The sequence below is a fragment of the Hemiscyllium ocellatum genome, chromosome 44 (assembly GCF_020745735.1).
Source record: "Hemiscyllium ocellatum isolate sHemOce1 chromosome 44, sHemOce1.pat.X.cur, whole genome shotgun sequence".
In the NCBI taxonomy this organism is placed as follows: domain Eukaryota; kingdom Metazoa; phylum Chordata; class Chondrichthyes; order Orectolobiformes; family Hemiscylliidae; genus Hemiscyllium; species Hemiscyllium ocellatum.
In genome coordinates this window covers 12,469-73,810 of record NC_083444.1, presented here as the reverse complement: position 1 = coordinate 73,810, position 61,342 = coordinate 12,469, and the positions used below count along the sequence as shown (strand labels likewise).

The following is a 61,342-nucleotide window of genomic DNA, read 5'->3' as shown; positions in this document are numbered from 1 at the left end:
AAGTTGGTGAGTCTATTACTGTTTCAGGCTGGGCGTTCCACATCCATACTACTGAGTAAAGAAACTACCTCTGACACCTGTCCTAGATTGATCAATTTAAAGCTATGTCCTCTTGTGCTAGCCTTCACCGTCCGAGGAAAAAGGCTCTCCCTGTCCATCCTATCTAACACACTGATTATCTTATATATCTAAATTAAGTCTCCTCTCAACCTATTCTCTCACCAAAACAACCTGAAGTCCCTTAGCCTTTCCTCATAAGAACTTCCCTCCATACAGGCAACATCCTGATAACTCTCCTCTGCACACTTTCCAATGCTGCCACATATAATGCAGTGACCAGAATTGTACGCAATACTCCAAATGTGGCCGCATCAGAATGACCTCATAGCTCTGAAATTCAATCCTTCTTCCAATAAAAGCTAACACACCATATGCCGCCTTAACAACTCTATCAACCTGGGTGGCAACTTTCAGGGCTCTATGTACATGGAAATCAAGATCTCTCTACTCATCCACATACCAAGAATCTTACCATTAGCCCAGTACTCTGATTTCTGTTGCTCCTTCCAAAGTGAATCACCTCACACTTTTCCACATTAAACTCCATTTGCCACCTCTTAGCCCAGCTCTGCAGCTTATCAATGTCCCTCTGTAACCTGCAATATCCTTCAGCACTATCCACAACTCTACTGAACTTATTGTCATCCTCAAATTTACTAACCCAAACTTCTACGCCCTCATCCAGGTCATTTATAAAAATGGACACAGCAGTGGCCCCAAAACAGATCCTTGTGGTACACCACTAGAAAATAAACTCCAGGATGAACGCTTCCCATCAGCCACCATTCTGTCTTCTTTCAGCTAGTCAATTTCTAATCCAAACAGCTCAGTTGCACTCAATCCCATGCCTCCATATTTTTTGGAATAGCCTGTAGTGGGGAACCTTATCAAATGCCTTACTGAAATCCATATACACCACATCAACTGCTTTACCCTCATCCAACTGTTTCATCACCTTCTCAAAGAGGGCAGTAAGGTTTGTAAGTCACGACCTACCCGTAGCGAACTGCCATGTTGACTATCCCCAATCAAATTATTCCTTTCTCGATGATTATAAATCCTATGACTTGTAATCCTTTACAAAACTTTACCTACAACAGAGGTAAGGCTCACTAATGTATAATTACCAGGATTGTCTCTACCCCCGCCTTCTTGAACAAGGGAATAACATTTGCTATCCTCCAATCTTCTGGCACTATTCCTGTATACAATGATGACATAAAGATCAAACCCAAAGGCTCTGCAATCTCTTCCATAGCTTCTCAGAGAATCTTATGATAAATCCCATTTGGCTCAGGAAATTCTCAATTTTCACTCTTTCCAGAATTGCTAACACGTCCCCTTGTGAACCTCAATCCCATCTAGTCTAATTGCCTGCATCTCAGTATTCTCCTTGACAACATTATCTTTCTCCTATATGAATACTGACAAAAAATACTCATTTAGCATCTTTCATATCTTTTCAAACTCCACACACAACTTCCCACTGCTATCCTTGATTGGCACTAATCTTACTCTGGTCATTCTTTTATTCCTGACATACCTACAGAAAGCTTGAGAGTTTTCCTTGATCCTATCTGCCAAAGACTTCTCATGTTTCCTCCTGGCTCTTCTTAACTCTCTCTTTAAGTCTTTCCTGGCTAACTTATATCTCACAAGTGCCCTAACCAAGCCTTCACTCCTCTTTACACAAGCCTCTTTCTTCCTCTTGACAAGAGATTCAACTTCTTTTGTAAACAACGGCTCCCTCACTCAACCACTTCATCCCTGCCTGACAGGTACACACTCATCAAGGACATGCAGTAGCTGTTCCTTGAACGAACTCCACATTTCAATTGTGCCCATCCCATGCAGTTTCCTTCCCCATCCTATGCATCCTAAATCTTGTCTAATCGCATCATAATTGTTTTACCCCCAGCTATAATTCTTGCCCTGCAGTATATACTTATCCCTTTCCATTGATAAAGTAAACATAACCGAATTGTGGTCAATATCACCTAAAGTTCTCACCTACCTCCAAGTCTAACATCTGGCCAGGTTCATAACCCAGTACCAAATCCAATGTGGCCTCACCCCTTGTTGGCCTGCCGACATACAGGAAACCATCCTGCACACATTGAACAAAACCTGACCCATCTGAAGTACTTGAACTATAATATTCCCAGTCCATATTTGGAAAGTTAAAGTCCCCCATTACAACTACCCTATTATTCTTGCTCCCGTCCAGAATCATCTTTGTAATTCTATCCTCTACATCTCTAGAACTTTTTGGAGGCCTATAGAAAACTCCCAACAGGGTGACCTCTCCTTTTCTGTTTCTAACATCAGCTCATATTACCTTTGTAGACAAGTCCTTATCAAACATCCTTTCTGCCACTGTAATACTGTCCTTGACTAACAATGTCAAACCTCCCCCTCTTTTATCCTTTTCTCTGTTGTTACTGAAACATCTAAATTCCGGAACCTGCAACAACCATTCCTGTCCATGTCTCCGAAATGGCCACAACATCGAAGTCCCAGATACTAACCCATGCTGCAAGTTTACCCTCCATATTCTGGATGCTCCTGGCATTGAAGTAGACACACTTCAAACCACCTTCCTGCCTACTGGTGAACTCTTGTGACTATGAATCCTCACTCCTCTCAATCTCCTGGACACTGGAACTACAATTTAGGCTCCCCCCCCCCGCTGAATTAGTTTAAACCCACCTGAAGAGCATTAGCAAATTTCCACCCCCCCTCAGGATATTGGTATCCCTTTGGTTCAGGTGTAGACCATCCTGTTTGTAGAGGCCCCACCTACCCCAGAATGAGCCCCAATTATCCAGGTATAGAACATAGAACAGTACAGCACAGAACAGGCCCTTCAGCCCACGATGTCGTGCCGACCATTGATCCTCATGTAAGGTAAACCTAATGTACGAACCCTCAAATTTCTATGACCAAATCCATATCCAGCAGTCTCTTAAATATCCCCAATGACCTTGCTTCCACAACTGCTGCTGACAATGTATTCCATGCTCTCTCAACTCTCTGTGTAAAGAACCTGCTTCTGACATCCCCTCTATACTTTCCTCCAACCAGCTTAAAACTATGACCCCTCATGTTAACAATTTCTGTCCTGGGAAAAAGTCTCTGGCTATCAACTCTATCTATGCCCCTCATTATCTTGTACACCTCAATTAGGTCCCCTCTCTGCCTTCTTTTTTCCAATCAAAAAAGTCCGAGCTCAGTCAATCTCTCTTTGTAAGATAAGCCCTCCAGTCCAGGCAGCATCCTGGTAAACCTCCTCTGAACCCTCTCCAAAGCACCCACATCTTTCTTATAATAGGGCGACCAGAACTGGACACAGTATTCCAAGTGCGGTCTAACCAAAGTTTAACAAAATCTCACGGCTCTTAAACTCAATCTCCCTGTTAATGAAAGCCAAAACACCATATGCATTCTTAACAACCCTGTCCACATGGGTGGCAATTTTAAGGGATCTATGTACCTGCACACCAAGATCCCGCTGTTCCTCCTCACTGTCTTTAATCCTGTACTCAACTTTCAAGTTTGACCTTTCAAAATGCATCATTTCGCATCTATCTAGGTTGAACTCCATCTGCCTCCTCTCAGCCCATCTCTGCATCCTGTCAATGTCCCGCTGCAGCCTACAACAGTCCTCTATACTGTCAACGACACCTCCAACCTTTGTGTCGTCTGCAAACTTGCTAACCCATTATTCAATCTCCTCATCCAAGTCATTAATAAAAATTACAAAGAGTAGAGGCCCAAGAACAGAGAGCTGTGGAACACCACTCACCACTGACTTCCAGGCAGAATACTTTTCTTCCACTACCACTCGCTGTCTTCTGTCGACCAGCCAATTCTGTATCCAGACAGATAAATTTCCCCCTGATCTTCTGAATGAGCCCACCATGGGCAACTTTATCAAATGCCTTGCTGAAGTCCATGGGAGGCAACACACAGGGTTCGTGATGACTCAGGTTGTGTTTTTGGGATCCATAAGGGGGAGGAAATGCAGCCCCAAGCCGTAATCCACACAGGCAATAACAACATAGGTAGGAAAAGGGATGGGGACTTAAGGCAGAAATTCTGGGAACTAGGGTGGAAGCTGAGAGCTAGAACAAACAGAATTGTTATCTGTGGTTTGTTGGGCAAAAGTGCAAACTGCAGATACTGGAAATCAGAGTCTACATTAAAGTGGTGCTGAAAAAGCACAGTCGGTCAGGCAGCATCCAGGGACCAGGAAATCGATATTTCGGGCAAAAGCCCTTCATCAGGACTTATCTGTGGTTTGTTGCCCATGCCATGTGCAAGTGAGGTGAGGAATAGGGAGACAGAGGAGTTGAATACATGGCTACAGGGATGGTGCAGGAGGGAGGGTTTTTGAGGATGTTACTAGACAAGTTGGTGAGGGTCGAGCGGTCTCTCTCCCATTCCCACAGAACCTCCTATCTGTTCCCCGTAACTATGCAGTCCCCAATGACTAATGCTCTGCTCTTCCCCCTTCCCTTCTGAGCAACAGGGACAGTGTCTGTGCCAGAGACCTGCACCTCATGGCTTACCCCTGGTAAGATTCCACCTCCCCCAGCGACAGTATCCAAAATGGTATACTCGCTATTGAGGGGAATGGCCACAGGGGATCCCTGCACTGCCTGCCGGTTCCCTTTCCGTCCCTGATGGTAACCCATCTGCCTTTTCTTGTATCTGAGGTGTGACTACCTCCCTGTAACTCCTCTCAATAGCCCCCTCAACCTCCCGAATGATCTGAAGTTCATCCAGCTCCAGTTTCCTAATGCTGTTTCCGAGGAGATGGAGTTGGGTGCACTTCCCGGTGATGAAGTCCGTGGAGACCCTAGTGGTGACTCTTACCTCTCACATTCTACAGGAGGAGTATTCAACTGCCCTGACCTCCAATCCCACTGTTCTGAATCGCCAAAGAGACTGTTGAAAAAAATCTAGTAACCTTACCAATCTGGCACACAGAACCCTTTTTTTGGTTAGAGGAGGAGGATGGGTGGGGAACACTACCTCAATAGTGTTTTGGGTAAAGCAGCTGCCCAAGTATATTACCTCACTTACTCAGTAGTCCTATGTCTGCTCCTGCTCAGTGAGTGCTCTGCCTATACATGAGGTCAGTTTTTAAAGGATTAATTTACCTTCTCAGCTACGTCCTGGTCCTCACTCTCAATGCACCTGGTGCGGCTGCATAAATAGAGGCCGCTGAACCCACAAGGTAAGTTTTTAAAAGATTAATCTATCTTTCTGGCAGCTCCCAGTCCTTGCTCTTGCTCGTTTGCTACACATATAAATGCATCATTGTTGGATCTGATTGTTGCATCAAATCACTATTTTTATTCTATCATAACATTTAAATGAATTGATTAGTGCTATAAAGTGGTACAAAGTTAAAAATCACAACACCAAGTTATAATCCAACAGATTTATTTGGAAGCACGAGCTTTCAGAGCACTGCTGTTTCATCAGGTAGTTGTGAAACAGGAAGTTATGCAGGACCTGAACAGGACCTTAGCAGCACAACTACCTGAAGAAGGAGGAGTGCTCTGAAAGCTAGCGCTTCCAAATAAACCTGTTGGACTATAACCTAGCGGTGTGTGATTTTTAACTTTATCCAACCCATCCAACACTGGCTCCTCCACATCATAAAGTGGTATTGCTTTGCAGTAATGTGCTCCCTGATGTAGTTCGAATTCTGCTAAGATATATCTCCAGATCTAATTTCAACACCAGTTTCAAATGGATGAAAACTTACAACTCCCAAGGTGAGGTGAGTAGAATTGTCCAGATGTAAACACAGAATTCAATCCGATTGTAACATCCAGGAATCCTGCAAAAATTATAGTCAATGACAATTGAGAAATTCTATTGGTTAGATTTTGCCTCACTTGGCAAAAAAATGTTGGCTGTGCTTATTGTCGATAGCCACCTGATGAAGGAGCGTTGCTCCGAAAGCTAGTGCTTCCACTTAAACCTGTTGGACTATAACCTGGTGGTGTGTGATTTTTAACTTCATTGTGAAAGGTTTCGAGTACAGGAGCAGGGATATGTTGTTGCAGTTATACAAAAACTTGGTGAGGCCATACCTAGAATATTGTGTGCCGTTTCAGTCTCCTTTTCTGAGGAAGGATGCTCTTGCCCTCGACTGAGTGCAGCAAAGGTTTACCAGGCTGATTCTAGGGATGGTGGGATGGACGAATGAGGAGAGATTGACTAGGTTAGGATTGTTTCTGCTGGAGTTCAGACGAGTGAGAGGGGATTTCGTAAAGACTGATAAAGTTCTAACAGGATTCGATAGGATGGATGCTGACAGGATGTTCCTGATGGTGGGAATGTCCAGAACCAGGCGTCACAGTCTAAGGATTCGGGGTGGACCATTTAGGACAGAGATGAGGAGGCATTTCTTCACCCATAGAGTGGTGAACCTATGGAATTCATTACCGTAGGGAGTAGTGAATGCCAAAACATTGAATGCATTCAAGGGGCAGTTAGATGTAACTTGAGGCGAATAGGATCAAAGGTTAAGTGGAGAAAGCAGAATTAGACTGTTGAGTAGGATGATCAGCCATGATCGTGATGAATGGTGAAGCGGGCTTGAAGGGCTGAATGGCCCTATCTTCTATGTTTAGAGTCTTCTCTGATGAATTAGAAACATAAATCAACCATGCTCTGATTGAATAGCAGAGCAGACTTGAGAGGCTGAATGGGTTTGTTGACCCTCTGGCAGTGCATTGCAGATCCTAATCACTCACCGTGTGACAATGCTCCTCCTCATGCCCTCTGCCCCTCCATCCTTCCATTAATGGGAACAGTTTCTCCATCCTCTGTATTTAATTGGATTACACCCTCTGGCGAATTATCTCCCTCAATGTCAAATTGTTTTTTTGATAATCATGGAGGAGAAAGTGAGGACTGCAGATGCTGGAGATCAGAGCTGAAAATGTGTTGCTGGAAAAGCGCAGCAGGTCAGGCAGCATCCAAGGAGCAGGATAATTGACGTTTCAGGCATGAGCCCTTCTTCAGGAATGAGGAGAGTGTGCCAAGCAGGCTAAGATTAAAAAAAGCAACCGCCGCCGCGAACCATGATGTCACTTCCACCCCCACCAACCTTGCAGCCTCCGTGATCGCCGCCCAGACAACCGCCTCCACGATCACCAGGAAAAAAAGCAACCGCCACCGCGAACCATGACGTCACTTCTGTAGACTTGGGGGATGAGTGTTGGAAGTGCGATAGGTGGAAGGAGGTTAAGGTGAGGGTGATAGGCCGGAGTGGGGGTGGGGCGGAGAGGTCAGGAAGAAGATTACAGGTGAGGAAGGTGGTGCTGAGTTCAAGGGTTGGGACTGAGACAAGGTGGGTGGAGGGGAAATGAGGAAACTGGAGAAATCTGAGTTCATCCCTTGTGGTTGGAGGGTTCCTAGGCAGAAGATGAGGCGCTCTTCCTCTAGCTGTCGTATTGCTACAGTCTGGTGATGGAGGCCATCTGGGTTGTTCGGTATTGGTTTTTTCATGGTGATTGTGGAGGCGGTTGTCCGGGCAGCGATCGCGGAGGCTGCAAGGTCGGTGGGGGCGAAAGTGACGTCATGGTTCACGGCGACGGTTGCTTTTTTTTTCCTGGTGATCGTGGAGGCGGTTATCCGGGTGGCGATCGCGGAGGCTGCAAGGTTTCGGTGGGGGCGGAAGTGACGTCATGGTTCACGGCGACGGCGGCCTCCTTCTTCAAAGACCGCAATTTACCCCCAGACGTGATTGACGATGCTCTCCACCGCATTTCCTCCACTTCCCGCTCCTCCGCTCTTGAGCCCTGCCCCTCCAATCGCCACCAGGACAGAACACCACTGGTCCTCACCTACCACCCCACCAACCTCTATATACATCATATCATCCATTGTCATTTCTGCCACCTCCAAACGGACCCCACCACCAAGGATATATTTCCCTCCCCTCCCCTATCAGCGTTCCAAAAAGACCACTCCCTCTGTGACTCCCTCGTCAGGTCCACACCCCCCACCAACCCAACCTCCACTCCCAACACCTTCCCCTGCAACCGCAAGAAATGCAAAACTTGCGCCCACACCTCCCCCCTTACTTCCCTCCAAGGCCCCAAGGGATCCTTCCATATCCGCCACAAATTCACCTGCACCTCCACACACATCATTTACTGCATCCGCTGCACCCGATGTGGCCTCCTCTATATTGGGGAGACGCGTCTGAACTCCAGCAGAAACTCCCCCTCTCACTCTACCAAGGACATGCAGGTCCTCAGACTCCTCCATCGCCAGACCATAGCAACACGACGGCTGGAGGAAGAGCGCCTCATCTTCTGCCTAGGAACCCTCCAACCATAAGGGATGAACCTAGATTTCTCCAGTTTCCTCATTTCCCCTCCCCCCACCTTGTCTCAGTCCCAACCCTCGAACTCAGCACCACCTTCCTAACCTGCTAGTGTGCTTCCAATTAAACCTGTTGGACTATAACCTGGTGTGTGATTTTTAACTTTGTATACCCCAGTCCACACCGGCATCTCCAAATCATTCCTGACCTCTCCGCCCCCGCTCCAGCCTATCACCCTCACCTTAACCTCCTTCCACCTACCGCATTTCCAACGCCCCTCCTCCTTAACTTTTACCTTAGCCTGCTGCACACACCCTCCTCATTCCTGAAGAAGGGCTCATGCTCCTTGATGCTGCCTGACCTGCTGCGCTTTTCCAGCAACACACTTTCAGCTTTCGACAATCATCCCGGGAAACACTTTACTGTTAAGTGCACATTCTGGTCAGGGAGTTCTTGTGATTAAAATATTCATCAAATATGATGTGGAGATGCTGGTGTTGGGCTAGAGGTGGCCAAGCTCCAAGCTCACACAACACCAAGTTATAGCCCCTTCAACTGGCGCCAGTCAGCCACCCTTTGACTTTGTCCTTAAAAGTTCCGTGACTAAGGTCTTCCTTTCTCACTAGCACCTGATGAAGGGGCAATACTCCAAACGGTAATATTTTCAAATAAACCAGTTGGATTATAACCTGATATCGTGTGATTTTTGATCTTATTCAGCAATTAAACTACATTTCCCGGCAAACCCCACGGCACCTGGTCCTCCGCATTCCCAGCAAGCCGTAGGGCGCTTGGTCCTCCGCATTCCCGGCAAGCCGTAGGGCGCTTGGTCCTCCGCATTCCCGGCAAGCCGTAGGGCGCTTGGTCCTCCGCTTTCCCGGCATCCTGTTTGTGTCCATGCAGATGGCGACCCTGTTAGAGACCGTGGCGCCGGGTATGAGCCGTCACTTCGTCCCCGATCCAGCTCCGTGTGGGTCCAGTCTCTACCCCGAATGGATGAGCCAGGAAGTCAGCACGGGAGTGAGTATGAGAGCGGGTTCCCAGGGCGGGAGGCTGCAGTTTGTGGGTTCCTCCCCCCGATGATGCAGCAGTTTTTTGGGAACATGGTGAGAGCTGCAGCCAGAGAGGGATGGGGTTTGGGGGGGAATAGCGGGTGGGGTTGGGGTTTGGGGGGGGGATGGCGGGTGGGGATGGGGTTTGGGGGGGGGATGGCGGGTGGGGATGGGGTTTGGGGGGGGGATGGCGGGTGGGGATGGGGATGGGGTTTGGGGGGGAATAGCGGGTGGGGATGGGGTTTGGGGGGGGAATGGGGTGGGGATGGGGTTTGGGGGGGGAATGGCGGGGATGGCGAGTGGGGATGGCGGGGGGATGGGGTTTGGGGGGGTATAGCGGGTGGGGATGGGGTTTGGGGGGGGATGGCGGGTGGGGATGGCGGGGGGATGGGGTTTGGGGGGGTATAGCGGGTGGGGATGGGGTTTGGGGGGGGATGGCGGGTGGGGATGGGGTTTGGGGGGGGTTGGGGGGGGATGGCGGGTGGGGATGGGGTTTGGGGGGGGATGGCGGGTGGGGATGGGGTTTGGGGGGGGATGGCGGGTGGGGATGGGGTTTGGGGGGGGATGGCGGGGGGGATGGCGGGTGGGGATGGGGTTTGGGGGGGGATGGCGGGTGGGGATGGGGTTTGGGGGGGGATGGCGGGTGGGGATGGGGTTTGGGGGGGGATGGCGGGTGGGGATGGGGTTTGGGGGGCGATGGCGGGTGGGGATGGGGTTTGGGGGGCGATGGCGGGGGGATGGCGAGTGGGGCGTTAGCCGGTGGACGGGGGCAGGTTGGGGAGAGTATGGTCAGGACAGAGGTTGGGTGGCTGTTGATGAGGATTCCACAGGAATCGGTTCTGTGTTCTCTTTTGTTTGTCACTTATATAAATGATTTGGATGAATATGGAAGGTATAGTCAGTAAGTTTGCGGATAACACCAAAATTGGTGGCATAGTAGACAGTGAAGAAATTTCTTTAAGATTGCAAAGGACATTGGTGAGGTCACTTCTGAAATACTCTGTGCAATTCTAGTCATCCAGTTATAGGAAAGTTATTATCAAGCTGGAGAGAGTTCAGAAGAGATTTAGCATGATGTTGTAGGGTATGGAAGGTCTGAATTATGAAGAAAGGTGAGATAGCTTGGGACTTTTCTCACTGGAGAGTGGGAGGCTAAGAGGTGACCTTATAGAAGTTTATAGATAGAATTACTGGTGGTTCTCTTTTCCCTGGCATTGGGGATTTCAAGACTGAGCACATTTTTTTTTAAGGTGAGAGGAGAAAGATTTTAAAAAAGACATGAGGCAAATTTTTCACACAGGGTGGTTTGCGTGTGGAATGAACTTTCTGAGAAAGTGGTGGAAATGGGTGCAATTACAATGTTTAAAAGACATTTGGGTAGGTACATGAATAAGAACGGTTTGGAGGAATATGGGCCAGGAGCGGGCAGATGGGACTAGTTTGGGATTATGTTTGGCATGGATTGGTTGGATTGAAGGGTTTGTTTCCATGCAGTAAGTCTCTATGACTATCTATTAATACAAAAGATAAGACAAAAACGTTCACAGCAATCCTCAGCCAGAATGAGTGTGTCTCCCTCCAGTGTTCCTCAGCATCAGAAATGCCAGTGCTCAGCAAATTTGATTCGCTTCACGTGAGTTTTTAAAAATTCATTCACAGGATGAGGGCACTGCTGGCTAGGTCAGCATTTATTGCCCATCCCTAATTACCAAGGGGGCAGATAAGAGTCAACCACATTGCTGAGGGTCTGGAGTCACGTGTAGGCCAGACCGGGTAAGGATGGCAGTTTCCTTCCCTAAAGGACATTAGTGAACCAGTTGGGTTTTTCCAACAATCGACAATAGTTTCATGGTCATCATTAGACTCTTAATTCCAGATTTTACTGAGTTCAAATTACACCATCTGCCGTTGTGGTATTCAAACCTGGATCCCCAGAACATTACTTGGGTCTCTGGATTAACAGCTGAAAATGTGTTGCTGGAAAAGCGCAGCAGGTCAGGCAGCATCCAAGGAACAGGAGATTCGACGTTTCGGGCATAAGCCCTTCTTCAGGAATTCCTGAAGAAGGGCTTATGCCCGAAACGTTGAATCCATTCCCGAAGAAGGGCTTATGCCCGAAACGTCGAATCTCCTGTTCCTTGGATGCTGCCTGACCTGCTGTGCTTTTCCAGTAACACATTTTCAGCTCTGATCTCCAGCATCTGCAGACCTCACTTTCTCCTCTCTGGATTAACAGTCTAATGATAATACCACTAGATCATTGCCATATCAAAGAATGGTTGGTGGCACTGGATTCTGGAAAGTCTGAGTCCCATTAACACTGTGGCAATAATACTGAAGGCTTGTGCTCCAGAATCAGCCATGCCCCTAGCAAAGCTGTTCCAGTACAGCTAAAACACTAGCATCTACCTGACAGCATGAAAAAATACGTGTATACAAAAACTAGGGCAAATCCAACTCAGTCAATTATTGCTCCAAACAGTTTACTTTCATCAATAAAGAAATGACAAGTGTCATCAACAGTGCTGTCAAGTTGTGATGTCCAGTTTGGGTTCTGCCAGGGCCACTCAATTCCTGACCTCATTACAGCCTTCGTTCATAAATAGAGAAAGGTGAATTCAAGAGGTGAGGTGAGAGCGATTGCCTTGACACTGAGTATGGCATCAAGGAGCCCTGGCAAGATTGGAAAGAGCAACCTCTCCTCTGGTTGGATCATACCTGGCACATGAAGAGATTGTGATTGTTGGAGGTCAGTCAGCTTTATCCCCATGGCATTTCTTCAGGAGTTCCTCAGGATAGCGTCCTAGGCCAACTTGAGCTGCTTCATCAATGACTATCCCTCCATCATAAGATCAGAAGAGGGGGCTGTTTGGTAACAATCATGCAATGTTCACCACTTGTGACTCTGTCACTGAAATAGTCCAAGTAAAAATGCAACAAGACCTGCACAGTATCCAGGCTTTTCTGACAAGTGGCAAGTAACATTCACATCACACAAATGCAGGCAATGACTATCTCCAATAATGGATAATCTAACCACTACACCCTGACTGTTTGTGGTGTTACGATCACTGAATCCTTGAATCAACTGAGGGTATCATGGTCCAGAAACTCAACTGGAGACACGGTTGCTCAGTGGTTAGCACTATTGCTTCACAGTACCAGGGATCCAGGTCTGATTCCATCCTCGACTGACTGTCTGTGAAGTTTGCATGTTCTCCCCGTGTCTGCGTGGGTTTCCTCTGGTTGTTCAGATTTCCTCCCACAGTCCAAAGATGTGCAGATTAGGTGAATTGGCCATGCTAAATTGCCCATAGTGTCTAAGGATGTGTAGTGAGAGTGGATTAGCCATGGAAAATGCAGAGTTACAGGGATAGGATAGGGGGTTGGGATGCTGCTCAGGGGTTGGTGTGGACTTGATGGGCCAAATGACCTACATCCACACTGTAGAGATTCTATGATTCGTTAAATAAAACTGAACTCACAATGAATAATGCAGCTAGAAGAGCAGATCAGAGACTAGGAATACTGCAGCATGTAACTCACCACGTGACCCCAAAAGCTTGTCCATCATCTGCAAGGACAAGTCACGAGTGTGGAATAGTATCCACTTGCCTGGGTGAGTGCAGCTCCAACAACACTCGAGCTCGACACCATCCAGGACAAATCAGCCCCTGCTTGATTGGCACCACATCCGCAAACATCCCCTCCTCTACCAACACATACTCGCAGTGTGTGCTATCTGCAAGGTGCACTGCAGAAATCCACCAAAGGTCCCTGCACCTACCAAATCCATGACCACTTCCACCTCAATGGGCAAGAGCAGCACAAACATAAAAACACCATCACTTGCAAGTTCCGCATTAAGCTGCTCAAAAACTTGATTTGGAAATGTACAATAGTCATCCCATATCCGAAGCAAACCCTATATATAAGTCATTCCTCGGTTACATACATACCTATGATAAAGTTTAATTGATTATGCAAAATAAAGACTAACTGGATGTGAGTAAAGCGGGCAGCATGGGTACAGAGGACAAAGTTGAGTGATGTATGAGTGCGACAGGGCGGGAAGGTTTCACCATGTTACTCAGAATGGGGTGCAATTTGAAACTTGCAAATCATTCATTTCTGGAATCTTCCAGTTAATTTTTGCAGGCCGCGGGAAACTGTGGAACCCTAATCCGTGGATACGGGGATTCTACTGTATTGCCATTACTCTTTTGTTGCTGGGCCAAGATCCTGAAGTTCCCTCCCTGAAGGCATTGTGGGTCAACCTACGGCATTTGAGCTACCGTGCTTCAAGAAGGCTGGCCACTATCTTCTCTAGGGCAGCCAGAGACGGGCAATACCCACCCTTCAATGCCTATGTCTCATGATTGAATACATTAAAAGAAAACACTATCTTGGGCATTGCAGGAAAACAAAATCATAGCAGGGTCAGCACAGACTTTGGGACATGATGGTCAACTAGTCTTCTGCACTGGAGTGCTTGACTACAGTAAAAGCAGAAAGAACTGGAGAAATTCAGTGGGTCTGCCAGCATTTGTAGAGAGAAAACCAGAGTTAACTTTTTGAGTTTGAATCCAATGTGATGCTTTTCTTCAGGACTTTCTATACCGTTGGCTGGGTGGGGTGGGGGCGAGGGGGAAAGGAATGGGTGGAACAAATGGTGAGATTGTCGGAATCTAAAGTTAAAGGCAGTACTGAAAGCTTGGCCAAAGTAGGTTTTAAGGAGCATGTTTCCTTTTATACACTTGAATGAGTGTATTATGCCCAGACCAGAATTTATTGTCTGGCCCAATTTGCTTTGGAGAAGATCATAGTGAGTGGTGCCTCTTGTGTGGTGAAAATCTTCAGTGCAGTTGTTTGTTCCTGGATTTGTCATTGCAGTCTTGGGACTCTGCCACCCTCAAACACCAAACCCCAGACCCAGGAAGGGGCAATTGCACTTTCCCATGTTAGCCCTCAAAACTGGAGCGCCCAAGGATGCATTGTTAGACCCTTACTGTACTATCTCTATACACAACTGTGTAGCCAAATTCCGAACGAGTGCCACCTACAAGTTTGCTGATGACACCACCGTAGTAGGGTGGATATTGAACAACAACAAGTCAGAATACAGAAAGGGGGTAGAGGCTTGGTGGGTGGTACAATTATAACAGCCTCTGTCAATGTTGGCAAAACAAAAAAGCTGACCATTGCCACGGAAAGGCTGCCATAATCATGAAAGACCCTTCCCATCCCAATAATGATCTGTTACAACTTCTTCCATCAGGCAGAAGATACTGAAGCTTGAATATGCCTGTCAATAGGTTCAAGAACAGCTTCTTCCCCTCTGCTATTAGATAGATGAATGAACGGTCAAACTTCAAATAATGTTGATCTTGTTTTGCGCATCCCCTGTGCGGTGTAACCTATATTCTCACTTTGTCTGAGCACCCAATGATTGTATGTTGTCGCTTATTAGATTTCCCTGTACTGCTCAGAAACAAAAGCTTTTCACTTGCTTAGGTGCACATGACGGCAATAAGTCAAATATAATTTTAATTGGTGTTAAATGTAGAGTATGCTGTAAATTGAGCGATTCTGCAATGTCATGTTATACTTGAACTTTTCTGACTTTGGATATTTAGTTTCTCTCTCCTATGGTGGATTAATTTGTAAAAATTCTTGTATAAAATTTGTCTCTTCTAAAACAGACCACCATAATGGCTGTGGAGTTTGATGGTGGAGTTGTGATTGGTGCTGATTCTCGAACCACCACAGGGTAAGTCTGCTGATTTTGGACATTGCAACATGGGCATGAATCTGATGGACATCATATGGGCCTGAAGTTATACATATATTACTTTAAATTGGTTCTAATATCCAGATTTGATTATTCTTAATGGTTAAATTCATTCAGATAAGCTCCTGAAAGTTAAGTATGGGCCTGACTTTGTAAGAGAAATCCCTTGCATCTCTCAGATTGGTAACATGGGACTTTACATGTCTAGTTAAGAGGGCCTCTGGTTAATATCTTCAACACTGCAGTGTTTTGAACCCACAAGTTCTTAACATCGTGTCTTGATCAGGGAACTCCTCAATACTGATGATGCTGTGACAGTCAGTCATATGGAACTAAGCTACAAAGACAAATGTCACATCTCCCATGTCAGTAACTAGTTCTCCTTTTCTACAAGTTTGAAGAATACTTTCAGCCTGTCATTAATACTGTAAGCAGTGATTTTTCACACCTGGGAAACTTTAGCCAACAACAGTTATGGAGACCAGGAGGCTTCAATTAGAATGGTCCATTGTCTTTGCAAAATATAGTTTTTCGAGTCTGAGGACAAACTTTGGACTGTTGGTGCAATGTCAGGGATTTTTGCAAAACTGTTACAGCTGAACAGTATCCAGGCTGGTAGATCAGAGTAACAAACATTGCTTCCTCAGATTTTGTAAACAAGAGCACATTGTGATAGTTAGCTTTTTCCTTTTATTCTCAATTACTGCTTCATTGAAATTAATCTAGTGTTGGATTTATAATGTAGAACACATTTGCAACACTCAGCATTTTCAGGCACTATCTGTAGGGAATGGGGAAACCAGTGTCCAGACACTTTATGGAAATATTGCAGGTGAGTAGCTTTTATTAGAATGAATAAAGCAGTTGGGGATGGGGGAGATAAAGAATCCCAAATGTGAATCTGAACATAAGCAAATTTAATGGGATCAAACTGGTGCTGTATAAATGAACAGATATTTTCTCCTGTTACGACACAGGGTATACCCTCCTGCAGAACTTTAAATCAGCAACACAGAAAAGACTTAACCCGTGCAGTAATCTGTAAAGATTCAAGTGCCCAAGAACTATATTAAATAAAGATTAACAACTTTCAGAAATAAAGTACAACAGAGAATAATTAATTAATTGCTATTTACAATTTCTTCCTCTAACCTATCTTCTACCTTCCCTTCCATAATACTAGTCCGATAAAACTCCCAGTTAAGATTTACAACACTCCTCCTAGTTCCCCTTGTCCTACAGGCATTTATCTTTCAGACAGTACGTGAACTCATGTGAAAATAGCCAAATGGTAATTTTGGTGAATGCAAGTTTTTTGTAGGATCATAGAATCCTAATGATCTTTCTCTGCCCTTTCTGTGCAATTGCAATCATTAACGTTACTTGTAATGCACTACATTTTTTCTCCTTCAGGTCATACATCGCTAATAGGGTAACGGATAAACTGACCCCGATTCATGATCTGATTTTCTGTTGTCGCTCAGGATCTGCAGCAGATACCCAAGCAATTGCAGATGCAGTGGCCTATCAGCTTGGTTTCCACAGGTTGGTTGCTCTGTCATTACTATCCAGATTCTGTTTGAAATATGATGCAATGCAGGAATGGATTGTGAATGAAAAAACTTTATGAATATAGATTTCTACTGAAAGTTAAGATGTAAATTTATATTCATTTTGAGTGATATTGGCAGTACTCGTGGCTGCATTAAGACCCTTGAAATAATGTAATTGTACCACAGTGAGTGGGATTTAATTCTGTCATTGGGGCAGAGTTGAGTGATTGGAAAGATGTTTGCTAAGTTTGATTTTGGATTGCTTGGTGTAGAGAATCCTGACAGCACTGTAGGAGGCAATTTAGTTTGTCAACATGTGCTACCTCTGTGGAGTTATCTAATTCATCCTATCCCTGTGCTGCTTCTCTATAGCTTTGAAATTGGTGTCATTTTGAATTATTTGCTCCAATTCCTTCCTAAATGTTACTATTAAAACTTCTACCACTACCAAAGTTGAGTTCAGGTGATATTCGAGTAAAAAATGAGGTCTGCAGATGCTGGAGATCACAGCTGCAAATGTGTTGCTGGTCAAAGCACAGCAGGCCAGGCAGCATCTCAGGAATAGAGAATTTGACGTTTCGAGCATAAGCCCTTCATCAGGAATGAGAGAGAGTAGCCAAGCAGGCTAAGATAAAAGGTAGGAAGGAGGGACTTGGGGGAGGGGCGATGGAGGTGGGATAGGTGGAAGGAGGTCAAGGTGAGGGTGATAGGCCGGAGTGGGGTGGGGGCGGAGAGGTCAGGAAGAGGATTGCAGGTTAGGAGGGCGGTGCTGAGTTGAGGGAACCGACTGAGACAAGGTGGGGGGAGGGGAAATGAGGAAATCTGGAGAAATCTGAATTCATACCTTGTGGTTGGAGGGTTCCCAGGCGGAAGATGAGGCGCTCCTCCTCCAGCCGTCGTGTTGTTATGTTCTGCCGGTGGAGGAGTCCAAGGACCTGCATGTCCTCGGTGGAGTGGGAGGGAGAGTTAAAGTGTTGAGCCACGGGGTGATTGGGTTGGTTGGTCCGGGCGGCCCGGAGGTGTTCTCTGAAGCGTTCCGCAAGTAAGCGGCCTGTCTCACCAATATAGAGGAGGCCACATCGGGTGCAGCGGATGCAATAGATGATGTGTGTGGAGGTACAGGTGAACTTGTGGCGGATATGGAAAGATCCCTTGGGGCCTTGGAGGGAAGTGAGTGTGGAGGTGTGGGCGCAAGTTTTACATTTCCTGCGGTTGCAGGGGAAGGTGCCGGGGGTGGAGGTTGGGTTGGTGGGGGGTGTGGATCTGACGAGGGAGTCACGAAGGGAGTGGTCCTTGCGGAACGCTGATAGGGGAGGGGAGGGAAATATATCCTTGGTGGTGGGGTCCGTTTGGAGGTGGCGGAAATGACGGCAGATGATACGTTGTATGCGGAGGTTGGTGGGGTGGTAGGTGAGAACCAGTGGGGTTCTGTCTTGGTGGCGGTTGGAGGAGCGGGGCTCAAGGGCGGAGGAGCGGGAAGTGGAGGAGATGCGGTGGAGGGCATCAGGTGATATTCCTTTGTAGAAGGCCATTCAGCCTCTCGAGCCTGCTCTGCTTCTCAATAAAATCATGGCTGATCTGCAACCTAACTCCATTTGCCTGCCTTGGGTCCCTACCCCTAGATATCATTGCTTAATACACAATTGTCTATCTCTGGTTTAACTTTAATGATTGAAATAACATTGTTGTGGACCACGCCAGACCCCCCTCAAAATATCTCAAGAGGATAGTCCAGACTTGTAACCTTTTTCTTTTTTTAATGGTAGGTGTAAAGTGGATATTCCATGAGTGGTGCAGCTGATCAAACTACTTGGCTTTAAGCAAAATAGAATTTATTTAAACACTACAGATGAAACACAAACAAAGGAGAACAGAATTTAGAATAACTTAACTATTTGAAAACTAAGTACCTGTTCCAATCTCTACAGCATCCCATAAATACACCCCTTGGCAAAAGATAAATTCAAATATAGGTTCTTAATAGGCAGGAGAGATTTCAGAGAAAAAAAATCAGGCTAGAAGTATCTGTTGAAACATGGGACCTTTTTTCACTGTAGCAGCTTCTGACTGCCTGCTAAAACTAAAACGAAACTAGAAGAAACCTGAATTGGGATAGGTTTGCATTAGTATGATATTTATTGGTCATAAGATTATGAAGGAGACCTTGATGCTAAGTCTTATTCCTTCAAAAACGAAAGATATTTTCCTCTGCCCAGCTGGACAGCGCTGCCAAACTGATGAAGCTGCAACACAAGGCGACTTATATATCAGGAGAAAGTGAGGACTGCAAATGCTGGAGATCAGAGCTGAAAATGTGTTGCTGGAAAAGCGCAGCAGGTCAGGCAGCATCCAAGGAGCAGGAGAACCAATGTTTCGGGCATGAGCCCTTCTTATTTATATATCAGTCAATGGAAAAGTACTGAGTAGATAAGGCTAACAGATCCCACAATCAACAGATCAGATCTAAAGGCGGCACGGTGGCACAGTGGTGAGCACTGCTGCCTCACAGCGCCAGAGACCCAGGTTCAATTCCCACCTCGGGCAACTGTCTGTGTGGAGTTTGCACATTCTCCCCGTAGCTGCGTGGGTTTCCTCCGGGTGCTCCGGTTTCCTCCCACAGTCCAAAAATACGCAGGTTAGGTGAATTGGCCATGATAAATTGCCCGTAGTGTTAGGTAAAAGGGTAAATGTAGGGGAATAGGTCTGGGTGGGTTGCTCTTCAGAGGGTCGGTGTGGACTTGTTGGGTTGAAGGGCCTGTTTCCACACTGTAAGTAATCTAATCTAATCTAACTGGCCATTCCCCTGTTATTGTTTAAGGAGACACTTCCAGACATCAAAAGGGCAGCGTCGTCATAGCACCAGCTGTTATTTGAAGAAGAGTGTTCCAGACTATACTTTGCATCTCTCCTGAATTGCCTGGTCCTAATTCTCAAAGTATGCCACCTGGTTCCAGAATCTTCAACCAGTGGTAATAAAGGCCTAGTCTGTCTAATCTCTTCTCATTGCTTAACCCCAGAAGTTCAGCTGTCATCCTCGATTGGTGATGTTTGTCCTTTCTTTCTATTCTCTTAGGCCATCTGTGAGGTCCTAGAGGATTAGATAATAGCCTATGTTGTCCCATTGGTTTAGCAGGGGAGCAAGGATAATCCTGGAAACTACAGGCCTGTGAGTCTGATGTTGGTGAATTATTAGAAAATATTCTCAGTAACAAGAACTACACGCATTTAAAAGCAAAAGGACTTATTGGTGATAGAATGCATGGCTTTGTGCAGGGGCGATTGTGCCTCACTAACTTGATTAAGGTTTGTGACAAGGTGACAAAGATGATTGAGGGAAAAGCAGTTTATGTTGTCTACATGGACATCAGTAAAGTCTTTGGCAAGGTCCCTAAAGGCAAACTGGTACAAAAGGTGAAGTCACATGGTGTCAGGCAAGATAGTTATAGGAGACAGAGGGTAGTGGTGGAAGGATGCTTTTCACAATGGAGGGTTGTGACTAGTGGTGTTCCGTAGGGTCAGTGTTGGGATCTCAGCTGTTTGTGATCTACATAAATGATTTTGTGTGTCTCAGCGACGTTCTCTGAAACATTCTGCAATTTGGTGTCCTGTCTTCCCAATGTAGAGGAGACCACATCGAGAGTAACAGACACATTAGGTTGAACAGTTCGTCAACTTCATGAACCCTTCCACCCTGACCTCCCATTCACCTGGACGTTTCAGAGAACATCTCTGGAACACGCGCTAAATAACCGCACCACCCTCTGGCCAAACACTTTAGCTCCCTCTGCCACTCTGCCAAGGACATACAAGTCCTGGGTTGTCTCCACCGCCAAACTCCAGCCACCCGACACCTGGAGGAAGAATGTCTCTTCTTTTTGCCTTGGGACCCTCCAACCATCCAGGATCAATGTGGATTTTACCAGTTTCCTCACTTCCCCTCCCCCCACCTTATCCCAGATCGAACCTTCTAACTCTGCACTGCCCTCCCCAGTTATCTCTCAGTCCCCTTGGGCCACACCCCTTTCCTGATGAGAGCTTGTGTTCAAAGTGTCTAGTCACCTGCTCCTCTGATGCTGCCTGACTGGCTGCACTACACTTTGACTGTAGCTAGGGTTTTGTATAATTGCAGCCCAATGTTTGTATCCTTGTACTCCAGGCCTTTAGACATAAAGGCTAGTATTCCATTTAGCCATCTTAACTGTTTTCTGCATCTGTGTATGGCATTTTTAAAAAAAAAAGCCAATTCTGTGTTTATCTTCGTTCCTTTTGAGAAAAATATTTTGATCTATCCTTTCTCAATCTGAAATGGATAATCTCATACTTGCTTATATTAAAATCTGTCTGCCATAGCTTTGTATATTTACCTAATCTATCAATAGCCTGTTGTAATTTTATGCTGTGACCAACACCTTCTACAATGCTGTCCAAATTTGTGTCATCAGCAAATGTGGATTATTAACTTTTTATGCCATTATCTAAGTCGTTAATGAAGATGGTAAACAATTGATGCTGCAACACAGAATCCTGCAGAACACCACTAGTCATATTCTGCCAATTTGAGTCCTTACCCCCATTCCAAATCTCTGTTTCCTGCCACTCAACCAATTTTCTATATATGTAAGTGTGTTGCCCTTAATCTCCTAGGTATTCAACTGGAATAAATGGACCATGGGTAAGATCCTAAAACAGAGGAATAATAAATGCTGTCCTTTTCATTGAAAATGAGTAAACAGTCAGGAACAAGTGATTCCAATCTCCAAAGTGCAGGGTATTTTTGACTGCTTTTATCTTTCAAATGATGGGAATGCAAATCCAGTGAAGTGAGCTGGTGCCTGCATCAATACCGAGTCAGGTATATACTCTGAGTGGTCTGTGAATTATAAAATGAGGCATTCTTGCTGACAATAATTTAAGTAAAAAGTAATAATGATCTAAAATATGAAAATTTAAAGTACGTGTGGTTGGATTTTGCATAGAAGTGGGCGGCACGGTGGCACAGTGGTTAGCACTGCTGCCTCACAGCGCCTGAGACCCGGGTTCAATTCCCTACTCAGGCGACAGACTGTGTGGAGTTTGCACGTTCTCCCCGTGTCTGCATGGGTTTCCTCCGGGTGCTCCGGTTTCCTCCCACAGTCCAAAGATGTGCGGGTCAGGTGAATTGGCCGTGCTAAATTGCCCGTAGTGTCAGGTAAGGGGTAAATGTGGGGGTATGGGTGGGTTGCGCATCGGCGGGTCGGTGTGGACTTGTTGGGCCGAAGGGCCTGTTTCCACACTAAGTAATCTAATCTAATCTAATAGAAGCACAAAATACCATCAGTCTCTACTATTGCTGAGGCCTTGTTTGCCTGCTGATTCATCTTCTGAAGTGCAAGAGTTTAAAAACACCAATTCAGCAACTGGTGATTTCTGTAATCGAGTCTGCTTAATTTGTATCTGTTAAATTGAATCCTATTAAATTATTGGTTACATTTTGAATTCAGATTGAGAAAATACAGTGATATGAAAACAGTTAATTTTTTAAAAATTTCAAAACTAATTAAAATAAGGATGGAGGGTCAGGCGCTGTTATTTCTGCATGATGTTAGGTTGGTGAACCCCATTGTGGTTCCCAGTGATCATGTCTGTAGTAAATGATAGTAGCTCAAGGAGCTCCGGTTCAGATTCGATGAGCTGGAGTCTAAGCTTCAGATGTTGTAACATATCAGGGAGGCAGCAAGTTACCTGGGCGCTACTTACCCCTTAGACTCACTCAAATTCAGCCAGTGGTCAGGGACTGGATGGTGTGGCTATGAGTAAGGCGAGTAGAGGGATTCAGGAGCTCGAGTTGCAGGAGCCTCAGCCCTTGTCTTTGTGCAACAGGTTCAAGAGTCTTGCTCCCTTTGTGGATGGGAATGGAGATTGCAGAGAGGGTGAGCTGACTGACCATAGCACCATGGTGCAGGGAGCCATTTAAGTGGGGAGAGAGAAGAAAAATGTCTAATAATTGGGAAAGTATAATTAGAGGTATAGTCACTGTTCTATGTGACCAGGAACAAGAGTCCTGAAGGTTGTGTTGCCAGCCTGGTGCTTGGGTTTGGGATATCTCATCTGGGCTGCAGACGAACTTGGGAGTGGGAAGGTAAAGATCGAGTTGTTGTAGTTCACGTAGGTTCAAAAGTCATAGACAAAACTAGGGCAGAAGTTCTGCTAAGGGAATGTGAGCAGCTAGGAGCTAAATTGAAAATCTCCGGATTACTATGAGCTAATTGGCACAGGGTCAATAAGATTAAGCAGGTAAATGAGTGGCTTAAAGATAAATGTGGATAAAATGTATTTGAATTCATGGGGCATTGGCACTAGTACTGAAGGAAAAGGAGCCTGTCTTCATCTGAACTGTGCTGGGACCAGAGTCCTAATGGTTCTCATAACTAGGGATGTAGGTATGGCTTTAAACTAAATGGGGGAAGAGAGGATTCAGTTATAGAGGGGAAATTAGAAAACCCAAATAAAAGGAGGAGGTAAGAGTGCAATTTAGCGATGTGGCAGATGGTTACCAGACAATAATGGTGAGGGACAGAACGGGTGAATATCTTTATGCAACAAGGAATTATAAAAAGGTCGGGTAATTTACCAGTGGAACAAATTTAAAAGTTTTATATTTAAATGCGTGAAGCATTCGAAATAAAGTGGATGAATTGATCGTGCAGATATATGTAAACGTGTACGATATAATTGGGATTGCAGAGAGATTGCTGCAGAATGACCAGGCAAAGGTATTGAATGTCCCAGGGTATTCAGTATTTAGGAATAACAGGCAAAAAGGAAATTGTGGTGGACTGGCATTACTGGTTAAAGAGGAAATTAACACAAAGTGACAAAGGATATTAGCTCTGATAACATGGAGTCTGTATGTGTTGAGTTGAGAAATACCAAGGGGCAAAGAACATTAGTGGGTGTCATATATAGACCCCCAAACTGCAGTGCTGATGTTGGGGAATGGCATTGAACAGGAAATTTGAGATGTGATAAGGGAATATCAGTGATCATGGGTCATTTTAACCTACACATAGATTGGGCATATCAGATTAGCCACAATGCCATAGCGGAGGAAAGTATGTATGGGATGGTTTCCTTGACCAATTTGTGGGGGAACCAACTAGAGAGTAGGCCATCTTAGATTTGGTACTTGGTATAATGAGAAAGGAATCATTTCCAATCTAGTTGTGCGAGACCCTTGGGGATGAGCAACCATAACATATCAATATTAGAGAAGTGAAGGTGGGAAAATTGAAGGGATTGAAGGTTGATAAATCCCCAACGCTTGATAATCTATATCCCAAAGTAGTTAAGGAAATGGCTGTAGAAATGTTGAATGAATTGGTCTTCTGCCAGGATTCTATAGACTCTGGAAGAGTCCCTGCAGATTGGAGGGTAGCTCATGTTACTCTTAATTGTTACGACAAGGCGGTAAACCAAACGCACAAAAGTTCACCCCACCTCGTAATCTCTTAAAATATGAGTAACAGAGAACTACTCAAATTCTACTATTCAACAAAAATAATCAATTTTATTCTTTAACTCTTAAAGTGACCATTAAACAACAAGTATTTACAACTCTAAGCCTCCTTTCTCTTAAAGGTTTGTTATCCATCTCCCACTCTATAACAATCTACGATCCAAAAAACCCCTATTAAATTTATAGCAACTTAATGTTTCTAAAGCCAGACAACAACTGAGTAAGAAAAGACATTATTGTGTCTTCTTGACTGTTGCATATCCATGGGAAATCTGAGTTGTCAGTTCTAGGAATTTGAAGCTGTCTACACTCGTGACCTCTATTCCTTTGATGTAGATGGGGTATGTTCTCCTCTATTCTTTCTGAAATCCATGATAAATTCTTTAGTCTTGCTGATGTTGAGAGAGAGGTTGTTATCATTGCATGTCACCAAGCCCTCTATCTCCCTTCTGTATTTTGACTCGTTGTTCAATATTCGTCCAACAATGTTGTCAGCAAATGTGTTGATGCTATTCATTTGGTATTTAGCAACACAGTTATGAGTGTACAGGATGTTTGGTGAGGAGCTGAGGAAGCAGCTGAGGTTGGGTGGGTGGGGGGGGGGGGAGGTGGGGGAGGGCTCCAGCATCGAGTGTTATTATGGTTGAGGTGCAGTTACCTATTTTCATTGATTGTGGTCTGTGGGTCAGAAAGCTGAGAATCTTGATGCAGAGGGCGGAGCCAAGAACAAGATCAGTGTTTTGTAATCAGTCTGGAGGGGATAATGATGTTGAAGTTGGAGCTGTAGCCAATGAGCAGGAGTCTAACATAGGTGTCCTTGTTGTTGAGATGAGTGTAGGATTAGGGATATGGCATCTGCTGGACCTGTTACCTTGGTCAGTAGATTCTAAGGGATCGAGGCAGGCTGGAATACTGGAATTGATGTGGACCATGACAAGCCTGTTGAGGCACTTCATGATTATTGAGGTCAGAGCCACTCATTAAAGTAGTCATTCAGGCACATTGCATGTGTTTTCTTAGGTATGAGGATGATGGTGGTCTTCTAGAAGCAATGGGGACTTCAGCTTGCTGGAGGGAGAGGTTGAAGATGTTAGTAATTACCTCTGCCAGTTGGTCCGCAGAGGATCTGCGTACTTGGCTGGGGACACTGTCCAGACCTATCACTTTCCTTGAGTTCACTCTCAGGAAGACAGATCTGATGTCTGCAGTGAGGTAAAAACAATGACTGCAGATGCTGGAAACCACATTCTGGATCAGCGGTGCTGGAAGAGCACAGCAGTTCAGGCAGCATCCAAAGTGCAGTGAAATCGACGTTTTGGGCAAAAGCCCTTCATCAGGAAGTGGTGACCCAGGTAATAGGTGTGTCTGGGGCTGTTGGGGTAGGTGTTACCATGCCGCTGGCATTCTGCTCAAACCGAGCATATAAGGCATGGGGTCTTTCAGGGAGGGATGTGTCTTTGTCCACTATCTTGCTCTGCTTCATTTTATATCCTGTAATGTTGTTTAAACCTTGCCATAGGTGGCTGGAATCTGTCTGATAGGTTTGGGTTTCTAACTTGCTTCCTGATGGCTTTGCGGAGATCATATCTGGAGTTCCAGTATTGGTCTGGATCATCTGACTTGAACGCTACCTGTCTGGTTTTCCTGTCTGGTTTTCCTGTCTGGTTTTCCTGTCTGGTTTTCCTGTCTGGTTTTCCTGTCTGGTTTTCCTGGCTCATCCAAGTTTTACAGATGGGGAACACCCGGATTGACTTCTTTTGAATGCAGTCCTCCACACATTTGCTTCTCACTGTTGAGAGACAGTGACTGCCTCAGAATGTTTCTCTGCCCAAAATGGTTGTTCACAGCCAGATTTTTATTCAAATTAAAATGCTGCTATCAGCAAACTATCAAATCAGGCTACCGTATTAGATACAGGATTTGCCTGGGTCTGGAGCATAGACTCATTTGTTTTCTATAGGTTGAGGTCATTAACTTTTAAAACTTCCAGCCCTTCCTTGGATCGCTGTCAAAGTGTGAGGTATAGAAGAATTAGGGAGAGCTATTTGTACCATGAGAGACTGTTGTCAAAGAGTTTCTCACCTTATCCCTGCCCCTGAAGGCTCCAGACTATGGTTAACCAGTTGTTAACACAATTCATGAAATGGATGTTTGGTCTCATTCAACTATTTCTGTCCCATGTGTTACAAACCAGGCCAGACCATCTCAAAAATATTTTGAGGTAGCCAAGACCCAATCTTTTCCTATTTTAAAGACAGCTATGAAGTGGATATTCCAGAAGTGATGCAGCTGGTCAAACCACTCTGCTTTAAGCGAAACAGAATTTATTTAAACACCACAGTTGAAACACAAACAGAAGAAAACGGAATTTAGAATAGCTTAACTATTGGAAAAGTAACCGACCTGATATACAACTTAGGAAGTGTTCCAATCCAGTAACATTTCATAAACACACCCCTTGGCAAAAAGATAAATTTGAACATGGATCCCCACAGGCAGGAAGGAACAACATTCGAAGAGATTTCAGAGAGACAATCAGGAATCATTAACTGAAGCTTGCAACCTTTCCTGGACTCCAGCACATTGTGACTACAACAGCTAAACCAAACTAGAAGAAACCTGAACTGGCCACTTCCCTGTCAAGCTCTCCCAGACCTCTTGGCACCTCTGCCTTTATGACCTCTCTTTGAAACAAGGGGCAAAATAACCTTGTTAAAGTGACAGCATCGTCACGCATCAACTTTAGCTCAGAGATTGAGACTGTATGTTATGACACAGGGTAAACCCTTCTAATTTAAAACAGACACAGAAAAGCTCACTTCTCCTCGGGATCTGTTAAAGTATGAGTGATAGAGAACTACCCAAATTCCACTATTTGAAGAAAAAAATTTAACAATTTATTCTTTAACTCCAAAAGAGATTATTGAACAATAACTATCTACACTGTAAGCCTCCTTTTGTCTTAAAGATTTATCTACCCCCCAACAATATACTGATCTGATGAAGCCCCAATTAAATTTACAAAATAAAACAATTTTTAAAACCAGCCAGTAGTGTCAATCCTCCTGGGTCATCTTTAGTCTTCTGCTGCAGAGATTTTTCATATGAAAAGGTACATTTTAGAGGGCTGGTCTGTGGGCAGTTTGTATGGCAGTAGGTTCTCTTGGTCTCTCTGGCTAACTGGTGAATTGCCTGATTTTTATACCCTAAAACATCGGGTCATCTCATTGGTTTGCTGTTGTCAAAGCAGTAAGATTCAAATTCGTTTGGGTTTTAGTATCTTGGAGCATAATTTAAACTGATTGGCTACATTCGAATTGTTATGGACACATGGCAGCCCAGCTCAGTTATTTGTTTCACTGCCAAATGTTAGATGTTAAAAATTTTCCAGCACACTTGGTGCTTGCCAGCTGTCACTTTCTCTTAAAGGTATAGTATACACGTACAACTTCATAACACTGTATAATGCATCAAGTGTCAACATGTTCTCCACTGTCTGAAATGTACAGGGCATCTACTGTACAAAAACAGAGTGCTGAAATACTGAGCAGGTCTTGCAGCATCTGTGAAAAGAGAAGCCCTGTTGGTGTTTCAAGAGCAGTGTGACTCTATAGAATATTTATGATCCAATATGTGGAACAGAACATTGATTCTGTGGATATTGTAGTGACGTGAATGATTAACAGAATATGCTGATTTGGACTTTAAGTATTACTGTATGACAGAGCAGCAAAAACTTTAGGAGAAAGTGAGGACTGCAGATGCTAGAGATCAGAGCTGAAAATGTGTTGATGGAAAAGTGCAGCAGGTCAGGCAGTATCCAAGGAGCAGGAGAATCGATGTTTCGGGCATGAGCTCCTCTTCAGGAATGAAGAAGGGCTCATGCCCGAAACGTCAATTCTCCTGCTCCTTGGATGCTGCCTGACCTGCTGCGCTTTTCCAGCAACACATTTTCAGCAAAAGCTTTACACTAGTTAACTTGGTAAGAGGAGACAAGTGACTTGCATGGAATGTGAGGGTGCAGGTAGGAGTGAAGGACCAGCTACGAAGATGCAGGGAGAAATGCAAACAATGACTCTTAGCTCTTAATTCTATGCCTTGTTTCAATGATGCCGGCTGGAATCACAGCTAGCTGATCAGTGGCAAGATGCTACTGCCAGTGACCCTGGAGATCTCTCCCAGGCACTAACGTATATGTTGGGTATGCCAAGGATGCTGGAGGCCCACAGGATGTCTCTGTGGAGTGAGAATCATATGTACATCTGCAGGCTAAAAGGACACCGAGGAAGAAAAGGGAATTTAACTCACTGTTTTTGATATCTCTTGACACACTGTTAGTTTCTGTCGCACTTTCTTTACAGCATTGAACTTGATGAACTTCCACTAGTGCAGACAGCTGCTAATTTGTTCAAAGATATGTGCTATAAATACAGAGAAGAGCTGATGGCTGGCATCATTGTTGCTGGGTGGGATAAAAGAAAAGGTGGACAGGTAAGGTTTATAGATTAATTATTAATTTTTTCTGAAATGCTGCAGTTGTAAAGATGTTGTGGGGTGCTGGGCTCTAGCCAGTTACCAAAGGAATAAAGTGAAGATAAAATTTTCTGATTGTTACCTTAAATCACTGCCCCATATTTAATTTGGATATTTGAAGTTGTCTTAATGTGTTGTTGTGTCTTCTCTCCATGTTCACCCCTTCAATAATTCTGTACTGGGATTCCACCTTCCTTCCCTGACCTACCCACAGCATTGTTGCGGTCCTTTTTAAGGCCACACTTGTGACTGTTTTATTCCACAGGGGTGTTTTAATGTGTGTCTTTTTCCTCAGTTGAGGACTTGCCCTCAGTCATTTCTATTCTTGCCCCTTTCCTTTCCCGTCAGAACATTAACATAGTTCCCCGAGTCTTCACTTTCCACTCCACCAGTATGAGCATTCAAAGGATTATTCTCCTCCATTTCCACCACCAAACATACAGTTTTGTCCTTTGCTTGCATTCTGCAGCAACTGTTCCTTCCATGATCCCTTTGTCTATTCCTCTGTCGCTCCTAACACTTTCACTACTCCATGGCATCTTCCCATGCATTTGCAGGTAAAACGCTTGCTCTTTTACATCTTCTTTCCTCTGTGACCAAGATCCAAAACACATCATCTGCTGTTGCTCAGTGTATGGTCTCGTCTACCTTGCAAGACTAAATGCAAATTGCATAACTGCTTTGAAGAATGCCCCTGCTCTGTCTGTAAGAACAGCCCCCACCTTCCATTTGATTACCATGTTGAAACATTGTCTTGATCTTGTGCTGACATGCCTGCTGCAGTATTCCAGCAAAACCTAATGCAAGCTGAAGGAACAGCAGCTCATTTCCCACCTTGGCACTTCACAGCCTTCAGGACTCAGTGCTGAGTTCAACAACTTCAAAGTATGAGGACTGTCCTGCATTTTGATGATGCAATCTTGTATGCTCAGCAATTGTCTTGTTTCCACGGGTTTGCTCTCTGTAACTTTCTACTATTCACACCTATCGTTAACACTTGCTTTGCATCTTGATCCCACTTGTATTATCGTTAGCATGTATTTATCTTTTACTTTGAGCATTCTACTGGGCGCCTCGCCCATAAAACCCACAATTTTCCACCCTCTTCAGTTTTGAAGAGGCGACATTGAACAGCAAGCATTAACTCTGTTTCTCCTGTCACATGTACTGCCAGACATATTGGGTTTCTCTTGTACTTTGTAGATCCATGGCATCCACAGTGTGCAGCAATGTTCCTTGTATCCTCATTATTTTGTTATAATTACTGCAATTGATCAGTGTTTGGTGATCCACCTTTCCACCTCTCCAACAATGACAATTTTAGTTCCACTCTCCTGTTGTTAAGCTGTTGCTGCTCAACTTTCACACTGTAACTCAACTACTACTTGTGTCAGAATTGATTTTGACTTAGTATCATAGTGAAATTGACCTTTCTTCTTATCTATTACTGCCAGTAAGTTGGACATGAGGATTGAGATCACCTTTGTGTCTTGTAATTTCTTCCCTAAATGAATTATGAAATTGTCACCAATACAGAGATGACAGTAATTCAGGGAGAAGTCTCAGTAACGTAGGTCCGGCGATAAATGTGGCTGTGTTCGCATTATCCACATCCACCAACAACTACTGCTTAAACGAACACCGAAGCCCCAACTCTGCCCACAGGCTGAGACCATGGGAAGAATAAAAGGAGAACAGCGTGTAACACTTTTTACTGAGCAACTTTTTCATTCTGTGAAAAGTGGGAGGGGGAGCAGGCTCTGTAGTATGGTAAAAGAAAAAAAAATAGAACTGACCAAATTCACAGCCTTATCTTAGGAAGTGAGAGGTGAAGATCATTCAGATTCAGTTGCTCTTAACACATTTAAAAATCCATCCATCCTTCTGCTTTACTTTTTTCCTCCATTTCTCTCTCTCCTAAATGTATCTATGAGTGGAAGCTATAGTTCACAACTTCCTCCATGTTGTCAGGATTCGTCTGTGAATTAGTGTGATTGCTCTGGGAATTAATGCCCTTGTTTGTGGTCGTAGGTCTACACTGTTCCAATGGGGGGCATGATGGTACGGCAGCCATTCTCCATTGGTGGCTCTGGAAGTACCTACATTTATGGCTATGTCGACTCCTCGTACAAACCTGGAATGACAAAGGAGCAGTGCTTAGATTTTACAGCAAATGGTGAGTTCAGTGAAGAGTTGTATAGTTGTGAGTTTGTGCTGCAAGTGGAAAATGTTTAGAAATTTCATCTCCCACTCAGAAACATTTATAATTAAAATCTGAAAGTGCCCATTATTATTTAACAAGAAATTTTTCACAACCCTATTTTGGAAGTCTGGTGGTGCACTTGAGAGGACAGAATTATTAAACCACCATTGCACCCTAAGTTAAACTTGGCTTGAGATCAGAATGTGACATTCTTGTAAAAAGCCATGTGGTTTGAGGAAATGTTCACACTTGCAAAGTACTATTTTGTTTCTACTGAGATTTGTAGCATTATACCAAAAAGTAATGTCTAGGCATACCATATGGTACAAAGTAGTGTATTCCACTTTATAATATAATAACAACACCAATATTAAATTAAATTAAAAAAATTACTGCTTCTACAAACAACCAAAACCTAAAATAGAATATTATACGTTACTAACAGTAAACAACAAAGTAATTAAATAACTAGATACATGCTCAAAATAGATTTACATCAAGTCATAGTAGATCTGCATTTATACGGGATTCCTCCTCCCGGGGGCCCCTGAACCAGCCAGAACCATTACCACAGCTAAACAAAAGCTCTAGACAATATGGCTGAAATGTCTGTGTTGATGTTGTTCAAAAAGGGCTGCCATGTTCTGTTTTTTTGGTGCACCATATACATGAGGAAATCAAGGGGGATATATTCCATGACTATCCTCCGCCAGTTTGAAAGTCCTGGGGGGGCCTTTGGATACCCAATTCACTGAAATATTTTTCCTCGCACAAAAAGAGAGGATAGTAAATGATTTCCACCCGTATACATCCAGGGAGGGAAAATTTGGAGAGCCCAAAAGTAGAGACGTTGGATCCGACCCAATCTCTGTACCCAATATCTCTGTCAAGGCATTCGCTACTGTATCCCAATACTTACGGAACTTATGGCATGTCCATAAATAATGCAGGAGAGTGTCTATTTACACTCGGGACACATTGAGGATGCTCCTGCCTTGAATTTTGTGAGTCATTCAGGTACCATGTGAGCCCTGTGAAGTATCTTTAATTAAGTAGCCTGAGTTCTGTTACAGATAGAGATCTTTCTGGCATTTTCCCAGATGTCCTCCCAGATTTCTAAAGAAATTTCCAACCCTAATTCTTGATTCCAGGTTTTATATAATCGTTCCATGTCCTTCGAGACCTTATTGTATAGTGAATGATAAAGAGTACTGATCAAGGGTGGCCCCATTGGCCATAGCACTCTCCTTTTCCTATCCGATTTGTAAGGATTGACTATCAGTGTGGTCTTCTTTTGTATAAAGTCTTGTATTTGAAAATACCGAAAGAGGTCCTTGTTAGGCAGTGCAAACTTCTGATGCAGCTGCTCAAAGGACATCGTAACCTCCCCATCAAACAGGTCTCCCAAGCAGGAAATACCTCTGGACTCCCAAGTTTTAACTTTAGCATCTGTGAGCCCTGGCTGAAATCCTGATGCTCCCACTATGGGGGTATTTGGGGAGGTTTTTTGCAGTTTACCCTCATCTTGTTGCATTATCCTCCAGGCTTTAATTGTATTTAGTACAGTAGGGTTTTTACAATAGTCCATAATAACTCTCATCTTGTCTATAAATAATAGATCGATAAGGGGACACTTTATTTAAGTCTCATTGTCTATCCAGATTGGGTCACTTGTGACCCACAACCAATCAACTACATAAGATAATAAGGAGCTCAATTGGTAACTCCTGAAATCTGGGAAGTCCAGTCCTCCCCTTGCTTGTGGGAGCTGCAGTTTTTCTAATTTGATAAGGGGCCATTTAACACTCCAAATAACACTCCAAGCCAGCAATAAAGCTTAGGCAATGCCTGTCTCCACATCATCAAGGGGAGCATTCTCATAGGATATAGAAGACGAGGTAAAATATTCAACTTAACTAAGGCTGCGCTGCCTAGCCAGGATATTGGGAGATCTCCCAGCGTTGAAGGTCCTGCCTTATTTTCTCTAATAAGTGTAAGTAATTGGCTTTATATAGCTGACCTAATACTGGAGTAATAAAAGTACCTAAGTACAGAAGACCTTCTAGTGACCACCAAAAGGGAAAGCAAGATCCGTCTGGTAAGTTAGATATACTGGCAAGGCCTCCCAGCGGCATTGCCTCCGATTTCATAAAATTGATTTTGTAACCTGAGAATATACTGAATGGATTGACCGCTTGAATTAGCGGGGCACGGATGTCAAAGGATCACTTAAGAAAAGGAGGACATTATCCACATAGAGAGTAATTTTGTGCTTGCCGATCCAACCCTCGGAGCTGTTATATTAGGGTCAGTTCGTACAGCTTCTGCTAGTGGTTCAATCACTAGCATAAATAATAATGGTGAGAGAGGACCTTCCTAGCGACAGCCCCTGCCAATGCTAAAGCTATCCGAACTTAAACCGTTGGTGGTCGTAGAATACTGAAACCCATTTAGTAAAGACCTCTCCAACACCGAACTGTATATAAAAAAAGATATGGCCATTCTACCCAAATCAAATGCCTTCTCTGCATCTAGGGAGACAACTAAACCCAGTATTGTTCCCTGCTGGCAGGCCTGTATCATATTTAAGACCCTTCTAATGTTATTAGTTGACCTGCGATCCTCTCTGGTCCTCGTTTATAATGAATGGTAAAACCCTCTCCAGTCTTGATGCTAGCATTTTTGAAAGAATTTTAAAATCCACATTTAACAAGGATATGGGTCTGTATGAAGAGCAATCTTCTGAGGCCTTTCCCTCCTTAAGAATGAGAGAAATATTTGCTGCTCTAAATGAAGGCAGGAGGCAGCCCTGACTGTGTGAGTAATTATACATATCTGTGAGTGGCCCGGCCAGTTCCCCTATAACTTCTTTATAGAACTCAACCTGCAATCTGTCTGGCCCAGGCACTTTGCCACTCTGAAGCTGCCTAACCACATCCAGTACTTCCTGGGTTGTCAAGGGAGCATTCAAGATCAACACCTGCTGCAAGGTTAGGCCCGGAAGGACCAAATTTTTAAATAAAGACTCCATCTTCCCAGTTCTATCCTCACAGTCCTGTGACTTTTACAATTCAAAATAGAACATTCTAAAGGCTGTATTGATCTTTTCACGACCACACATCAGGGTACCAGCACTTTCTCTAATGGACATAATGGCTCGGGGAACCTTTTTCTTTCTGGCAAGGTATGCTAGATACCTGCCAGGCTTGTCACCGTATTCAAATAATCTCTGCTTCGTGAATAATATTTCCCTCTTTGCTGTTTGAGTAAGTGCAGTATTCAAAGCTGCCCTAAGGGCTGTGATCCTCTGTAGTTTAGTAATGGAGGGCCTATCAACATACACAATTTCAGCTGCCTTCAAGTGAACCTCGAGCAGGCGCTGTTGCTCTCCCTTTTGTTATTTCCAGGTTGCAGAATATGAGATGACCAAGCCTCTTGTATATGCCTTAGTGGCCTCCCACATCATCAAAGGCCGTACCCGAGTTAATATCCCAGAAGGTTTTGAAATCCTGCAAAAAATACTTTATAAATTTGCTATCCTTCAATAAGAGAGGATCCAGACGCCAATGTCGGGGGCATATCCCATCATCCCTAGTCTTGACTTCATATATACTGCGGCATGATCAGAAATAGTTATACTGCCTATTTTACAGGATAGTATCGAATTCAAAAGGGTCGAGGGAGCAAAAAACATCAATTCTGGTATGGCATTTGTGTGGGTTAGAGTAGAAAGGAACTTCACTGGGGATGAAGACGCGTTCACACATCATCTAATCCTAGCTCCTTGTTCAGATCCGCCACTTGCTACATCTCGAGGTATACCCGCAATGCTCCTAGGCATGCTATCCATCTGTAGGTCAATAATACAATTAAAATCTCCACCTATAATTGTATGGCGGACCCTGAAAATCATTAACTTAGAGAACGCTTCCGTTACAAGTCTAAAAACGTGTGCCGGGGGACAATAAAAATTAAAAATCCCGAATTCCTCTCCATATATTAGGACTTTGATCAATATATACTGTCCAACTCATCTTTTATCTGGCTTAACATTTGGAAAGGAAATTTTTCCAAATAAAAATGGTTACTCCCCTACTTTTTGAGCTGAAAGATGAAAAGAACACCTGACCAAACCTGTTGTAGCCTTAAGTGTTCCTTATCAAGTAGATGAGTCTCCTGTAAGAGTGCTACATCAACCCTTTTTTCCCTTTTGATTGGCGAATGACTCCCCTTGACATTCCAGGTGCACCACCTAAGCGAATGGTTAGCCATGACCGTCCAGGCAAGCCCAAGACCCCCAGGAGGAAGAACCCCACCCAAAAGACATTGAATAAAGACCATAGAAAATTCACATATAAAAAAACTCTTTAAAATACTTAAATCAACGCAATTAAGTACTACTCCTAAGTAAAAATAACGCACAACATATTTGAATGGAGACTTTTCCTCCTTGCTCCTGGGGGCATTACGACCTACCAATAACCCTGCCATAACCTCTTCCAGCTAGGGCCCTGCCTTCGGCCCAGCCATGACAAAATGGAGTAAATAAATTCAAGTGTCTTATAAAACAGGAGTTAAAAGTGAATGACCCACCCCTCCCCCACACCATCACCTGGTTATGTTTAATAAAAACAATACAAAATAGAAATATATAAAGTTACAAAATTACAATCCCAGCAAATACTAGGCAGCTAAATAGAAAGAGAAAAAAAACACTCTAGATAAACACTCTCCACCACAAATCAGATAAGCCGCACATGCAATTAAAAGGAGACAAAAGAAAGAGTAAAGAACAAACCCCCCCCCCCCTCCCCCCCGGGAAAGATGAGTAAAAGAGAGATGGAGAAAGAAAGAACGGTAAGCAAAGTTGGGGGGGGGGGGGGGGGGGGGGTTTGGAGGGAGTGGAGGGAGGAGGCAAAATAAAGTCGTTATCCATACAGTTCAAGTTCCTCAGTCTATTTGAGAGCATCCAAGAATTCTTTTACTTTCTCCGGTGATCCAAAGTTATATACGGATCCTCCATGGCTGAAGCGCAGTGTTGCCAGATATCGCATTGGTTATTGAATATTTAAGTTTCTCAGATGCTTCCTCGCCTCATTGAGTGCCGCCCTCTGGCGGACCACAACTGGAGGGAAGTCCTGAAATAGCATTATCTTGGAACCCTTGTACATCATGGCCTGGGGATCCCTCCCCAGGATTCTGGAGGCCTCTAGGAGCATTTGTTTTCCCTTATAACATTGAAGTCGGACTTGAACTGAGTGGGGCGCTTGTCCAACCTGGGCCTGCGCACAGCAACCCGGTGGGCCCGTTCCACCTGCACCCGGCCCAGTTCCGACTCCAACTTCAATAATTGTGGGCCCCATTGCTCCAAGAAATCCACAAGCTGGCCACCCTCCTCCCTTCGGGAAGGCCCAGCAACTGAATATTTTTCCAACGACCTGTACTCTTGATTGTTGTTCCACCCCTCTGACATGCTGCCCGAGTTTTTTGATCTCTTGGTCATGCTTCTTCAGCGTGACCGAGATCGACTCCCACCTGGACCGGGCCTCTTCAATGGACATGTCGATCTTCCCCTGGAGAATCAGGCTTACCTTCGCAGGTAAGTCCCCCGCAGTGGCTGTGGACATTCCTGCTGCTGCGGGAGGGGATGGGGAGGGGTCCCTCCCTGTTGCGAGCTGCGGGAGGTTTTGCCCTTAGTCATTTTTTAAAAAAGCACCAAACTGTTAAAATTTGATGCAAAATGACTGAGTGTGCTGGGCAAAAGCTATCCTGAATGGTTTAAAAGGTGAGGTGAAGGTGGGTGCCTCACTTTGCCCAAGTCTTAGGCAGAGTCCTGCAGACTCAGACCTACTGGATTGCCGCCATCTTGGACCTCCCCGGAGTTCAATGGTGTGAAAATTGAAGTATTCAGGCAGAATTTGAGTATGACTAGTTTCTGATCTCGTGGATCAAGCAAGTAGCCTGTCCTCCAACTTGTGAACAATAATATGACATTTTGCACTACCAAAAAAAGATAATCTTAGATTTTCACATTCCATAAAGATTGATGGAGTTTTTCTTTTCCTTACTCCTTTTGAATCACTTTTGAGTTGAGTTTGAGGTGGGTGGTTGGACGAGGCAGAGCAAGAGACATGGAAGAGGATATGAGTGACACTACTGTCACAACTTAACGGGGGAGAGTATTGAGAATTGTGCTTATCCTTTCCACAAATCACCAAAATATATATGTATATAAAATCCCAATTAGATCAGCAAAATTACCAATTTGCCTGACTGGCTCTATCCAGGACAAAAGCAATTCATTATCAAGTTTGCTTCAGTAACAGTCAAAATAACTACTTAACTGGAACAGTAGGAGCAGTAAATCTAATTCATGCAATTTAAATTGTTTTTTCAAAGCCCCTCAACACACACATGCACACGCGTGCACGTGCACACACACTCAATAATAATTAAGGCAGAAAAAATAGTTTAACATTGATATTGAACATTACAGTGCAGGACAGGCCCTTTGGCTCTCGATGATTCCACAGATCGATGCAACAATCTGAAGCCCATCTATCCTTCACTATTCCATCTTCATCCATATGTTTATCTAATGCCTATTTAAATGCTCTTAAAGTCGGCGAGTCTACTACTGTGTCAGGCAGGGCATTCCACGCCCCACTACTCTGAGTAAAGAAACTACCCATGACATCTGTCCTATATCTATCCTCCTTCAATTTAAAGCTATGTCACCTTGTGCTAACCATCACCATCTGAGGAAAAAGGTTCTCACTGTTCATCCTCTGATTATCTTATATGTCTCAATTAAGTCACCTCTCAAACTTCGTCTCTCTAACGAAAACAGCCTCAAGTCCCTTAACCTTTCCTCATAAGACCTTCCCTCCATATCCGGCAACATCCTGGCAAATCTCCTCTGAGCCCTTTCCAAAGCTTCCACATCTTCCTATAATGCAGTGACCAGAACTGTACGCAATACTCCAAGTGCAGCCATACTAGAGTTTTGTACAGCTGCAACATGACCTCATGGCTCCAAAACCCGATTCCTCTACCCGTAAAAGCTAACTCACCGTATGACTACTTAACAACCCTATTAATTTGTTTGGTAGCTTTCAGGGATCTATGGACACCGAGATCTCTCTGCTCATCTGCATTATCAAGAATCTTACCATTAGCCCAGTACTCTTTATTCCTGTTGCTCCTTCCAAAGTGAATCACCTCACACTTTTCTGCATTAAACTCCATTTTCCAGCTCTCAGCCCAGCTCTACAGCTTACCTCTGTCCCTCTGTAACCTGCAACATCCTTCGGCACTGTCCACAACTCCACTGACGTTAGTGTCATCTGCAAATTTACTAACCCATCCTTCTATGCCCTCATCCAGGTCATTTATAAAAATGACAAACAGCAGTGGCCCCAAAATAGGTCCTTGTGATACACCACTAGCAACTGAACTCCAGGATGGACATTTCCCATCAACCACCACTCTCTGACTTCTTTCAGCTAGCCCATGTCTGATACAAACCACTAAATCACCCTTTTGTGCAGAAGTCTACCGTGGGGTACATTATCAAACACCTTACTGAAATCCTATACACCACATCAACTACTTTACCCTCATCTACCAGTTTGGTCACCTTCTCAAAGAACACAGTAAGGTTTGTGAGGCATGACCTACTCTTCACAAGACCATGTTGACTATCCCTAATCAACTTATTCTTCTCGAGACGATTTTAAATCCTACCTCTTGACTGAGTTCTTTGAGACAGTGACCAAACAGGTGGATGAGTGTAAAGCGGTTGATGTGGTGATAAAGGTGACACAGTGGCTTAGTGCTTAACACTGCTGCCTTACAGTGGCAGGGACCCGGATTCAATGCCAACCTTGGGTGACTGTGTATGTGGAGTTTGCACGTTCTCCCTGTATCTGCGTGGGTTTCCTCTGGGTGCTCTGGTTTCCTCTCTCAATCCAAAGATGTGCAGGTTAGGTGGATTGGCCATGTCAAATTGCCCCATAATGTTCAGGGATGTGTAGGTTAGGTGTATTAGTCAGGGGTAAATGTAGGGGAATAGTTCTAGGTGAGCTCCTGTTCGGAGGGTAAGTATGAACTTGTTGGGCTGAAGGGCCTGTTTCCATACTGTAGGGATTCTATACATTTCAGTTGTGCCCATTCTCTGCAGTTTTCTTCCCCATTCTATGCATCCTAAATTTTGCCTAATCGCACCATAATTGCCTTTCCCGCAGCTATAACTCTTGTCCTGTGGTATATACCTATCCCTTTCCATTGCTAAAGCAAACATAACCAAATTGTGGTCATTATCACCAAAGTGCTCACCTATCTCCAAATCTAACACCTGGCTGGGTTCATAACCCAGCATCAAATCCCAGCCTCTCCCCTTGTTGGCTTGTGTACGTATTGTGTCAGGAAACCATCCTGCACACATTAGACAAAACTTGACCCATCTGAAGTCATCGAACTTCAGTTCCAGTCAATGTTTGGAAAATTAAAATCCCCCATAACAGCTATCCTGTTACTCTCACTCCTATCCAGAATTATCTTTGCTATCCTTTCAACTACATCTCTGGAACTATTCGGAGGCCTATAGAAACTCCCAACAGGGTGACCTCTCCTTTCCTGTTTCTAACATCAGCCCATACTACCTCATTTGACAAGTCCATAAATGTCCTTTCTGCCACCATAATACTGTCCTTGACTAACAATGCCACACTTACACTTCTTTTACCATCTTCTTTGTTTACGGAAACATCTAAATCCTGGAACCTGCAACAGCCATTCCTGTCTCTGCTCTACCCATGTCTCCGAAATGGCCACAGCATCGAAGTCCCAGGTACCAACACATGCTGCCAGTTCACCCACCTTATTCTGGATGCCCCTGGTGTTGAAGTAGACACACTTCAAACCACCTTCCTGCTTAGCGGTGGACTCTTGTGACCTTGATACCTCATTTCTGACCTCACGACTCTCAACCTCCTTGATACCGGAGCTCCAATGTAGGTTCCCATTCCCCTGCTGAATTAGTTTAAACCCTCCTGAAGAGCATTAGCAAATCTCCACCCTCCCCCAGGATATTGATATCCCTTTGGCTCAGGTATAGACCACCCTGTCTGTAGAGGTCCCACCTATCCCAGAACTAGCCCCAATTATCCAGGTATCTGAAACCCTCCCTCCTGTACCGTCCCTGTAGCCACGTGTCCAACTCTCCTTTCTCCCTATTCTTCACCTTGCTAGCACGTGGCACGGGCAACAAACCAGAGATAACAACTCTGTTTGTTCCAGCACTAAGGTTCCACCTTGGCTCCCTGAATTTCTGCCTTAAATCTCCATCCCTTTTCCTAACTATGTCATTAGTGCCTAAAGGGACCACGACTTGGGGCTGTTCCCCTTCTCCCTCAAGGATCCTGAAAACATGATCCGAGACATCATGAACCATGGCACCTGGGAGGCACCACACCAACTGTGTCTCTCTCTCTCTCGATCCCACAGAACCTCCTGTCCCCCTAACAATGGAGTCCACGATGACTAATGCTCTGCTTCTCTCCCTCCTTCCCTTCTGAACAACAGGGACAGACTCTGTGCCAGAGACCTGTACCCCATGGCTTACCCCCCGGTAAGTCGTCCCCCACAACAGTATCCAAAACGTTTTACATGCCGTTGAGGGGAATGGCCACAGGGGATCCCTGCACTGCCTACCGATTCCCTTTCAGTTCCCTGATGGTAACACATCTCGCTTTTTCTTATACCTGTGTGACTACCTCCATGTAACTCCTCTCTATAACCCCCTCCGCCGCCCATCCAGCTCCAGTTCCCTAACGTGGTTTTCGAGGAGCTGGAGTTGGGTGCACTTCCTGCAGGTGCAGTCAGCTGGGAAACTAGTGGTGACCCTTACCCCCTCACATTCTGCAGGAGGAACGTTCAACTGCCCTAGCATCCATTCCTGTTGTTCTAAATTCCCAAGAGACTGTAGAAAAATAAAGAATAAAAAGAAAATCACTGGGTACCTAACCAATCTGGCACACAGAACCTTTTTTTTGGTTCGAGGTGGAGGATGGGTGGGAGGCACTACCTAAGTAGTGTTTTGGGTTATGCTGCTGCTCAGTGTGCATCCGCCTATTCATGAGTTTATAAATCAGTGATTCACCTTCCTGTCAGCCTCCTGGCTGCCGCTCCCGCTCTTCCTGCTGCTGAAACAAAAGAAAAAATAAATCCCACAATCCGAAGACGTGCAGCTTAGGTGAATTGGCGATGCTGCATTGCCTGTAGTGTTCAGGATGTGTAGGTTAGGTGCATTAGCCTGGGGTAAATACAGGATAATAGGGTGGGGGAATGGGTCTGGGTGGGTTACTTTTCAGAGCACCAGTGTGGTCTTGCGTTGACTGGCCTGTTTTCACATTGTAGGGGTTCTGTTATATTAAGATGGAAAAAGAATACACAAGCAAGCAAAGTTCAAATCTCCAGGCCACAAGATGGAAAGCTATTTGCTCCTCTCAGTCCTTTTGAATTTTTCAATAATGAGATACTAGGAAGCAGCCACCCACAGGGATATCAAACAGTGACTGGTGGCTCCACATGGTTGTTATTGTGGACAAGTGGGCGGGGGGAAGGTGTATCCCCCTTAACCATGGGACCTACAGCACTGTCCCGGCCAGACACTAATGAACAGCGTGGGGCTCGGTGTTTAGTATTGTTGCCACACAGCACCAGGGACCCGGGTTCAATCCCACATTTGGGGAACTGTCTGTTTGAAGTTTGCATGTTCTCCCTGTGTCTGTGTAGGTTTCCTCCCACAGTCCAAAGATGTGCAAGTTTGGTAGATTGGCCATGCTAAATTCCTATTGTGTCTCAAGATGTGCAGGCTAGGTGGGTTAACCATGAGAAATGCAGGGAAAGGGTAAGGGGAACAGGTTGGTGTGGACCCATTGGGCCAAGTGGCCTGTTTCCACATTGTAGGGATTCCATTATTCTGTCAGATGCTGTTGTCTTCACAGTGGCAGTCATCCTTTGATTTAAAGATTGGTCTGGTGAACTTGTCTGTTATATAAATTGTTTCTTTTAAGCTGAGTTGGATTTTTTGTCTTTTTTACCCACAATGAATGTGAAATGCTATCTGTCTGCAGGATTCAGATATTTTCTACTCTTTACTGCACTTAGCACTTCCAACTTTGTAACAATCTGCAGCTGAAATAATCAGAGCTGTTACCAGGAAGTTGTTTTTAACTTCAATGATTCTTGGTACTGTTCAGGCTCACAATTTCCCTCTTTAGTTTCATAAAACAACATTATATTGCACAGAGCTGAAAATGTGTTGCTGGAAAAGCGCAGCAGGTCAGGCAGCATCCAAGGAACAGGAAATTCGACGTTTCGGGCATAAGCCCTTCTTCAGACCAACACATTTTCAGCTCTGATCTCCAGCATCTGCAGACCTCACGTTCTCCTCGATTATATTGCACAGCTCAACATTATACAACACTTACGTTCATGTTACAAAGCTTTCATGTTTTTTGGTACTGGGTTCCATGATTTTACACATTTTGGTATTTAGTAAATGCTTACCTTTTGTTGTAGTTGGTGAGTGTAATGGATTACAAATCCAATCTCAGCCTGCCAGCATAACAGAGAAGGCTAGCTCTTAATCCAAAATGTGAAGGTAAACTATTTAGACAAATTTTCTCCTCCTTATCATTCAGTGAGCATATCTAAAATATTTTTGAGTGAAAACAGGATGTACCTTCGTTGTCAACTGAAAGTGATAGGTTGTGCTAAATACTATGTCAATTACTTGAGGAAAAGTAACAGTTTAATCAAAAAGGTCATAATATAAAGAGATTCTCCTATCTATTTCATTCTATTCCATTTTCTGTTTGTGTCTTAGCTCTTGCACTTGCGATGGATCGAGATGGGTCAAGTGGTGGGGTGATTCGCTTGGCAGCTGTCACTGAGAAAGGAGTCGAGCGCAGCATCATCTCTGGGCGCCAACTGCCAAAGTTTCAGTCTGCGTGAAGTGGCTGGAAAGGGCAGTTTATTACTTGATTTCAATATTTCTTCATTGCTGTCAATTAGATTTCATGTGATATATTATGCAGCAGTGTTGTTTCAAGGGTGCCAGTAGCAACCTTCAGGAAATACTAGAAATGAAATTATTCAAAAGAATATTGGTTGAATGTTTGTTTCATGATGCTATGGTTACCATTGTATTAGGAACTGTTATGCTTAAAGAAATCTGAGCACCCAGCAATTAAACAATAGAACGATGCCACAGGATTTCATTGTTTTATACAAAAGAAAACCTGTTTTTTAACCAATAAGATTTAATAAAGTAAGCATAACTTATGCAACACTATAGCTGTTGAACATTTCTGCTATAACCTCAGCTGTAGTGTTTATTTCCCCTGTAACTTATGAATAGCCCACCACTATCTAACAGCCTCATGGCTGTGGATACCTCAGCGGTTTGTTTGGGTTGCCAAATCTGCTGACTGCTTTAAGCCATTTATAATTTTCTGAATCCTGTGCCCCATTTCTTTTATGGTTACAGCTTTAATTCCTAAAACTGCAAGTTAGTATTCTTAAAAATAAAAACTTAAATGAAGCTTTTGTAACACTATAGTTTGCAAAGTTCACAGATCTGATTTTGCTTCCTTGCTGACTTTGCGAATAAATAGAACCTTATTGGAATATGTGAAATGGGATGCCCACTGGGTTTTTTGCTATTTCAGCCATTCATTCTGATCATAATTAGTGTTTTTGATGTTTTGGCTCTGTAATCCTTAATAATCTTGACTGACAAAAATATGTGAGTAAAAAATGAGGTCTGCAGATGCTGGAGATCACAGCTGAAAATGTGTTGCTGGTCAAAGCACAGCAGGCCAGGCAGCATCTCAGGAATCCTATTCCTGAGATGCTGCCTGGCCTGCTGTGCTTTGACCAGCAACACATTTTCAGCTGACAAAAATATGTGTGTGTTTTGAATTGAAATTAACCTCTGCTTCAACAGCTTTTTTGCGGGTACAGAGGGTTTCTGATTTTTATGATATTTTTTGTGAAGAAGCATCATCATCGAACAGATTTGCTCTAATTTTAAGGTTGTCTTGCTTCTCCCCAGCAGAGGAAGTAGCTTTCTTCCTTTTACCTTATCAAATACTTTATCCATTTTTAGCATCTTGATTAGATTGACCCTTAAATTTCAATGCTGCAGGGAAGACAAGTCTGTCTTCGCAGTCCAGTTCGCAGTCTGTAACCCTCTAAAAGACTGATTCATTCTACCTGAGGTAAGAAGTACTTCCGAGATGATCTATACAGAGCTAGTGTTTAGCTGTAACAGAACTTCCATTTTAAAGGAAGATATTCCATTAAACATTTTAATTGAGTTTAGTTTCTGGCTGCTAACATGAGGTTTGACTGATATTAGGAATTGGTCTTTGGGACCTCAACATTGATTTCAGATCCATGACATCTCAAGACATTCACTCAAGTAGCCTGTTAGGAAATTTCTTACTGATCACCACCTAAAGCCAAGCCCAAACTCTGCTGTCAACCTCAGCTGATAAACTTGGAGAAGTACTCGATTAACAACACTTGGATGAAGCAGTGAGAGTGGCGTGACAGAATATTCTCTGGTTGGTTGGAGTGGATGTGTAGTGCCAATACTTATTGAGTTGCTCAATTCCCAGATACACAAATACTGCAATAGGAGACCAAGAGATTGAAAAAAAACCTAACCTTGTCCACACAATTTTGTCAATCACAAGTGTCCCTGACCATGGCAATGACAGTAGTAGTAATCACTGCACGTTCACTTCGGGAGAAAGTCTCAACTTGACATTGGGGCAAGCTTTGAACAGATCTCTCCCCATTAATCTTAGCCTTCAGCTCTTCATGGATACTATCAGTGGTGAACTGTATTCAACTGCAGTCTGTAACCTTATGGCTAGGCATATCCTCCACTCTATCATATGAGCAAGTAGGGAGATTAGGTATACTAAAAGTGAAGTGTCGATCTGGTGAAGTTCTGATGCAGGACTGTTGGCATGCAATGCAGTGGAAGGAGCATGCAATAGACAGAACTAAGTGATTCCATAACCGATAATCAGATCAAAGATTGCCAGTTCCAATACTGAAGGCTGGTGGCCAATTAAATGCTGGAAAAGGAAGCGTCACATATATTCACTCTGCAACGAAGGTGGAATCACAACATTAGTGCAAAAGACAAGCTTTTGCATCTATCTTCAGCCAGAGGTGCAGAGTGAATGATCCATCTTCGCCGCCTCTAAATAGGAACTAGAGTCAGCTGTTCATACCTTAGAGTCTACTCCACCAATCAATTGGATTATAGCTGATCCAACATTCTTCGTGTCTTTTTCCTGCATTTTTCCTGTAACTCTTGATTCCCCTACTGGTCAAGAATCTACCTATCAGCCTTAACTAGACATGGATCTGCACCAACCACCCCAGACCTCCCAGCTCTTTGTGGTAAGGAGTTCCAAAAACTCCAACCATCTGAAAATATAAATTTCTCCTCATCTTAGTCTTAAATTGGTACCCCTTTATTTGGTGACTATGCCTTCCAGCCAATCCAAATTACTCTTTGTGATATCAAAAAAAAAGCTGGAGGCACTAATACTGCAAAAGCAATGAGTTCTGACACCGTTTCCAGTAACAGCAGTGACGATTGCACACTAATCATACCCAGTAGGAGAAAGTGAGGACTACAGATGCTGGAAAAGCACAGCAGGTCAAACAACATCCGAGGAGCAGGAGAATCAATGTTTTGGGCATAAGCCCTTCATCAGGAATCAGCAACAGTATGGGTTCACAAAAGGCAAACTGCTTAAACATACTGGAGTTTTTTTTTGAGGATACAGCTCATAGAATAGACAAGAAGAAAAGCATAAGATGTGGTATGTTTGGATTGTCAGATGGCTTTTGATAAAGTCAGTCAGAAGATATTTGTGGGCAAATTTAAAGTACATGGGATGGGGGGGAAAGATTAGCATAATCAAGGATTGCTTGACAGAAAAAGAGAAAGATGGAAATAAATGGGTCCTTTTCTGAGTAGCAGACAGTGACGAGTGCGATATCACAAGGTCCCAGCTATTTGTGATATATTATATATATAATCTAGATGAGGGAATAAAATGCAACACTTCCGAGTTTGCGAATTGAACAAAATTGGGTGGGGTGATGAGGAGAAGATATAGAGGCTTCAAGGTGATTTAGACAAGTGAGTGGCAAATAAATACAGTCAAAGCATGTCTAAATATGAAATTATGCATTTTAATGTGAAAGACAGAAAGGAAGAGTTCTATATAGGTGATGTATCAGGAAGTGTCGTGATGCTGCTGCTCATTTAACAAGGTTGTGTTGTCCTCGGTATTTTTTCAGAAGTGTTGTATGAGGCAGACTGGCCTAAATGTCTGGATTTGTCCACTTGAAGAAACTTTTAAGATTTAAAAAAAAATTGGAAAAGGGGAGTGGCCAATTCCCCCAGCTCCGCTTTTGTTCTGGTTGGATTTGTTATGGTTTTAGCAAACAGTTAGTTTTTTGAGGCTGCTGGTCAAAGAAACAGTTCCATGCTGATCCTCCCTCTGAGACGATTAATAGCTCAGGTTGAGAACTAGCCATTTGGATACGGAACTGGCTCAAAGGTAGAAGACAGAGGGTGATGGTCAAGGGTTGTTTTTCAGAGTGGAGATCTGTGACCAGTGGGGTACTACAAAGATTGGTGCTGGGTCCTCTACTTTTTTGTCATTTACGTAAATGATTTGGATGTGAGCATAAGAGGCACAGTTGGTAGGTTTGCAGATGATACCAAAATTGGAGATGTAATGGACAGCGAAGAGGGTTACCTCAGGTTACAATAGGATCTTGACCAGATGGGCCAATGGGCTAAGAAGTGGCAGATGGAGTTTAATTCAGATAAATGCGAAGTGCTGCATTTTGGGAAAGCAAATCTTAGCAGGACTTATACTCTTAATGGTAAGGTTCTAGGGAGTGTTGCTGAACACAGACCTTGGAGTGCAGGTTCATATCTCCTTGAAAGTGGAGTTGCAGGTAGATAGGATAGTGAAGAAGGTGTTTGGTATGCTTTCCTTTATTGGTCAGAGTACTGAGTGCAGGAGTTGGGAGGTCATGTTGACTGTACATGACATTGGTGAGGCCACTGTTGGAATATTGCGTGCAATTCTGGTCTCCTTCCTATTGGAAATATGTTGTGAAACTTGAAAGGGTTCAGAACAGATTTACAAGGATGTTGCTAGGATTAGAGGATCTGAGCTACAAGGAGAGGCTGAGCAAGCTGGGGCTGTTTTCCCTGGAGTGTCGGAGGCTGAGGGGTGACCTTATAGAGGTTTACAAAATTATGAGGGGCATGGATTGGGTAAATAGGCAAAGTCTTTTCCCTGGGGTGGGGAGCCCAGAACTAGGGGGCATAGGTTTAGGGTGAGAGGGGAAAGATATAAAAGAGACGTAAGGGGCAACTTTTTCACATAGAGAGTGGTGCGTGTTTGGAATGAGCTGGCAGAGGAAGTGGTGGAGGCTGGTACAATTGCAACATTTAAGAGGCATTTGGATGGGTATATGAATAAGAAGGGTTTGGAAGGATATGGGCGGAGTACTGGCATGTGGGACTAGATTGGGTTGGGATATCTGGTTGGGTGGGTTGAACCGAAGGATCTGTTTCCATGCTGTACATCTCTATGACTCTATGATTTCATGACTTCTGAATGTAGGTTTGCTTGTTGAGCTGGAAAGTTCATTTTCAGACGTTTTGTCACCATACTCGGTAGCATCTTCAGTGAGCCTCCGGATGAAGCACTGGTGGTGTAGCCCCCTTTCTATTTATGTGTTTGGGTTTCTTTGGGTTGGTGATGTTATTTCCTGTGGCAATGTCATTTCTTATGGTGATGTCATTTCCTGCTCTTTTTCTTGGGGGTGGTAAGTGGGATCCAAGTCAATGTGATTGTTGATAGGGTGCCAGTTGGAATGCCATGCTTCTAGGAATTCTGGTACGTGTCTCTGTTTGGCTTGTCCTAGGAGGATGTGTAGTCCCAGTTGAAATGGTGTCCTTCCTCAACCATATGTAAGGATGCAAGTGTGAGAGGGTCATATCTTTTTGTGGCAAGTTGATATTCATGTATCCTGGTTGCTAGTTTTCTGCCTGTTTGTCCAATGTAGTGTCAGTTATAGTTCTTACAAGGTATTTTGTAAATGACATTAGTTTTGCTTGTCTGTGTAGGGTCTTTCAAGTTCAAGTTTTAGTGTGTTGGTGGATTTGTGGGCTACTATGTTGCCAAGAGATCTGAGTAGTCTGGCAGTCATTTCCAAGATGTCTTTGATATAGGGGAGAGTGGCTAGGGTTTGTCTGCTTGTTTGGGTTTGTTGCAGAGAAATTGGCAGACTGTGTTCATTGTGTACCCGTTCTTTTTGAATGCCCTGTATAGGTGATTTTCCTCTTCTGTTCATAGTTCCTCTGTGCTGCTGTGTGTGGTAGCTGGTTGAAATAATGTTCTAATGTAGCTTTGTTTGTGGATATTGGGATGATTGCTTCTGTAGTTCAATATTTGTTCCATGTGTGTTATTTTCCTGTAGATGCAGGTTTGAAGTTCCCCATTGGCTGTTCGCTCCACTGTGCCATCTAGGCAGTTTGTTGTTGTTTTCCTCCTCTTCAGTGAATTTTATGCCAGTAAGGGTATAATTGATAGTCTTGAAGGTTTCCTCTAATTTGTTTCATTTAGTGATGACATTGGTGTTATCCACATAGCAGACCCAAAGTTTGGGTTGGATAGTTGGCAGAGCTGTTTGTTCGAGTCTCTGCATTACTGCCTCTGCTAAGAACCTGACATCGGAGATCACTTGGGTGTTCTGTCGGTTTGTCTGTAGATTTTATTGTTGAAGGTGAAGTGTGTGATAAGGAATAGGTCCACTAGCTTGACGATATTGCCCTTGCTGATGAAGTTGGTGGTGTTTGGTGTATGTCTTTGGTTCTTCTAATAGTGTAGTCAGTGTTTCCGTCACTAGGTTGATGTTGATGGATGTAAACAGGGTTGTTACATCAAAGGAGGCCATTACTTTATCCTCTTCTATCTTGATGGTCTTCAGGAATTCTTGGGTGGAGTGGATGGAGTGGTGTGAGTCTTCTACTAAGTGTTTTAGTCTTTGGTAAAGCTTCTTGGCCAATCTGTAAATTGGTGTTCCAGTTAGTGAGACCATAGGTCTGAGGGGGGCTCCTGGTTTGTGAATTTTGAGTTGCTCATAGAAGTATGGTATGTTGGATTTGTCTGATTTCGTTGTTTGCAAATCTTATTCTAAGATTTCTGAAGTTTTTTGAGTAGTGCTGTGATTTGGTTCACTAGTCGTGGGGTTGGGTCTATTGCCACTTGTTGGTAAGAATTAGTATTTGCAAGTAGTGCATTCATTTTCTCAGCGTAGTCTCTTTGATTTAAAATGATTGTCAAGCATCCTTTGTCTGAGATAGGACAGCAATGTTTTTATCTTCTTTTGCTATTTCTAGTGCTTTTCTTTCTTGTATTGAATGTGTTACCTTCCTTTTTCCTGCTTAATGTTGGTGCGACTGTCTGTCTGATAGTTTGCTGGGTTTCCTTTGATAGTTGATTGTCTTTCAGTGTTGTTTCTAATGCTGCTAAGAAAACTTTCTTGTCCACATCCTGGAAATTTAATTCTTCTAACACGATGGCTTTTTCAGTGTCTGTTAAGGGTCAGTCAGATAAGTTCTTTTTATCCTTGTTTCTGTGTTGTCAGTGTTGTTATTTTGTGTAAGTTTGTCAACTTTTTTCTGCAAGTCTAGTTTTTATCATTTCCTGTGTTTGTTGCTATCTAATGTCTATTCCTTGTTAAACTGTATCTGTCCATTCATGGTCTGTTGCATTTCTGAGTAAAGATTTTTGGCACAATGTTTCCTGGTTGTATTTAAGGAGTCAGTTGTGGGCATCATTAATCATTTCTCTCAGCATTCTGTGGCCATTTTGCTCTACCAATCATTTGGCTAGTGGGGTGTTAAGGGGAGGTTTGTAGTATTTAGGTATTTAGTTAGTACATTTAGGTAGTATTTGTTTCTGTAGGCATTTGTGTAGGAAGTACAGCTATTCGTGGGTGGCGCTCTGTTGGATGGTATTGGTTTCCCATTTTCAGGCCGGTTTTAGCATATTGCACTCTTAGGTGTTAGCAAGTTTTGAGAAGATTTGTAGCTCAGGTTGAAGTTCTAGATGTAGGTTTACTCCCTGAGCTGGAAGGTTTGTTTTCAGATGTTTTGTCATCATACTGGGTAGCATCTTCAGTGAGCCTCCAGGTAATGCGTGGAGCCTGCTTTCTCTTTGTGTTTGATTTTCTTTGGGTTGGTGATGTCATTTCCTGTGGTGACATTGTTCCTTATGGTGATGTCATTTCCTATTCTTTTTCTCAGGAGGTGTTAAATGGGATTCAAGTCCCTGATAAAACTACACAGTGATGTGAACAAGTTTCATCCCACCATCAAACTCACCATGGACTACTCACTACTATCTGTCTCATTCTTGGACACATGCATCTCCATCAAGGACGGACACCTAAGCACCACACTCTACCGCAAACCCACAGACAACCTCACAATGCTACACTTCTCCAGCTTCCACCCAAAACATATTAAAACAGCCATCCCCTATGGACAAGCCCTACACGTACATCGGATCTGCTCAGATGAGGAGGAACGTGACGGACAAGTGGAAGAACTCAGGGATGCCCTCATAAGAACGGGGTACAATGTTCAACTCATCGACCACAGTTCCGACGTGCTACAGCAAGGAACCTCAGGAGGCAGAGATGTGCTGCAACGGACAGGGTACCCTTCGTTGTCCAGTACACCCCAGGAGCCAAAGAACTATGTCATGTTCTTCGCGACCTGCAACACATTATTAATGAGGATGATCACCTCGCCAAGTCCTTCCCCAAACCTCTACTGCTTGCCTTTTCGCATCAGAGAGCTGGGCGGAAGTGAAGGCAGAGCGCAAAGCCGGTCAGGAAGGTAAGTGATTGTTATTTGAGTGGGTGTGTTCTAGACCCCAGGTCCTACAAAGTAGGGCCTCCCTCCCTCCCTCCTCCTCTAACCTAAATTAAAAATCCACAGACTTGTCCCAAAAAGAGGGTCCAAGGTAGTTCCTGTGGATTGAAGAGTGAGACTTGAGCTCAGGAGTCTTTGACAATGAGGTTGAGTGAAGTGATTACGCCACAGTTGAAGAGGGTGAAGACATGACTGCCCAGCTGGTTCAGTGCGCTACGTGCATGATGTGGGAGGTCAACGACTCTGGTGTGTCTGGCTCGTATATGTGTGGAAAGCGTTCATTCAGCTGAATAGCACATTCAGCTATTGACCAAGCATATTGCAGCGCTGATGAAAGAACTCGAGGACCTTAGGCTCATCCGAGAGAACGAGATCTTTCTGGACAAGACCTTCAGCGAGGTTATTACACCAATCGTACCAGAAGAGAGCGGGAGGGAGCAGATGATGAGGAAGGCAGAGAGGAGACAGGTGCAAGAGATCCCAGGGGAAGTACCTGTCGGGATCAAGTTGAATCTTTTGGAAACAGTAGAGACAGATGACACTGCCAGTCCGCAAGGCGGCCAGGTCTGTCAATCAAAAGTTGGCGTGGAGGCAGAGCGGAAGAGTCGGACATCGCACAGAGCTGTGGTGATAGGGGACTCCATCGTGAGAGGAACTGACCGGGGTTTTTGAGGCAGCAGACGGTACTTAAGGATGGTGTGTTGCCTTCCTGGTGCCAGGGTTAAAGACATCACAGACAGAGTACAGGAAATCCTCAAGGACGATGGTGAAGAGCCAGAGGTGGTGGTACATATCGGCACAAATGATGTCGGGAAGAAGAGGAGGAACATACTACAGCGGGACTTCAGAGAACTAGGAAGAAAGCTGAAAAGCAGGACGTCCAAGGTGGTTATCTCCGGTTTGCTTCCAGTTCCTCGGGCTGGTGAGGCCAGAAACAGGGAGATAATGGACTTGAACGTGTGGCTGGGAATCTGGTGCAGGAAGCGAGGATTTAAATTCTTGGATCACTGGGGTATGTTTTGTGGTAAGCATAAATTCTACAAGAGAGACGGTTTGCACCTTAATAGGTTAGGGACCAGCATTCTGGCAGGCAGGTTTGCTACTGCAACACTCCTACATTAAAACTAAGTAGCGGGGGGAGGGGGCAAACTTGGTGTTTAAGAAGGAAATTGGAGGGAAAGTTAGAACAAGGGAAGTGAAGAAAGACAACTGTATCAATGAGGCAGAAAACTCAGAAAGGGATTATGATGTAAGAATGAGTGAAATAGGAGTTGATGGGAAGGGTGAGGGCAGTAACAAAATAAAAATACTATATATGAATGCATGAAGCATTAGAAATAAGATGGATGAGCTTGAGGCTCTTTTGGAAATTGGCACATACGATATTGTGGGGATAACTGAGACGTGGCTTCAAGTGGACAGGGCCGAGGAAATGAATATTCAAGGCTACACGTGCTATTGTAAGGACAGACTGACAGGCAGAAGGGATGGGGGTGGCCTTGTTGGTAAGGGATGATATTCAGTCCCTTGCGCGGGGGACCTAGAATCAGGGGATGTAGAGTCAGTGTGGATAGATCTGCGAAATACTAAGGGTAAAAAGACCCTCTTGGGAGTTATCTACAGGCCACCAAATAGTAGTCTGGATGTCAGATGTAAGTTAAATCAGGAGCTGAAATTGGCCTGTCGCAATGATGTTACTACAGTTGTTATGGGGGATTTTAACATGCAGGTAGACTGGGAGAATCAGGATGGTATTGGACCTCAAGAAAGAGACTTTGTGGAGTGCCTCAGAGATGGATTCTTAGAGCAGCTGGTGCTGGAGCCAACCAGGGAGAAGGCAATTCTGGATCTGGTATTGGGCAACGAACCAGAATTGGTCAGAGACCTCGAAGTGAAGGAGCCATTGCGAAGTAGTGACCATAATACAATAAGCTTCAATCTGCAATTTGAGAGGGAGAGGGTACACTCAGAAGTGACAATTTTTCAGTTGAATAAAGGGAACTATGGAGTTATGAGGGAGGAGCTGGCCAAAGTTCAATGGTGCAATTAGCAGGGATGACCGTGGAGGAACAATGGCGGATATTTCTGTGTATAATGCGGAAGTTGCAGGATCAGTTCATTCCAAAAAGGAAGAAAGGTCCCAGGAGGAGGCATGGGCGGCCATGGCTGATGAGGGAAATTAAGAGACATATAAAGTTAAAAGAGAAAAAGTATAACATAACAAAGATAAATGGGAAAATGGAGGACTGGGAAGCTTTTAAAGAACAACAGAGGATTACTAAGAAGGAAATACACAGAGAAAAATGAGGTATGAAGGTAAACTGGCCAATAATATAAAGGAGGATAGTAAAAGTTTTTTTAGGTATGTGAAAGGCAAAAAAATTATTAAGACTAAAATTGGGCCCTTGAAGACAGAAACAGGGGAATATATTGCGGGGAACAAAGAAATGCCAGAAGAATCGAATTGGTACTTCAGATCTGTGTTCACTGGGGAAGACACAAGCAATCTCCCTGAGGTAACAGTGGCTGAAGGACCTGAACTGAAGGAAATTTATATTTGCCAGGAATTGGTGTTGGAGAGACTGTTAGGTCTGAAGGTTGATAAGTCCCCGGTGCCTGATGGTCTACATCCCAGGGTACTAAAGGAGGTGACTTGAGAAATCGTGGATGTGTTGGTGATTATTTTCCAGAGTTCGATAGATTTGGGATCAATTCCTGTGGATTGGAGGGTGGCTAATGTTATACCACTTTTTAAGAAAAGTGGGAGAGAGAAAGCAGGAAATTATAGACCAGTTAGTCTGACCTCAGTGGTGGGAAAGATGCTGGAGTCTATTATAAAGGATGAAATTATGACACATCTGGATAGTAGTAACAGGATAGGTCAGAGTTAGCATGGATTTATGAAGGGGAAATCATGCTTGACTAATCTTCTGGATTTTTTTGAGGATGTAACTCTGAAGATGGACGAGGGAGATCCAGTAGATGTAGTGTACCTGGACTTTCAGAAAGCTTTTGATAAAGTCCCACATAGGAGGTTAGTGAGCAAAATTAGGATGCATGGTATTGGGAGTAAAGTATTAACTTGGATTGAAAGTTGGTTGGCCAATAGGAAACAAAGAGTAGTGATAAACAGCTCCATTTTGGAATGGCAGGCAGTGACCAGTGGGGTACTGTAGGGATCAGTGCTGGGACCGCAGCTTTTTACAATATATGTTAGTGATATAGAAGATGGTATTAGTAATAACATTAGCAAATTTGCTGATGATACTAAGCTGGGTGGCAGGGTGAAATGTGATGAGGATGTTAGGAGATTACAGGGTGACCTGGACAAGTTAGGTGAGTGGTCAGATGCATGGCAGATGCAGTTTAATGTGGATAAATGTATGGTTATCCACTTTGGTGGCAAGAACAGAAAGGCAGATTACTACCTAAATGGAATCAATTTAGGTAAAGGGCAGTACAGAGAGATCTGGGTGTTCTTGTTCACCAGTCAATGAAGGTAAGCATGCAGGTACAGCAGGTAGTGAAGAAGGCTAATAGCATGCTGGCCTTCATAACAAGAGGGATTGAGTATAGAAGCAAAGAGGTTCTTCTGCAGCTGTACAGGGCCCTGGTGAGACCACACCTGAAGTACTGTGTGCAGTTCTGGTCTCCAAATTTGAGGAAAGACATTCTGGGTATTGAGGGAGTGCAACGTAGGTTCACGAGGTCAATTCCTGGAATGGCAGGATTACCTTACACTGAAAGTCTGGAGCGACTGGGCTTGTATACTCTTGAGTTTAGAAGACTGAGAGGGGTTATGATTGAGACATATAAGATTACTAAAGGATCAGACACTCTGGCAGCAGGAAACATGTTTCCGCTGATGGGTGAGTGCCGAACCAGAGGACACAGCTTAAAAATACAGGGTAGACCATTTAGGACAGAGATGAGGAGAAACTTCTTCACCCAGAGAGTGGTGGCTGTGTGGAATGCTCTGCCCCGTAGGGCAGTGGAGGCCCAGTATCTGGATTCATTTAAGAAAGTGTTGGATAGAGCTCTCAAGGATTGTGGAATCAAGGGTTATGGAGATAAGGCAGGAACAGGATACTGATTAAGGATGATCAGCCATGATCACATTGAATGGTACTGCAGGCTCGAAGGGCAGAATGGCCTACTCCTGCACCTATTGTCTATTGTCTACATTGTCTATAAACAACCATCAAACTTCAAACAGAGCGTTGTTCATAGCAAACTGCCCGGCTTTCAGGACAACTCCATACAACTCTGTCACGGTAGACACTGCAAGACGTGTCAGAGTGTGGACATGGATACCATCATTACACATAGGGGCACCGCCTACCATGTAAATGGCAGGTACACATGCGACTCAGCCAGTGTTGTCTATCTTATACGCTGCAGGCAAGGATGCCCTGAGGCATGGTACATTGGGGAAACCGAGCACAGGCTACAGCAACAGATCACACAACAATCAACAGATAGGTGTATTCCCTCCCGGTTGGAGAACACTTCAGTGGTCCAGGACATTCGACCTCGGACCTTCAGGTGACCATCCTCCAAGGCGGACTTCAGGACAGGCAACAGTGAAAAGTGGCCAAGCAGAGGCTGATAGCTAAGTTCAGTACCTATAGGGAGGGCCTCAACCGGGACTTTGGGTTCATGTCACACTACAAGGTGACCACCATTGCATTATACATACACACAGACACTCCTACACACACACACACTCACATATGTACTCCTATACACACACAGACACTCCCATACACAAACACGCACACAGACACTCACACACACTCCTACATACACACACACTCTCACATTCACACATGCACCCTCTCACAGATTTAGACCCCTTACACTCACACACACACTTAAACACTCTCCCACGGACACTCATAACCCCCCCCCCCCCCCCCCACCCCAGACACACTCCCACACTCAAATGCACCCTCTCACAGAGCTTGACCCAGTTACACTCGCACATGCACCTATAGATTCTCTCACAGACACTCTCAACCCCCCATCCCACACATTTACACACACACACACACACACAAACCCACACGCACACACATATACAGAAAACCCACATGCACACATATACATATACGTTTGTGGGGTGAATTTGTACTTGCAGAGTTACATTGTACTTTGCTCAAAAACTGCATGGATCCATCTAAGACTCTGTTAACTCAAGTTTTAAGATTAGAATCAGTCTAAACATTATGGCACAGACGATAGAATGCAGGGAGCTAACACCTTCAACCTCTTAACATCTGGCTGACACCAATTGTTACAATTAACTTGACAATGTAACCTTTAAAAAAGTTTTGTGATTTACACATGAAAGAAATGAAACTATTATGGTCATTCTAACAGATGAGAGACTCAACAAACAATCGAGGTATTATTCAATGTATAATTTCAGTTCCATCACACTGTAAACATTTGCTATAATTCTGTGCCTTACAATTATGCCCGTCACAACCACCTGATGAAGGAGTGGCGCTCCGAAAGCTAGTGCTTCCAATTAAACCTGTTGGACTATAATCTGATGTTGTGTGACTTTTAGCTTTGGACACCCCAGCCTCCCCAATCATGATGGTTTTTAAAATTATATTTTTATTGAAAAAAAAGTTTTTAAAAATATTACAACAAATATAAAACAATGCAATTCAAAACAATACAAAGAAAAGAACACAAAAAACCCTACCTGCCTTCATATACAAATAAATAATATATGTAGAAGAATTTATAATAAAAAATCTCAACTAATTATTTAACAAAATAAATAATAACTAACAACAAACTAATAGATAGTAATAACTCAATGCAACCAAATAAGACATTCATACATTCGCAATTCCTTCTCCTTAGATATTAGACTCATAAAACACAATAGTTAGGCTTATATAAAAGTTAGTGTGGTAGGTAAATCTGTGTCCAGGTATTTCAAAAAGGGCTGCCATGTCTTATAAAAATTCTCAGTTTTGTGGTGTACCATATTTGTGAGAAAATCATGGGGAATATGCTCTATAACAATCTTCTGCAAACCCGACAGGCACAGGAGGTTTTCGGATATCCAACCTAGCAAGATATTTTTTCTTGCTTTGTTGAAAAGTTTTTTTATGCACCTCTGCAGGGAACACACTGGGCAGGCCAAGAAGAAGAGAGATCGGGTCCTTCTCCATCCCTCCACCCAAAATCCTCTCCATTGCACCCACCACAGCACTCCAGTATGTTTGAAGCCTAGCACAGGACCAGAGACAATGGGTAAGAGTGCCCATGCAGACCTTGCACTTGGGACATGTTGAAGATAACCCTGGTTTAAATTTTGACAAACAGTCCAGAGCCAAATGGACCTTGCAAAGAATCTTCAACTGTAAAGCATAGATCCTATTGCAAATTGATAAGTTCTTGCATTTTCCCAAATATCTTCCCATGCCTCTGAGGAGACCTCAATGCCTAGCTCTCTCTCCCACCCCCTGCAGAGTCAATCAAACTCATCTGAGGGGACCCCTCCCCCTCCCCCCCCCAATTGATATAAAGTGCTGACAGAAAGTGTACTCTTAGCACTGAGCATCTTCCCCTCTAGGTCAGATTTGTAGGAATCAGTCAAAAGTGTAGTTTTTTTAAAAAGATATTTTTATTAGAAATTTAACATTTTTACAAGTTTACAAAAATAAACAAAACTCTCAAATACAAACATTGATATACAATTAAATCAAATATACAATAGTCAAAATTTAACAAAGGAAAAAAAATACTGAAATAGAAAAAAAAACAAAACTCAACTTTCTACTAATCTAACCTACAACTAACCAGAGTGTATATTTAAGTCTCTTACATGCTCGGAATGTATTAACATCAAATGTAATAAAACCCGTATTTGTGCGGGATTCCTCTCCTAAGGGGCCCCGGACCAGCCAGGTTTGTAATCTCCATTAAATAAAAGCCCTTGTTAGGATAGCCGAAATATCTGTATTTATGTAATTCAAGAAGGGCTGCCATATTTTATAAAATAATTCAGTCTTTCGGTGCACCATATTTGTAAGGAAGTCAAGGGGAATGCATTCCATAATTAATCTGTGCCAATTTGAAAGTCCGGGGGGCCCTCAGCCACCCAGTTCACCAAAATATTTTTCCTTGCACAGAAAGAGAGAATAGAAAATAGTCTCTTCCCATGCATATCCAGGGAGGGAAAGTTCGAAACGCCCAAAAGGAGAGATATAGGGTCCACTCTAATTTCCGTTCCTAGGATTTCTGTCAGGGTACTTGTTACTTTAGTCCAATATCTACGAATCTTATGACAAGTCCATAGGCAATGTACAAGAGTGCCCACCTCTATTTTGCATTTGGGACACATTGGAGATGCTCCTGCCTTAAATTTTGCCAATCGAACCGGTGCTATATGGGCCCTATGAAGTATCTTCAGCTGGATAGCCTGGGTTCTGTTACAGATAGTAATTCTTCTAGCATTTTCCCAAATATCATTCCACATTTCTATAGAGATTTCTAGTCCCAAATCCTGATCCCATGTTTTAAGCAGATTGTCCATATCCCGATACTTCATCATGTAGTAAATGATAAATAGTACTGACAGAGGATACCCCCACTGCTCGTAGGACATTACATTCTCTATCTGATTTATAAAGACTATCTAATAACATAGTCGTCTTCTGTATATAATCTCAAATTTGGAAGTATCGAAAGAGGCCTCCATTAGGTAATCCGAATTTCTGACGCAGCTGTTCAAAAGACATCAGGACCCCATCTTTAAATAGGTCCCCTAAACATGAGATCCCCCTGGATCTCCAGAGTTTAAAAGTGGCATCTGTAAACCCCGGTTGGAATCCTCATGTTCCTACTATTGGTGCATAGGGGGATGTTTTATGCAAATTACCCTCATTTTGCCGCATTATATTCCAAGCCTTAATTGTGTTTAGTATTATGGGGTTTTTACAGTGATCTGTAATGATTTTCCTCTTGTCTAAAAATAAGAGGTTAATAAGTGGGTATTTTACCTGAGAGGCCTCGATGTCCAGCCAGATTGATTGTGGGTCAGACAAGACCCAATCAGCTATGTAACTTAATAGGGAACTTAACTGATATTTCCTAAAGTCTGGGAAGTCCAGTCCTCCCCTTGCCTGTGGAAGCTGTAGCTTCTTCAGCTTAATGAGAGGCCGTCTATGATTCCAGATAAAGGAACCCAGCCAGCCATATAATTTACGTAGGGCCATCCTTGGCAGCATCACCGGGAGCATTCCCATAGGATATAGGAGACGGGGCAGAACATTCATTTTAATTAGTGCTATTCTATCCAACCAGGAAATTGGAAGGTCTCCCCATCGCTGGAGGTCCTGCCTTATCCTTTCCAGTAATTGCACAAAATTAGCCCTATACAGCTGACCAAATACTGGAGTAATAAAAATGCCTAAATATAAGAAGCCCTCCAGGGACCAACGAAAGGAAAAAAGGGATCCATCCACTAAGTGGGGTGTCATAGCCAGGCCACCCATTGGCATAGCCTCTGATTTTGAAAAATTAATTTTATAGCCTGAGAATGTGCTAAATGTATTAATAACTTGGATTAAGCGAGGTACGGACATCAGAGGATTACTGAGGAATAAAAGAACATCATCTGCATAAAGGGTAATTTTATGTTTACCTGTACCAATCCTCGGGGCCGTTATATTAGGATCAGTCCATATAGCTTCTGCTAGTGGTTCAATTGTTAGCATAAATAACAAAGGCGAGAGGGGACATCCCTGACGGCAGCCCCTACCCACACTGAAGCTATCCGAACCTAATCCATTGGTAACCACAACTGCTTTGGGATCACTATACAATGTTGAGACCCATTTGGTAAACACTTGTCCAACGCCAAACCTTTCCAATGTGTAAAACAAATATGACCATTCAACCCTGTCGAATGCCTTTTCCGCGTCTAATGAAACTACTACTCCTGGTATCTTTCCCTGATGACAGTCTTGAATCATATTCAAAACCCTTCTAATATTATTGGATGATCTACGGCCCTTAATAAACCCCGTCTGATCCTCCTTTATGATATGTGGCAGTACCCTTTCTAGTCTCAGTGCTAACATTTTTGAAAGGATTTCAAAATCTACATTTAGCAAGGATATTGGTCTGTATGACGTACAGTCTTCTGGATCTTTTCCTTTTTTAAGGATAAGAGAGATATTTGCCTCTTTCAGCGAAGGCGGGAGACAGCCCTGACTATATGCATAGTTATACATGCCCATAAGTGGACCAGCCAATATTTCTGTAAATTCTTTATAGAATTCAGCTTGAAAACCATCTGGGCCCGGTGCCTTTCCGCTCTGGAGTTGCCTAATTGCATCAAGTATTTCTTGGACTGTTAGAGGAGCATTTAGGACCGATACCTGTTCCGGGGTTAGGCCCGGAACGGTCAAATTTTTAAAAAATGACTGCATCCTCCTAATCCTATCTTCACAATCCTGCAATTTATATAACTCAGAATAAAATTCTCTAAATATCGCATTAATCTTTTTATGATCATGAGTCAAAATACCTGTACTTTCCTTGAGGGGCCTGAGGGGCCTTCTTTGTCTTTGCAAGAAATGCTAAGTATCTACCCGGTTTGTTGCCATATTCATATAATCTTTGTTTTGCAAATAATATTTCCCTCTTAGTCGTTTGAGTAAGCGTAGTGTTTAGAGCTGTCCTAAGAGCCATAATCCTTTGCAATTTTATGATAGAAGGTCTATCAGCGTATGCTGTTTCTGCTGCTTTTAAGCGTGCTTCGAGCAGACGCTGTTGTTCTCCCTTCAATTTTTTCTGGGTCGCTGAGTAGGAGATGATCAAACCTCGTGCATAAGCTTTGATGGTCTCCCACATCATTAATGGGTTGCTAGCCGTACCTGAATTAATTTCTAAAAAAGTTTTAAATTCCTGGGAGAAGTACTTTACAAATTTACTATCTTTTGTCAGGAAGGGGTCCATAAGCCAATGCCGAACGGATGTCCCATTGTTCCTCGCCTTAGTTTCCATATATACTGCAGCGTGATCGGAAATTGCTACAGTACCTATTTTACAGGATGATATGGAATTTTAAAAAATCGAGGGAGCAAAAAACATATCAATTCTGGTATGACATTTATGTGGATTAGAGTAGAAAGAAAAATCTCTGCCCTGTGGATGGAGACATCTCCATACATCTACCAATCCTAATTCTTTGTTC

General features: G+C 43.7%; 1 protein-coding gene across 1 annotated transcript; it reads left to right on the top strand.

Moving 5' to 3' along the window:
* The first annotated feature begins 9,258 nt into the window (after window positions 1-9,258).
* LOC132835354 (proteasome subunit beta type-6-like) lies at window positions 9,259-43,404 on the top strand. Its single transcript, XM_060854809.1, has 6 exons — window positions 9,259-9,436; window positions 15,171-15,238; window positions 16,673-16,804; window positions 28,669-28,798; window positions 30,872-31,016; window positions 42,937-43,404. The coding sequence occupies exons 1-6, from the start codon at window positions 9,314-9,316 to the stop codon at window positions 43,062-43,064; spliced, it is 726 nt and encodes a 241-aa protein (XP_060710792.1). The 5' UTR covers window positions 9,259-9,313; the 3' UTR covers window positions 43,065-43,404.
* Window positions 43,405-61,342: the final 17,938 nt, after the last annotated feature.

Bases quoted from the DNA above. Each gene is read 5' to 3' on its own strand.
- LOC132835354 (XM_060854809.1), top strand. From the start codon at position 9,314: ATGCAGATGGCGACCCTGTTAGAGACCGTGGCGCCGGGTATGAGCCGT. The intron at 9,437-15,170 runs GTGAGTATGAGA...CTTCTAAAACAG, and splicing joins GCCAGGAAGTCAGCACGGGA to ACCACCATAATGGCTGTGGA. The intron at 31,017-42,936 runs GTGAGTTCAGTG...TTTGTGTCTTAG, and splicing joins CTTAGATTTTACAGCAAATG to CTCTTGCACTTGCGATGGAT.